Below are 72,089 nucleotides of genomic sequence, written 5' to 3' on the forward strand. Positions count from 1 at the left end.
GTCGTATTTGGGTCATCTTGGTCGGAAATTTGGAATGGAAATTCTAGTGAGGCGAGGGTTGTGAGGAGTGAAGCTAAGATTGGGCTAACACCATGCATGGCCGCCGTTTGCATGCGACGAGACCATGGCACAGTTGAAGCACCGGTGGACTGGCCTCCATATGATAATACAGTGATAGCAAGACATGTGATTGAGCTTCCGCCATCTCATGGGTCATCTCGATCGGAAGTGTGGACAGCCATGTGCACCACTGGAATGTCTCACCTTTGATTGGTTGGTAGTGCATGTGTGCATGGAGTACGTACGTAGCCCCTCGAGCATCCATGCATGCACGCGTCCAGCGAAGCGGACCCCACTCAGTGTAAGAGTTGTAGAAGCACAACGGAGTCAATTCTTCCAACTGAACTGCCGATGAGACACAACCAGCGTGAAGCCCGGCCGGCGTCGCCGCGCTTGTGGTGGTCGCGGTGGCATGGCGGCCTCCGCCTCAGGTCGCTCAGGCGGCGTAGGGCGGTGGCCATGAGGCACGTCATCGTCACGCAGCTCAGCTCGACGGAGCACGGATGAAGTTGACGAAGGAGGAGCCTCGTACGGTTCACCGTCGGACGCATCGATCCACTCTTTAGCTGTGCCTACTTACTCATGGTGGAAGGCAACGAATGAAGACGGCGACCTCAGAGCTGAGAACATGCAGCTAGCATGCGGCCGTGCCTGTTGCAACTACACCACCGTTAATTACGTCGATCAACAATCTCAAGCACCTACACGATCGAGCTAGGTAGCCCCATCTCCATGGAACAAAATCAGTTTGGATTAAAAATGAGTGAGTCATGTATACCAAGAGACAAGAGTTTAAAATTTTGTCAGGGGAGAAACTCAGCATATAATAATTTATTTATTTAGATTTAGTTAGATTAGATTAGTTAGTTAGATTATTAGATTATATTATTAGTTATTATTAGATTAGATTAGTTAGATTAGATTAGTTAGTTAGTTATTAGGTTAGGTTAGATTAGATTAGATTAGATTAGATTAGTTAGATACTAATAAAACAAGGTGACATTCTTGGTTTCGTCCCGCCTCGAAGATTTTTTTAACTGAGGTGGTACTTCCTCCGTAAACAAATATAAAAGCGTTTAGAATACTAAAGTAGTGATCTAAACGCTCTTATATTAGTTTACAGAGGGAGTACTATTTTTTGACGCCGCGCAAGCTTGCTCACGTTTTGTTTCTGGGTTGAACGATCGCTTGGCTGGGCCAGTGTATGCAATCAAAGCCCATCCAGGCAAAAAACAAATACGGGCGTCCATCAATTTATGGGCTGCGAGTGGGCTTCTGAAAATCAAGTAAAAAATGAGTGGGCTTCGTAATATCAAATAAAAATAGTTTATACAGTGAGAATCGAACACAACACCTCTCATATCAAGAGAACCCGCGGTAACTAACTCAGCTGACTTCTATTTCTGATTAATCGCACCTCGAGGGTTTATATTGAATCGCCCCGATATACGTTTCCTAATTGCTTGCAATCAACATGCCTCTTTGGGACTCAAAGAACACAGACGACAGAGACTACAAGGAATTGACCCTGAGATTGTGTGGCTGCCATGCAAAAAAAAGAGAAATATTCTGAAGCATTAATTGCCGGCGAGGAGTCCTCCTTGATTAAAGGGAGGGATCATGATGGGGCTGGATTTGTGTGTCCTTTAAAGGATGCGGGATTTGTGGGCTGCTAAGGCTGGTTGTAACGGGGAGTATCATATACTAGTATCATGCATATCATGTAGTACTTTATTTATTGCCATGCATGATACAAAGTAGCATAGCATTTATTATGATACGGTATCATGATATGATACTCCACCCTCTCTTTCTTCATTTAATACTATGACACCTCATCAAAATTGCCTAGTTGGCATGCATGATACTAGTTATGATACTACCATTACGACCAGCCTAATGCACCCATAATTAACGGTTAATAGTTGCACAATTAAGGAAGGATTGCCGCAAGCCGACCCCTGTTATTAGGAAGAAAAGGAAGGAATTTAAAAGAAGAAATATGAAGTACGAATTATTTCGGGCAGTGTGAATGTCAAGTTAACAATTATTGATTTGTAGCCAATGGGAACCAAAGTTTTGCATGTTTTTTAAGACTTCATAAAAATTCAAGAGAATATTTGTAAAATGGTGTGTCAAATTGTGATCAAACCGTTGTCCTTGAGCCCATGGACTCTAAAGGACCAATAACCAACTAGGCCATAAACATATTGTGATTTTTTAATGGATTACATGCAATATTATGTGTACTCATTTGATCTAAGGTTAATTTTGAATAACTTAAATATTCTTTTTTTTGTCAAGAATGAGTCGCTCGTTCGTTTTTTAAACTATGATTAGATGGCCATGGCGGAAGAGGACGCCATAGTTCGCTGCCGGAAACATACCCAAGTTCATGCTAGAGATGAAGAAGGATGATGGTGTCGACAGTGAAGTGTATGCAGTTTGTGTTGACTCAAGTAATTGATGTCCTCCTGACTTAACTTAATTTGCTGCATTACTAATTATTATTGTGTGCGCTGAGAAGGAAATGCATCAGCTGATTTGTTAAGACATTTGTGTTGAAGCACGTGAAGATGTATGTGACACACAAGGAACTACAAGCCAGTGTAGGGAGAGGCTTGTGAAATCGGCATGGTAGAGTGTGATGACCAAGCTCGCTGCCTTGGGATTAATGACATTTGTTGTAATAGGTGGGCAAGTGACCACCATCATAATGACATGGGAGAAATGGCAACGAAGATGACTCATTAGGTCTGTGTGTGAATTTGTTTCTTCCGTTGGAATGCACGGGCACATTTGTGCTAGTAATTTAGAAAAAGAAGGTGGATGTCAATGACGGTGTTTCCCTTCACTTCGCTAGATTACCTTGGCTTGCCGTGTACCCGGATGACAGTAAAAGGGAAAAACAATGTGTGTTTGGTCAAACAAAAGGCCCGTGTTACAAAATATTTACACTTCCACTTAAGCAGCAACGGTTTGACGGACAGTCAAAGCCTACACTGTCACTGATCGCATCATTTTTAAATGTTGTTTCCCGACGGTACGTAGCCTCTCGACGGAACTTCATGCAGTTGGCAATGTCGGTGTTCAAGAGGGACTCATCCTGTGTGTGTGTGTGTTTGTGTGTGTGTGCGCGCGCGTGCTTGCACGTACGCAGCCGGCTCCTCAAGTGTCCATGTACGCGTCAATCGAACACGCAGCCCATGGCACGTCAGAGCTGTAGAAGCGCAGCGTTTAAATTAAAACTAGTGGTTGGGGCGTGCCATTGGCACGCCTCCTGAGCGTTTATGTGCGCACTTATCAGGCTACGCACGTCCGTTGGTCCAGATTAATCCTTGATGACATTTATATACAACCAAAGTGATTTGACTACAGATGAATATGCAAAGATTGACTACAGATGAATATGCAAATCTTTGCTGACTTTAACCTCCTGATTTGTTCCATAATTTATTACAAACTTGCATCAGGCATAGCAAGGTAATAGGTCTATATTAACAGATAGTGGCAGTCTTACAAGGTGGATGATAGCACACCCTGCGAACCGACAATTACGCTTCATGGAAACACAATTCAATCATGTTCATAGGTGTGTCCATGGAAAAAAAGATGGTCTTGTTGAATACTAAATGATATGAGTTCATTGTACGAAATGAATACTAAATAAAATGAATTCTTAAGTGTGTCCAGAAAAGCATTTTCACATCTTTGACAATTCAAAATGAGTTCATTGGAGCCACTGGGGCGGGCCTGTTGGGCCTCTTCAAACTTCCCATATCCCAGGATTCAGGACCAGTGAGCTTTTTGGTTGTTGATATAATTATATACCTAAATAATTTACAGTGAACTAATGAATAAGTGGTGTACATATGTAACCTTGACATCACAACCTAATGAAAAAATAAATCAGTGTGATGATATATGAACCTGAAAAAAAAAGAACAAAAGGTCAGGACATATATATGTGTTAATACGTATACATCAAACTTTCATTGGTTAGATATATTATGAAGCAATTCATATCAACAAATGGACCTCCAAACCAAAAGAGGAACTTCTTCATGATGCGAGTGAATATACTTGACTATATCTACCAAAATCCAAATGGACGAGTTGGGTAAGCGCTCTGATATAAAGTAGAAATCTATTATTTTAACTCCATTTTCCATATGCTATCTTTTGGACGAGTTTGGTTATATACACATGAATCAGGAAAACTCGTGTCTATATATATATGTCAACTTTACATTAAACCAAACATGCCCCCTAGCAATTTCAGAACTCCTTTCTAACTACAAAGTTCATCTAGACATAACACAAACGTTGAATACTTCATCATTGCCATTTGATGTAGATGATTGCAAACTAAGTGGGGAGTTGCAAACCAAACTATTGTGTTCATTTAATTTTTAAACCTGTTCCTAAATGTACACATCTTAAAAAAAACAAATGCACTAATAAGAGTGGTACTCTGCTGGTGAAAAATAAACAGAAGACTACTCATGTGCATCATATCCCACAATTAATTTATGATGCTAGCGGAGCTGTAAGAAAACAGCTGGATATGCACAGGGTACAAGCACAACATGGCTTGGACATGTCGTGGCCTAATCTACCTTAGCTAGTAGCAATGGTGCTGCTTCTGAATGGCCTTGCTTATTCAGTGTTTTTAATTATTGTGCAGACTTTAATCCTAATTTAACGGACCTCATCTGGCTCTCGAATGAAATGTACTACAGCTCAAAGAGCAGCAGCTTTCTTTGCTTAAGCCTTCCGCCCTAACAAATCAAGTGCCCATTCAATCTGCAGGCTGCAGTTTCAAGTAATCACAAGGCAAAACAAGCACAAGAGAGTAGCCTGAACCCTGCAAGCCAAATTGTATTCCTCACACCTGAACCCACAGTGTCTTGAACAATGTTCAACATCACCAGTGCAGACGTATCGTATCAAACAGATCGTCCAAATTCTAAACATTAACAAATTCAATTTTCGTTGCTCCCACCGAATATACGACCTTAATACCGACAGAGTTGCATAAAGTAAGAAACGCAGAGACATGAAAGCAATACCTCTCGCCTTTGAGGTTGTCGTCGACGCCTCCGTCATCCCCAAGATCCTTCTTCGATGTTCCGCTCACTTAAGCTCTGAAAACAACATGCACCATAGTACACAGAGGAAACACAACATTAAGCAGTCAGCAGTCCATAACTACCATATACACATCGAATCTGATCCGACGAAGCAAGAAAGATTCAAAATCTACTCATCGTGTCGTGATTGTCCTGGTTGATCAGGAGTCCAGGAAGGCTTCCCCGAGCTGGCTTTGGCACATGAGCGAATCTTGAAGCAGAGAAACACCAGAAGAAACAGATCATCGCCATGCCAATCAAAAATGAGAGGTCTAGTGAAGATCAAAGAAACACCACAACAACCTATTCGACTATGAGCATAATTGGTTTGTTGCCAAAAATTGGCATGCCAATGTTTGGCATTGTGCCAAATATTGGCAACTACTTGGTTGGCTACGAGTTGTTTTGCCTCTCTCACATAAAGTTGCCAATAGTTGGCAAGTCTCGGTATTGCCAATAGTTGGCAGTGCCAACATTTGGCAAGCCAAATATTGGTAGCAAACCAATTATGCTCTATATCTCTTCTTTAATAATTTCTTTTCTTCTTTGTAATTCTAATTAGTCAACATGGCAGAAGGATTTATCCCTATTTAATCTTACATTAATATCTAAATTTACGGTTGGCATATATGTTAATACCCCCAGCCTAAAATCTGAGAAGAGCAAAAAAAACTGAGAAAGTTCCCTTGGTTATTCTAAGTTTCCATTGAACTGGCGAAATCATCTGTAGGTAGTTCAAGTTTTACGCCGCATACAAGAACTGAACGTCCTCGGACACCTGACAAATGTAGGACATGTCAGGCAAGCAACAATATATTGAGGATGAAAAAAAATGCTTATCGATACATGAGTTGAGAAACCAATCATATACCTTCATATTTAACAACACAATTATCCAAGAAAGATGTTAAGCCTGGAGAGCTCTTCAACTGAATGAAAAACAGCAAGTCTGCATATCAATTAACAACAGAAGAGACAGATTGTTAGGAAATCCAGCAGCAAGCAAAAAAACACGCTGCTAATTCTTAATATCATAAACCTGTAAGATTGTACCCACGAAGTCATGTCAGTAATTATTACTCCAAATCAGTATACCACCGCCATAGTACTACACCGTCTAATTACCTATACAATTAACAGACTAAAGAAAATCATTTCAACATGAATTAGACGAACCATACAGAACTAATTAAGGGATATTTAAGGTGTAAATGCAGGTACATACATCTGGTTATAGAAGTCTCTATTACAGTACTCTCTTTCACAGCTTGATTACAGATCTAAGCTTCTATATATTAACAAATATATTTCTTCAAGTCAGAGGCAGAAAAAAGAGAACACTCATTTAGTTACCATTTTCTAACCTTTACATCCTCACTCCTCTTCCACGAAAAGCATGCTAACTGAATAATATTAGTACTCCCTGTCATAAGAATGATGTTAGTTAGATACCAAGAAATGTCAGGTTGCTGGATTAGTTCAAGGGACACTTTAGACAGCCAAAATAACAATAGCACGCACGCATCAGATTCCTCACTGTTTTTGCGTGGCTGACTGACTGTAGAGAAGGTTATGGAGGATTGTGTGATCTCACCTGAGAGGACCTCCCTTTGTTGCCGTGCGCGACGAAGAGGGGTGCGGAAGGAGGCGGCTGCGTGTGACGAAGATGTTGCGGAGATGGAGACGGCAGCGTTGACTAGAAGTGAGGGGGGAGATGCGATGGTCGGTGATGCTCTCCCATCCGCCGCTGCAGCTCCCTCTCCTCGTTCCTCTCTTTCTCCCTCCTCTCCTTCCTTCTCCCTCTCTCTCTCTCTCTCTCTCTCTCTCTCTCCTGAAGGGACCAGTCCATTAGGCTGGATCAAATCGAGCGCCCCCGCCGTAGCCCTTGGCCTGCAGGTCGCCGCCGCTACTGGAGACGCCCACCACCGTGCCCGCAAACCTCTAATCCGGCGGGATCCCCGAGAGAGGAGGGAGTGGTGCGAGCGACGCCCGCTTGCCACCTCGACGTGACGAGAGAGGTGGCGTGGAGATGAGGACATGGACGTGGGACTCGATCCTTCGTGTGGCAGCGGCTAGCGTCGCGGTCGATGGCGCCCCTGCCGCCCACTTTCATGGATCGAGATTGAGAAGAGAAAGGGGAAGGAGATAGGTCACATAGAGGGGGAGGGGGACTGGGATGGGGAGATGAGGCGGCGGCGTGTTGGGGTCGAGGGCTCGGGACGGGAGATGAAGCACGAGCGCCGGTGAGGCTGGCGGCGGCGGCGGAGAGAAGAGAACGAAGGCTGTGAGCGAGAGGTGCGAGGGGTGTGTTGTTTCTGTCCTCTTTGACACACTAAAACGCGACAGTAAAACCTGCGGACGTGGCACTCGTGAGCGGGCGCCCATGCCGCGACTGTTAAGGCCCTGTTTGGATCACCGTTTCTCTTTTAAATACACTTGTAAAAAATACACACCTCACCCCTGTCGTTTCACTTTCGGCTGGAGTTTGCACAGCGACCGGTAAGTTACACTTGTAAATTATACACCTCCGTATTATAATACATCCATTCCAAGCGCGGCCTAAAGGGTTCAATGGCCGCGGTCCCTCTCGATAGCGTCTCAGTCCAGGCGCTGGCCGCGTTGTACCCTTGTACTTGTTGTAGCTGTGCATTGGTAGCTCTGTTCCTGCTTGCTGTTATAGCTTGGATGGATATGGATGCTTCTTCTTACGAATTTAATCAAAATTCAGCTTGGATGGTTGTCACATGTACTGATCTATAGTTCTGTTCACATGGGTATAATTAAAATTTTGACAGCATTTTCATCCAAAAATTCAACATGACCTCTCTTTATTTTTGTACCATTTTCACATGTCATATATATATATATATATATATATATATATGATCCATATATTCAGCTCAATATGGTGCATATATGCCCATAGACTTCACAAGCCAGAATGAGTATGTATGAATTTCAGTTTTCAAGCATAAGGTGAGTCCTTCACTCACAAGTTGCATCCAAAAGCATGAAGTGGGTCTGCATCTCACCACACACACCACAATATCACAAGAGACACTCAAGGAGGGATTCAACCCAAAAGCATCGACTTCACGGAGTAGTGGGCATCATTTTAATAAAGATCACTACACACTACTGTATCACAAAATGGCATGCTACACACTCCGTCTCCTCTTCGGCGTGACCTTCTTTGACGGCTTTCATAACAACTTTTGGTGGATAATTAAGTGGGAGTCCATGTTTCCATACAAACTTGCCTACATAATACATAAATTTCATGCATTAAAAATAGGATCAATGTCATACACAATTGAAGAAAAACATCATTTTTCACCTCCTTGTGATTGGATCAGGGTTGCATTGTAGGACAGTAAATGAAGATCTCACTCCAAGTGGGCTATCAAGAGGTGATTTACTACACAAAAAGGCATTTTAAATAATATATAAAACATCGAATGTTTGTAGAGATATTACAGAGAAGCAAACAAAGTTACCTCATCATCATAGGATGAGGACTGGCTTGTGGGACAGTCAGTGAGGTTGTCACTCCAAGAAGGCTACCAAGAGATGTGTAGAGTTATTTCACATGTGACTACAAAATATGCAGTGCATAAGGAGAAAGCATTTCACATGTGTAGAGTTATTGAAGAGAAGCAAAATTAATTTACCTCCTCGTCCTAGGCGAGGACTGACTTGCGGGACAGGCAACAGAGACATCTAGGGCTGGCTATAATTCTCAACTACAGGGCCGACTACACTTCAGCGTCGACTACCTATGAGTCTCAACCTCGGAACGACTCATCGACTCGTACCTTGGTGATGGGACCAGGGAGCTCATGAGGGTCCGTTTCAGGTTAGCCTTTTATGTTCACATACAAAAACCTGACGGGATATTCATGATTGCCATGCTAGCTGCTTGATTAATCAGTGGACAATATCTTACCATCGCATAGATTAATATGCAACAAGAGGTCTGATATTGTAGTTTCTTATCATAAATTGGAGGGGGTGAGCATTGCCCCCCACCCCCCAAATGCCCCATATTAGACCTCTAATTAGTGCCCAGTGTCTGTCTTGTTGCCCCTTTTACTACTACACCAGAACGCCATCAAACCTCTAAGGAGAATCACATCATGAAAGCAAGCAAGGAGAGCGGATTACCTGGCGGTGTGACCTTGAGATGTCGAGCTCGGCTGCTCCTTCAAATCCATGTTGTTTGTGATTGTACTGTGTACGTGTCGGATGTTAAAAAACTGGACATAATATTGGTCAATGTAACCTTTTGATCGTTTAATCTCAACCATTATAATGTATATCAATGGCTAATATATTTTAAACCTATGTGGATGAACGTGTAGGCTTGTTTGTCTCTTTTATTTTAGTGATAATAATAATATAGATAGATAGATAGTAATAGGTAGATAGATTGTTTTCTAGTTAAATTTACCTATGAGTCGGTTTACCAACGAATCTGTTTAAAATTGGAGACCAACTATATGGTCCCTTTTTAAATCTGCATTCATTTGCTTTTTTTAGTGCATGGCCTGCACTCTGGTTGTCCTCCGCGACGTTTTCAAGCGTGCATGAAGAAAACGGCTTTCTCCATTTATGCACTTATTTGTTTTTTTTTCTATACATGCATACGCTGCGCTTTTGCGTATTTGATGAGTCCTTCACAGAATTTTTGTAGTGAATATATCTGCTTTTTCTCAAAACCTACACATGTGTTGGCTTGGAGCCCGTTTGTGTCCTTTACGGATTCATATTGACTGCTGGCAGATCAACTTGTACTGTAGTATTTTCCTTGGTACACATGCACATGACCGAGTTGTATCCATCAAACAAGTTATTTTGGCTGGTTTGATTCTAGTACGTGGGCAGGGGCGGAGCCCAATGGGCCAACCCTGTAGCACAGGTACAGGGTCCGATTTGTTTTTACGTACCAAATATCAGGTTTTTGGCCCAGGGCAACAGGGTAGGCCGGAAAGAGTGCTACAGGGCCCATAATACCAGGCGCGCCAGGCCTCCTTTGGTCCGCTTCCAGCAGCCCATCACGCACGAAGCCATCTAGCAACTAGTCAACGATTTTCTCAAAAATAAAAGCAACTAGTCAACGATCTATGTGGCTTCCCGTATAGCGAACAAAACAATCGATCCGAGAAAAAAGGCGTACCGCCGTGCACAGCAATTCGGCGACGTGTGCAGCGGCCGGCGGCGATCGGTCGATCCAGGGATTGAGAACCTGTGCAGCGGCGGCGGCAATCGAACCAAGACTCCAAGAGGCAAGAGCTAGCTAGTACAGTAGGTACTTCTACTGCAGCTACTCTTTCTACAGGGTTCGATTTTAAATTTGGAATTGATCTATTCCTGAGTCCTGACAAAGTGACGATTCGAAGCAGCCCGCAGCAGTAGTACGGATCCGTTCCTGTCTTCCTCGTTGATCCGAACGTCCGCACAGCAGCTGCAGCCGGCACCGGTGGCGTCGTAATTTTCTCTTCTTCTCTCTTAGCAGTATATCAATGTGTTTTTGATTTATTTTTTTGTCTAGATTAAGATCATCTATTGAGTCGAATTTACCCCTTATTTGTGTTGTTTGTCCTACATATTTTTGTATGTTGCCACAATCAAGTCAATGAAATTGTTGCTAGCAGATTGAATGACCCGGGCAAGATAAAATTGATAGAACATTATCATCCAAAATCTGAAAGATCTACTCCCTCCGTTTGTTTCTATAAGACGTTTCAGAAAGTTTGCTTTGTACGGTTTTGAACAGTGTCTGAATATCTAAAACGTCTTATAAAAATGAACAGAGGTAGTACTTGAAACTGCAATTCTAGTTTTGTTATTGTAGGTTATTGAGCCTTGGTGTCTGATAATGAGTTTTGGAATTTGTGAATGCAAGACATCCTTTTCAAGAAATTTTGTCGTTTATTTTAGCATTATATTGAGCAGTGTGACTGTTGGATTTTTTTAACCTTTTATAAGTCGACTTCTATTATGTTTGGTAATCCGTGTTACAAGCTATGAAACACACCTTTATTTAACGCATCGGTTGCTAGATTTATTTTTGCAACGGTTAAGTGGTGCATCAGGGTAAGATTAGCTCCAGCTCCGCCCCTGTACGTGGGTGGTTAAAAAACCATTCTACTACGTGAGTTGTGCCCCCGTATATAGTGTTAGATTTAGGCCATTCAAATATCATAACTCTGGAGCAATGAATCTTGACAGTTCGTTTTCTATCGTCTTTATAATATACTCCCTCCGCCCCAAAATAAGTGATTCAACTAAAGCTAGTACAAAGTTGAGTCACTTATTTTAGGACGGAGGGAGTATAATAGATTACTTTTTGAACTGTTCAGCAGGCTACAGGTCTATACTGACCTTCACTGGCGGAGCTATGTTGAGGCCCAGGGGGCCGATGCCCCCCCCCCCCCTCCCCCCCGCCTTGTGCCAACCTCTAAAGGAAATTTTTGTGGGAGGCTTAGATGAGATAATTTGTAGCAATTTACACCTTTAAATACTCATGTTTTTGCATTGGCCCCTCAGCAATTTGTATCAAGCTCCGCCACTGCTGACCTTCAATATCTCTTTGTAGCTCAGAGTGCTTCACAGACGGTCAGACTAGTGACTGGTGGAAAGAGAACCATGACAAGGTCCACAGGCAGTACAATGTGAGGATGAGCTCGCAGTCGGCAACATTAGGTAACGCCTGTATGTGTGGCGTGTGCCTCTCGATGTCCGCTCTGATTTCCTAGACATCTCTTCGGTCCCTAGTTGTCCAGAGTATCTAGCGCTGGTTGTAAGTAAGAGAGAGCTACTACTAGTTAAGCTAAGCTAGTATGTGTGTGTTGTTTTCCCTTGCAAAAGTCTGCAACCAGGTAGCTGCTGATTTGTATGGAGTTGTGTTATGTAGAAACATGTATGGTGTGGATGTTCTTTTTCCTGCGTGATTTGTTTCCAGTATCAACGGAACAGAAAATACAACATCAACAGCAAACAAGTAAATGAAAATGAAAAAGGTTCAGTTGGCACAAAGAATGTTAACAGCAAACAACAGAATGAACTATGAATAATCTTCAGCTCTTCTGAAATTTCTCCATCAAACCTCGGTTTTCCTCCATCGTTGCTCCATCTGCATCATGTTCTTCATTGTTTTCCTGCCTTCCCGCCTCAATCTGGAGCACATCATTCCAGATGACCATGAATCAATGAATGACACTGGTGAAGCAAATACAAACCTGCTACGAATCAATCAACACATCATTCCAGCATAATACAATTGCAATGCCATGGAGCCCATCTGCTGGTAGGTGCATTCTCCCTTGCAATTTGCAAATACAAACATACATGAATGAGTGAGCCAGGGAGTCTGAATATGCATGACAATATGAATGACATGGTTTTGATTTCAAATGCCCACTGAGATGTAAGAGAAGGTACGGTGGGAACAGAGCAACAAAAACCCGCAACTGCATTGCCTTCTACTCTCCACAAAGTTGCGAGAAGTGTACATGTACCTGCATGAATGCTCTAACAATCGGCACCTTCTCTGCTCATGCGGTTGTGTGATTATTTTTTGTAACTAACAAATGCAAGAATCCATGACGGTCTTTCTTGCTTATCCGCACACATCTTTACTATTAAACGGGATTGGAGTCTGTGGTTGTGCAACTCGACACGCAAAACTGTGCGCCAATCTACCCTTCCCCTGCCTCCAAACCCCACTGAGCAGAAACTCCTCTGTTCCCCTTTCCCATGACAACCTCTCTTCCCCTTTCCCATGGCTCCTCTCTTTTCCTCTCATGGCCCCTTTCGACACTCCTGCACAAAAACTAATCATGGATTGTCTCTTTCAGGTCATTTGGAGTTGTAGATATCATTTTGAGGCCGAGGTAATTCATCAAGATATCATTTTTTGCCATGCTTGTGTAGTTGTGTAGTTATCCCTAACTCACAGTGTCCTTCTCAGTTTGGTATTTCTCTTCTCTGAGCTCACTAGAAGTACTATTGGGAATTCGGGGAGATATTGCGCTACTCCTTCTCCCCACTTAAGTAATAAGCATAGTACTACATGCTGCTATTGACATGTGTGTGTTCTTCTGATGGCACCATGTCCACAACGGAAGTAGTTTACTTCTAAATAGAGTAGGATTTTCTCATATGTGTATTCGTATGATGCCACCTATGTCCAGATTGTCCACGAACAAAGTAGTTTACCTCTAAGCAGAGTAGGATTTTGTCATATATGCTCAGCGTTGAAAGTAGAGTATTTGCTTCCAATCAGTGAAGCTTGTTCACGATGTACCAAAGCAACATAGTTTTAATTAATTTCAAACCTAGTCACCTTCCCTTTTAGCTTGAAATATTCCAGGCCATTAAGATGAGCTTCATCTTGTCACGGCTATCTACATATAAAATGTATGTTGGCAGATCAAACTCCAAAACAAAATTCAGATACAAATAACTAGTGAGATGCATACTTTAATGTTCCTGCTACTCCTGGTGCGAAGAGGCTTAAAAAAGCAATGCAACTAATACAGTCAAAGGACCTTGTTCTTTTTAGAATCTAATGACTACACTTTGTTTTAATTCCATTCTGTCCTCCTAGATTGACATAACTTTCTGGTTGGTTTTTTTTTGCGAGAGCTTCCTCGTTAGTTGAACTGCAAGACAACTTTCCGAGAAAAGATATCATTTTCCAACGCAATCTTTTTCCAAGTAAGAACTAGGAAACAAAAATCACCATTGTTCCTTTATTATTGACATTAGCATGGTTTGGTTATTAGTTTTAACAGTTCAACTCATAAATGGGTCGTGCTTAATAATTAATTTCTATTTCACTTAGCCAAAGTTAGAGCTTGATGCAATGATGTGACTTGCCAAGTTTTTGTCAAATGTATGTTGAAAAAAATCAAGGGAAAAATGATTACATGTCTAATTTAAGGGCAGCCCCACCCAAACTTATGGCTCTCTTTTACAGTCCGATCCCATTTCATGATAAATCTTCTCATTTGTAATGTGTATGATGTTGTCTATAATTTAATTGCAGTCCCGCCCAAACTTTGGCTATTTTTTAAATTCTTGTTGGACAATGGATTTACATTTCATGATAAATCTTCTCATTTCTTCTGCTACATTCGGATCATTACAGAGAGTTTCTCATGGAATGGATTGTGAGCTTAGAGAGAAAATCACAAATACCTTGGCATGTATTAACAAAAGGACAATTACTTTTAAAGAACTAAAGGGTTGATCCACCAATGTTTTGTGCCAAACATACTGAATTAGAAATAAGATAGTTGATGTAGCCGGTATGGTAGTCTTTTATCACTGATGTTTAACATTTTTTTTCGTTGTCATGTCTATGCATGCTTACCTCGCTTTTTTTTGGCAGAAGTACATACCAAGTGGTGAATCGGAAGAAACTCTAAAGAATTATGATACGTGCGATAATTGAAATAACAATCAAATGGAATAATTGTTGAAGTGGATGTGGATCATGTGGGTAACTTCAACAAATACCTAACATAGCAGGTGCATCAGAGTCGTTCATACGAATCCAGCGAGCCCAAGCATCAAAACTGAGTTCATATGAAGAAACGGCGGGTTCCAGAGTGCTCGTACCTAGCCTCGTATTTCGGACGCAACTTCCTCGATTTTTCTCCAATTTCATCCTGGTTTTTTCCGATGCGGTCCTTGTTGAACAAGAAACGTTTTGGAAGAGGATTTGGCTCCCCTAGAGCCCTTGGATGAAGGAGGAGACACTTCTACGGAGGAGAACCGAAGAAGCCTCTTATATATACACCTCCAACCCTAGCCGTCGTCATCAGCCCATCCAAGATTAATCTCATCTCCATTGCTTCTCCTAAACCACGTTCATAGAAGAAGAAGGGCCAAGAAAAGAGGGAAGAAGAGGAAGCTTTGCCATCGCGCTGCACCGGCTTTGGGTCGATGCCATCTCCACCCCGCAGCTCATGGGTGTTGCCTCCGCCATCGCCATGTCAACCAGGGCGGCCTTCATCGCCACCATCTCCACCGGCGTCTCCATGCCTTCTCCCTTCCCCGGATCGATGTCGTCTTGTAACATGACCCTATCTTTTTATGTTTACCGTTTCTATGTTTCAGTAGTTGTACTTGTTCCCGGGATATGGGTGAACGACATCGGTTACATTTCTTCCCATCTTGCGAGCAGCAGGGAAGATCGGCACCCTTTGGATCCGCCATCACCGATGTCGGCGAAGGCCCCAGTCGTGAGGGGGAAGGAGAAGAAATGGGGTGGGGATTGTGAGACCTGCAACCGTGGGTTTAACTGGCTGGGGCCGGATCGAGTCTTTTTTTTATTTTTGTCTCCACCCGCTCTGCACCTGGGAAGGGAAAAATCAGTGGGGCGTGTGACGGGGTAGTCCTTCGATCAATGTGGGCATTAGGTACAACCTATTCGCCTAGAGATTCTTAGTTATATGAGTTATTTTGTAATTTATTGGATCCATAATCAGAAGCACTCTACGTGTAATTTTGCAGAGTTTAAAGAAACTTACAAATTACTCTCAATAAAATAAAATAAAATAAAATACTACAGCAACTATGATCTTTGAAGATGGTCCATGGAGACTATGTTCGGCGTATTTTGTTTTACCCGAAGCTAAAAACATGGCTCATATGATAAAAAAAACATTGCAAAAAGGTCCTTAAGTAGTCTTCACAGAAGAAACTCCATCCACAATATAACCCCTCCAAACCCTAACTGAGACGCTGACCCCCCCCCCCCCCCCACACACACACACACACACCACCACCCCTCTCTCTTTATTCACGGTCGACTAGTCGGCAATGGCCATAGCGAGTTCTCACATCCAGCGAAGGTGAGGGCATATATGATGATGTATGTTGTGCCGCTGCGACCAGAGGAGCATGGGTCCTCCTTGCAGTCACCATCATCGCCGTCCAAGATGAGGCATCTTTCGCATGAACATTTTTCTTTACCATTTTTTGTTATTCCAAATTATCACAGAAAAACGAATTAGATGTTTTAATTATAAATTGCATTTCTGTTATTTTAAATAAAACATCTAGAGAAATAAACAAATACGGTGAAAAAATAAAAAGGCACTAAATGGACCAACATGTAGCCCGGTCGGTGTGTTCCCTTGTATGTGTGTCATCCTAGACTCCTAGTCCTCATGTCGAGATCTCCTATATGGCGACCAGCGCGCACCCCCATGCTCCCCTGCGTGCCCTCATGGGTTGGCTCATGTGCGGGGCGGGAAGCCCCTTCGTTTTTCCTTTATAGTTTTTATTTTATTTTCAGCCTTTTTCCTTTTTTAAAATAATTAAGAATTCTAAAAAGTTCCACATTGCGAAAAAAATGATCGAGAATTCAAAACATGTTCGGGAAATGACAAAGCTCATGGATTCAAAAAATGTTCGTGAATCAAAAAAATGTTCGTGTATTCAAAAAAAATCACAATTTTAAAAGATGTTCATAATTTTTTAGAAAATGTTCAAAAAATGTACGCAATTTCAAAAAATATTCGTGAAATTAAAAAATAAATTACGATTTATAAAAATGTGCACAAATTTGTAAAAAAATGTACAGGAATGTAAAAAAATATGCATGATTTAAAATAAATGTTCATGAATTTGGAAAATGTTCATGATTTTGAAATCTGTTCACGGTTTCAAAAAATGTTCATGAATTTAAGAAATGTTCATGAATCAAAAATTGTTCACCATTTAGGAAAATGTTCACAAATTTTAAATATGTTCATAATTTCAGAATAATATGAACATTTTCTGAACTCATTGAACAAAGTTTGAATTCAAAACATGTTCACCCGATTTGAAATAAATGTTCGCTGATTTGGAAAAAATTCTTGGATTTCAGAAATTGTTTGTGAAATTTGGAAAGAAAAGAAGGAAATGGAAATGAAAATTTAAAGCTAAAGGAAAAAAGAAAAGTAAATAAAGAAGAAAAGTAAAGTAAAATCGGGTTTGTAAAATAGTTTACATATATTGTTCATGTATTATTCTGTGAAAATGCTTACTGTTCATGTATTGTTCTGACCCAATTTGTCTTTTTGCCGAGAACTACTCATATGTCTAAATGATTGAAATTTGAAGCGCACCTCACGCACCAAATTATTCTCCATGCAAAAAATGGAATTTTTTGAAAAAAAAATAGTATCTTTTGTGAATTTTCTCTTCACCGGATGCAGATGAGCCTGGGCTCAGAAATGGATATTCATAAACTTGGATTTCGAATGAGGCTACGTAATATGAATCTACTAATGCACTACTACAAATTGAGGTTTTATGTCTTATTATATTCCTGAGACATGTTCTAAAGATGTTTTATTGCTCCAATTATGTGTTAGTTTTTTCATATTTACATATAGTCGAAATAAGTTATCATTGCTCAGATTATGTTGGAACGGTGATGTTTTATTGCCCGCATTATTAGTAGAGTGTCGAAATGTTGTTTGATTATTGTATTGCCGCCAAAAACTACATTCAAGCAGCATACCTCACATACAGGCTACCAAACAAAGTCTCAGCCCAACATGTATGTTAAGGTGCAGGCTACCAAATAAAGTCTCAGCTCAGCATGTTTCATCACATGCATCGCTACCAAACAACAATAAATGCATGTCTCAGCATGTCTACAGTCAACATGTCTCATGAGGAAACAACCATACTAGGGAGGGAATGCAACCAAACACACGCTTAGAGATCAACCAGGAAATACTATCAGATCTCAGAGGCACATTATGTTGTCCTCTGTTCCAAACATTGTTTTGATATACCAGAATTTTTAGTAGAGATCGATTAAGGTTGAACATACACCTAGAGTAAAGGGTTACACTTTTCACAACTAAATAATGGATTATGCCTTGAATTGTCGGTTTGGTGTAAAGAAGTTTCACCGGTTGTCTTACTGGTACTAGGTTGTCGAAGGCTAACCCTGCGGGTGGAGCATATTAGTCACACTCCTTACATGTTCATGAGCTTCCTAGCGATTACTCTATCGCATAGACTATGAACAACATTTAGACTCATATAGGTATGTTCTTCCAAGGATCGCTCTGTAAGATAGCATCTTGCTAATACAAGCCTTAGAACACATTAAGACAAAGTCAACCTACCATACAGATTGTGAGAGTAGTGCGTCTCCAGCAGATTGGGTTAATAGGGTTACTGTCCTAAGTTAAACAGTAGCTTGTTTTCCTAGCTCATGTTTCACGGGATCTCTGATCACATAGGTTGCTTTACCACCATGGAAAATCATGTGGATCTCATACCCCTCTTTCTTGATGCATTTTCTATCACGTTACATGGTAGAACTTTAGTGAAGGGATGTGCCAGATTCTTAGCCGATTGGATGTAATGCAACTCTATTACTTTGGAGTTTCTTGAATGCCTGATATATTTCAATCTTCTTCTTATATGTTTTGTGGATTGCATGTTGTCCTTTGAACTCTTTGCCTTGACAGTTACTGCTTGATTGTCAAAGTTCATAAGGATAGCCGGAATTCGGTTTTCAACCACCGAGAAGTCCACCAAAAGCTCTAGAAGCCATTTTGCTTTTGTACATGATTTATCTAGTGTTGTAGTTCTGCTTACATTGTCGACTTTGTTAAGATCGTCTGTTTGCAAGACTTCCAGGAAACAACGCCACCACCAAGGATAAACATATATGAGAAAACCCAAGATGCTAACCAGATCTCTATGGAGATTCATGCTATTACGTTAAACTATGTTATGGCTACATCACCAAAGGCTACTATAAAAAGAGAGGGTTGGATCCAACCTCCAAGGGGGTTGGTAAAACTTAATGTGGATGCCTCTTTTGATCATGACTTGCTTAGGGGCACGACGGGTGCTGTGTTGAGGGACGATAAAGGGAAATTCATCGCAAGGAGGATTTGGAGAATTGATTGGTCCACGGATGTCCTGACGGCCAAAGCTTTGGCGCTTACATATAGGCTATCAATGGCTCAAAGAGTGGGTTGCAACCGTCTAGTAATTAACTCAGATAACTTGGAGGTCATTGAAAACATGAATAATGGAGGACGGTCGGCAGGTACAGCGGCGACAGTTTTTGACGATTGTTATCTTTTGGCTTGTGATTTCCCCATTACTAGATTCGAGCACTGTAATAAGGAAGCCAACAGGGGTTGCACATGAACTTGCTAAAGCAGCTAGATTTTCTATAGCTTTGAACTGGTTTGAGAAGCCTTTGAGCGAAATTGTACCTCTCCTCATAAACGATGTACTTGTTATTGCAAATGAATAAAGATCTGTGTTTTCCAAAAGAAACATATATCCACTTGTGGCTTTCATCTCCTCAACATCAGAGATCCAATTCACATCACTATACTCTTGATCTTGAAGTGCCGTCGGGTATCCGGTATAGTGAAGTCTGTGGCTCATAGTGCCTTGCAAATAGTGCACAACTCTTTCAACATCACGACAATGTTCATATCCTACTCCCTCCGTTCCAAAATAGATGACTCAACTTTGTACTAACTTTAGTACAAAGTTAATATAAAGTTGGGTCATCTATTTTGGAACGGAGGGAGTAGATTGGAAACAAACCAACTCAGTTGGCTCACAACAAACGTGATGTCAGGCCTCGTAGCGCAAGCTAGGTACATAAGTGAATCAATCACTTGAGTGTATCTCGTTTAATCTATAGCAGTGCCTTCGGACTTTCGAATCCGCATGCTAGGATGATATGGTGTTGGAGGAGTTTTGCAATCCGAATACCCAAAGCGACCCGGAATCTTGCTCCACCAAGTGATCTGCCTTTGGAAGAGCTTCGCCAAGTGATCTGCCACTCGATCCAATGCACCTTCGAGGCCACCGCAGAGATCAGGACCGCGCTCGCTTGCCCAGTCACCACCACATTCTTGATTACTTACTTGGGCTTGCCGCTATCTATGCGGAAGGTGCCAACCTCGGCGTTGTTGACGTTGGTGGACAAGATGCTCAAGAAACTTGCCACTTGGAAGGCGCCCCTCCTGTCGTGCGGTGAGCGCCTCGCGGTGGGACGAGACTTGCCTGCTCCCCCGGCGTGTGGCCATCCGTGCTCCCGCGTACGTGGCTTGATTTGATTGGAGAAAATAAGGCCCAGCCCCACCCCCTTAAAATCAGGGGGGATGATTAAATTAGAAAGAAAAGAGAAAAAAAAGACAACCGTAGGATGAAATGAGAGCACGGATGGGAACATGAGGAGGGAGCACGCAAGACGAATCCCTCGCGGTGATGTGGCACGTGCTCTCAGCCATCCACGTCCACATCCTGCTGGCCATGATGAGTCACTCACGTCATTCGCGATTTCCTCTGACATGGTCGCAAGGATGCTAAGGCGGGCTCGTGCCTAGTTAGTTGGCCCCGAGTTTGCCGACCGCTTGAGCTGGGCGTGCACGACCTCCAATGCGCCGGCATTGCTCTTTGCGTCTGTTGGTTGTGGCTCCAGTCCACAGACAATTCTCGGCCCTAGAGGCATCTCCAGCTGCTCGCGGATCCCGATGTTGGCAGCTTCTTCTGCGCGTCCACTTCATGGGCACCAGGCGACGGGCGCACTTGCAAATTCTGGTGCGGCCATTGGCTCGATGGCCGCTCCATCTCTGAGATAGCACCGACTCACCTCCCTCGTCCCCAAGAGGATCTATCGCACCCGCATGGTCTACGAGGCCATACCAAACAGGGCATGGATCTAAGACATCCATCCCTTCCTCCCTCTCTTCTTGCGGGGTATCTCTATAACTGTTTCGTTAGTTCTCTCTCCCCTGTGAGCAAGCATGTTCCTACCATGTAAAGACATTGATCAATCGTCAGCTTCAAGGTTAAGTACGTACTCCATTACAGCGGCTGGAGACGGTTTCAGACAGAGATATGCTTTGCATGAGCTTCAGCCAGGCTTTACATGAGTGAATTCCAAATCCAGCTTCTGCCACAAAATTTTAATATGTTTGTGCGTGCTAGATGCAAAGATTATGCATGTTTCTAAATCCCTGCAGGTTATATATTCAGATGTTCTAAGATATGGAAATTTCTTTTGTCGCTTTGGTTGATTAGTGTTAGAAATGTAAGGGACAATCTATTGGCGCAGCATTTGGTTGGTTACTGTGCTTATCAAGTGCGCGGTTGCTCACTCTGCAACGAGATGAACGGTAACAGGAATGAAGCAGAAAGTACCACTTCTATAACCGACGGTAATCTTGTATACACTGGGAGCATCTAGTCTGTAAGCAACTAACAAGTATGTACAAAGCTCAAGTCCAGTCCAGCGGGAGCAAGCAAATTTGCGTCCCAACAATCAAATGTAAACCTATTTCATCCTCTTCGATACTTCTTTCAGCATTTGGGCGACCCAAGGCCAAACTGTAGATCAGTCATCACTACTCGGCAGCATGGACCCGGTTCTTCCTGACATCTCTTATTCACTATACTCTGAAGAATAGGATGTTGCATCATCGTCGTCGGCGTTCCCCGCTCCACCCTGACTACCACCACCGTCATCATCGTCGCCGTCATCACCAAGTTCGTCATCCCCGCTCATCTCAGCATCATCGTTGTCTTCGTCCATAGGTTGCTCAGCATCATAGTCAGCCCCGTCCTCCTCATCGTATTCATCATTATCTTCTGACTCCGAATCCATCATCTGACGGGGGCTGGATGCAGAATTGTCCCTTGAATAATCTGGAAGCTGCTCATCGTAATCCTCGTTCATGGGCTCGCCATTTTCTTCGTCCCCTTCTGATTCATCTGATTGAGATACTGAGTTGTCCTCGTCATCCTCGGCATATGCTCGTCTATCCAAGCCCCACTCTTCCGCACCAGAGCTCTGTGGAGAATGCAGAGTCATAGGCTTTGCATTACTTAGCATGCCAAAGGTTCCCAACAAGTTTGCCTTTGGAATTGATCTGGCTCCAAGCTCAACTGGCTGCCTAGGCCTAACAGTTCGAAGTCCTCGTCCTCGTCCTCTTCCACGACCTCCGACACTGCCACTGCCACTGCCACTTTCAGTGATACTGCCACGTCCACGTCCACGTCCTCGCCCGCGCCCACGGCCGCGACCACGCCCACGGCCTCGGCCAGCTTGCTTATCTGTGGTTTCCTTATAAGACACATTGTTGTCATCCCTGAACTCAATCCTGGGAGAGCTGCCAACACCTCTTGGGACCCTGCCACCACGACTGAGGGATCTACCTCCCCTGCCACGCCCTCGACCTCCTCGTCCACGGCCTCTAAGACCATTGCTAGGAGTCAGCTGCGCTCCAACATGATGATCAAAGCCAGGAGCTCCCACCGGCCCCATTTCTTGTTTGTTCTTAACAGCAGTATATCTCGAAGGACCCTTCTGCATAGAAGAAACAAGGTATGATGAAAAAAGAGCGTTAAGATATCCAAACAAATCATCGTGATGTATCAACACATCACATAATTTAAGGCATCAAAGATGACACCTCATTACCAGCAAATCATGCAAATACCATGAAAAGATATGCAATAATAATAAGGCAAGACACTCACAATGAAATCCCCAGCTTCTCGCTCTTTATTTAATCCTGCCTTTTGATCAAGCGTGTACGAGAGGGAAGAATCAAGGTCTAACAGCCGTAATGTAACAGCAGCAGCAGTGCTGGGTACCCATGGAAGTACAGCAGCAGATCCAGAACATGCAATAGAATTCCGACCAGCAAAATCTAGTGTATTTGAATTAAGCAACTCAGCAGTCGTTTCAAAGTTAGATGACAAGTAATCCCTTTTTAGTGCACCTTCCAGCACAGTTAACAGCTGCAAAAACATGACGACAGCAATATTTCAGGTGGGCAAATACAAACATGTATAAAGGTTCCTGCTAAGTTACTCTCGCTATTAAAACATGGTAAAGTAGCAACTGCTAGAACATTTAGGCTGGCAAACTGAAGCAAGTTGGTGGTGATGGAATCCTTATGGTTTAAAGCAGTATCGATCTAACTATTAGAGGGACTTAGATGACTGTCATCTCTTGTCTAAACTATAATCTACATCACGAGAACTAAAGCAGCGCATGTACAGTTCATTGGGTGAAATAATTTCCAGAATGTTCTTTGTGGACAAGTGGATCCGATGTGAGGCCCCTCTCAACCAAACTAAATAAACTACTTGGTGCATTGAGTACTAATGATAAAACTCAAGGCAACCGTGTCTACCAAACAAAAAGAAACTACTTGGTGCATCGACTATAATAGAAAGGGAAAGGATGAGGAACCTGGAAAATTTCTTCGTTGGATGATGTAGAAAACAACTTAACACCCCATGATTTTCGATATCCATCTGTCCAAAATGGTTGGAGAGCTTCTGCTGGAACCGAGGCCTGAGATACAAAATGCTAACAACTTAAACAACAGAGCTACTAGAAACAATCACAATAGGAACAGCAGGTCAATGACTAAAAACATGTAATTACCAACCTCAATGGTAGCTAACAGCAGCTTCAGCAATCTCGGTCTTATGGGAACAGAATCATCTGATATTTGTATCTTCCAATTAGGATCGGTTCTCCGTTTCTCCTCACATTGTGACGTATGTTCCGAGAGACTGTGAATGGATTTGAATGTCTTGTGGCAAGACGAACAGTGTGTTTCTTCAGCTAAATAAATCTGATAGCAATAATCACAACCATGTATCAAATCAGAACACCGTTTCTTTCCATATTTCATGGCACATGTGGACTGATGATTGCCCTCCCACATCCACTTCAGAAACATACATGCCCTCTTGGAAATAGCAACCTTCTCAAGATCATTACGCCCGAGCTCTATCTTGAAAGAATCCGAGTATGCCACTCCAGTATCAGAAACGACACCTGAAAGGGTGCTGCATGGACTTCCAAATTCATTACTATGATTTGGGCTAATGATTTCACTACTTCCATTTCTCAAATTCCTTCCAGCTGAGTGTTCTATAGTGGCACACTTTATCCTCCCTATAGCATCCTTAAAGGTTGACTCGATGCTTTGCAACATTGAATGCAGATGTGACTCCCGGATGCCACGAGTGTCAAGGGAAGCTACTAAAGCATCAAATGCCTGCATTTTACGGCAAGACATCATGTTAAAACGGTGATTCTAATTCTGCAGATACATTGTAAATGAGATAATGCAGTTGGTTGTGTAAAAAAACACAAAAATCTCTTTAAGAGTGACGTAGTACATAATCAGTTAATAAGAATTTATGTCCACTTGCTAAATGATGGAGGAAGATGAATGATAATCACTCTAATAAGTATCTACTTTTTCAATAGATCAGCTGCTGTTAGCAGTTCAGAGTTGATTGGCAGCATATGCTCCAACACCAGTCCAAACACCAAGGGTAGTAAACTTAAAGAAGAGGTCAGCAAGTAATAATCAACAATAAAAACTAGTTAGAAATTCTCATTTCAAGCTGGTCACAGAAAACTCAATTTCTAGCCGGCACCAGCAGAAATCAGTGCATCCGAGTAATACAGCACAACACTGGCTGAACATTCACAACAATCTTGAGAAAGGGAGTATTAGAATGGGAGAGGAGAAAGCAAATAATATCTAAAAGCCATTCGATCGAGTATAGGTAGATGGTTTATGTCATCCAACAAAAATAGTTTTCAGAAAGACACCATGAGCAATTTCACTTTACTCTTATCAATTGTGCCCTCCCACAGCCCCACCCTCCAATGATATAGATGCAATCCATTCAACTTGAGGTAACAATTCTCTCTCGTATTTGAATGTCATGTGTTCATACTTTAACATGATCGCATAAAGTAAATTGCACAAGCAATGAAGTGACTGATTAACAGATAGAAGGACAAAATGAACCAGCTGAACTGCATCATGTGTCAGCTTCTATTGAGAATATTGGACGACAGATCTGCATTTTTAAGAGTTAAGAATTAAAAAATACCCACCTCAGCCGAGTCAATGAGCCTCCAGTATCCATCTCTAGATTCAAAGAATATTCTTCCAGACCCAGGGTCATTGGATGATACAGAAGTAGAAAACTGCCAATACCGATTCCGTCTTCGATCTTGTCCAAGAGGCAATGATCTGTAGACATACAGCTGTTCTGCCTTATGACCTATGAATGATTTCAACTGAGATCGTGTTTTCTCAGATGAAGCATATTGCTGAGCAGACAAGCTCTCTGGGTTAGCATTGGATATCCTGCTTACACCATTCCCCTCGTGAACCATATTACCAGCATTAAGTTGACTTTGTTGGTCGACGAGAAAATCATTGTTTACTGAGCTGGCCTTTCCACCATTCTCTTTGATGAGATTATGTACTGGAGTAAGAGTGCATTCACCAACATTATTTCCTTGATCCGCATCAGCCTTCAAATCCGTGCAAGGATCATGTTGCATTCTGCCTGCAAACTCTTCCCTTGAACGCCTTCTATCAAGTTGTGACTCTGCCCACATTTGCTTTTTTAAAGCATTTGCTGCCTCAAGACGTTCCTGCAAAAGTGCAGTCACTTGCTCAGATGCCGTTCAATGGGAAAATATCAAGATATAGAGATTAGGCAAGATAAATACCTCCAGAATTGCACGCATAGAATTTCCTTCAGTGGCAACACCAATCAGTGCAACCAATGCATTGAGGCGTTCCTCCACACTAAGATCACAGTAGTCACCTTCAGCTAGCCCCTGAACCCAGGATTCCCCTTGGTTACTTTCATCAATCTCTGCGTCTTGTGAAGCTCCAATGGGTGGATCACTTGAAGTACTAACTGCAGTGGACTTATCTACCATACGCTGCAAGCCACTTGGAGATTTACTGTGAGGGCTTGATGGCATAGATGGGTTAATCACACCTTTTACTTCATCATTTGTGTCACCAGCTGCAATTGGCAAGCCAGCATCTTTTGCTCTAGCTACTGAAGCATTGACATCTTTTTCGTCTATATTCACTTCATCACCATCAGGATCATCATCGGCCTCGTCACATTCAGAATCATCATCCCCCCTTTCAGCATCCTCCACATCCTTTTCCACTTCTTCACACCCCGAAAGTGCATTCTGAAACACCCTTATTTTTTCCCTTGCTTCTGAGAACACAGCCTCAGAATCAGCTGGGTCTTTTCTATAAGGAGTTTTAACACAATATGTCGAGGGCGCAGTTCTTTCAAAAAGCTTGGTATCCCTTGACAATGCAGCAGATATAGATGCCTCAGGTGTCTTGCTTGTTGTAAGGTCCCTAAGTCCAGATCTCTGAAGGGATTAATAATGAAATCAAGAAGGTCAGATAAGTAAACAATATCAGGTCAGGGTTAGTTTGGAAGAAAAACTGAGATGCAGATGTACCTGAATTTTTTCTGCAACTTCCAGTATCGAGAGACCTTCGTCTCCTTCAAGTGATAAAACATGGAAAGCAGCAAATTTTACCGTTCCAGGTGTCAGACGGTGCCTAGACCTGCGACGGTTGGTGTAGCCCCTTTCTTTCATCAAAGCAGCAGATTTCACAGCTGCTGAACCATTTCGCAGAGTGGAAATAACATCCGCACTATTCCGGCCCTGTCAACAAATTTTGCATTAATTTGATCAAAGTTCTCGAGTATATACACTCTTTTCTAGCCATGAAGAACAAAAGAGCACAAATTGTAGGTTCATAAAAGCTATAGAGCTGCAAATATGTACTCTTAAGTTTCAATTATCATGAACAGCATAAATACTGTCAGTTATCATCCAAGATAATCAGGTGTCCTTATAAAACTAAGAATTGCACATGGTTTGATGAGTATAATAGTATTGTTTACTCCCACCCACTTAGCAACAACCACTTGAGGTTAAGTAGACAGTTCTCATAAGTACCAGGGTTCTAGTCAGATGGTTTTATAGTTCACATGGACACAGCCCGTATTTCATAGTAAACATGGACACAGCCCCATATTCCATGGGGTCATAGACTTTTTTGTCACTGGGGTCATATACCTTTTTGTAACTGGGGCCATATATACTTTGTCCTACAATATACTCCCTCCGTCCCATATATTGTGGGACAGAGGGAGTAGCTGTCAAGCTAATATCATATGTATATTGGAAACTTTCAAAAGTCAATACCTCATTATCGTCATGGTATACATCTTCAGTCCTTTTCTTCAACTGAGGCCCAAAACCAGCAGATAAACCAAATTGGCGCAATATTTCAGGCCACGTAAGATAAGTCAAGTGGCGCTGCCAGGTAAGTATGTTGAACCCCCAAGCATATGCCTAATAGCAAGAAATCAGATGTGTTAAATTATAGATAAAATTGGTTCTGTGCGGAACAAAATCTATGTTATAGAAAAGGAGGAGATATGCACACACACCCCTTCAACAATCTGTGGATGTCCACCTCCGGGGTTAGCAGAACTGCTCTGATTCACTCCGGAAACAACTGAAGAAGTCCGGGCAACATCCTCAATATCTTTTATGATGGATTTCAGCACAGCAACATGCAATTCCCCCAACAACCTTGAGTCCTGCCAAATGAATACCAGCAACCAACAGACAAAGTCAAATTTCATAAAAGGCGCAGAAATAAAATCTCTGAAAACTTAATCATGATCCAAGTCCGACAGTCAAATGCCAGTTCAGTCTTACTCTTTAGCATCCAACAGTCAACGTATGAATGAATAGGGTATGAAAACCAAGGAAAGAGGAGTAAACGAATGGAGAAGTCTAGGGTCTTATTCAAATATAACCAGCATCGTATAGCAGGTGCGCATCTCAGCATTGATTAGAGTCAACAGTACAAAGTTTCTGTTTTAGCATCATAGATCGGGCAAATAACTTACATAATCATGAAGAGATTGCACAAACTCGTCGAGTGTGAATGATGGAAGCTCAAGTACATCCGCAAAGGTAAAAAAGAACTTCCACACCTGAATTTCATAGAAAGCAGCTTCAGTTAAAAAAAGAATACACTCTAGCATATACTTTGAAAAGAAGGTCCTGTCATCGTTTTACAAAAAATGTGCAGATTAACAAAGCAAGCAAACACATGTACAAGATTCTTTTTCATACACAATTGCCAAAGAAGCATATGTAGTAGTAGAAGAATAAGACTTTCTAGAGGAACAATACGATGACAGAAATTGTATTCTTTACACTTCAGCTTTACAATTGTGCCCTTCGTTTACACAGGGCAGCAAGATTTTTAAAGTGCAATTTTCAAGCTTCAGTTTACCCATCTTTGGGTGTGTGGTTGTGGGTGGATTGCTGGTGAGAGGATTTAGGGGACAAAAGAAAAAAAAGTTGAAGAATCAGATCAGGAAGTACCATCAGAAGGTTTCCAATGTTACTCTCAGAACTTGTCCATGGCTTTATTGAAAATGGCACCTTCAATCTCACAGCTTCAGTAGGAAACTGTGTCAGCATTCCTGCACAAGGATAAACCACAATTCAGATGTTGCATTAAGCTGCTACACTTCAAGCTTAAACAGAGCCAAAGTAGCAAGCAAAAAAAGTTCCTCTTTTTTGTGATATTTATAACTCAACCAAAGAAAGTGTTCATATGATATAGCACCAGCTAAGCAGTAAATAATCATGAGATCACTTGATCTACTCCCTTGGGTTCCCTAAAAAGCTGTGCTTTGAACAAAGCCAAGGTAACTTTTAAACATTGACTAGCAGTATCATTGGGCATATTTAGACTGGGTGCCTCTAAATCATATGTGCAAATTTCTCTTGAAAATTACTTTCATACCATATAAATTAGTAGGTTGCACACCATGCCACTGTCCAAAGTGACAGCTATTATATGATACTAGAGGGAGTATCTGTTTTCACACTTATAATGATTTTAATATGGGAAGGGTAGACTCCCTTGTGCCTTAAAATATTGAACATTAATGAAATTTATTTCTTTAGTAGCTTCCTTATTAGGAAAAAAAAAGTTAACAGCAGGCAAGGCTCAAATGTTTGAACAATTAAATATATTAAATTAAACTAGTCCAAATTATTTTAAAAAGTACTCCATTCTTATAATATATTGATAACCCAAGTAGCAGCAGAACTTCCGGCTGAAAATGTACTAGGAACAGGTAGATCATAAATTTCAAGTTGATAATCCTTTTGACATAGAACTTGTCTTTGGACATACAAAAGATAAGTCTAGGTACCCAATTGAGAAAGAGAATGTTCAGTATTAAATCGACATATGCTTTTTCTTTTCTTTTTCTGAAACAAAAACAAAGGAACCAAAGGCAGTGCAGAGTACATAAGCATAGATCCAGGAATGTAGTGCAGACCTCTAAATGAATCGAGTTGCTGCAATGTGTCACTATCAAGAGAAAGCATCGAGGGCAACCCTTTGCTTCGTGAAACCAGTTCCATTAGTTCTAACCGTTCATCTTCCATTAGTTCCATGTACTCCCGTGCAATTCTACGTGCTGTAGCCCTTTCATTAGCAGCCTTTTGTCTTGCAGCTTCTTTCTCCTTTCGAAGCTCCTCTTTCTGCTTTAGTTTTTCGGCCTGTGCAGAGAACAGGTTATAAACTGAAAAGTACAAGTGGTCTAATCTCTATGCCTGATGCATTTATAGTTTAGGAGCCAGTGAACTAACTCTCAAGGATTGTTTCACCAAAAACTTCTCCATGCGCTTCTGTTCACGCCATTGTTCCTTCTGGAGTCTCTCTTCTTCCCTCTGTTTTTCGCGCATAAACCTCTCCTCTTCTTTTTTTCTTTCACGGTCATACCTCTCAACTTCCTTCCGCATTTGTTCTTCTCTCTGCAAATATATTAGAATGTTAAATGCCTTACCATGAAAGACACAATTGACCTTCTATAACATGAACAAGGAATACCTTTTTCTTCAACACATCTTGCTTCTCGAGTTCCTTTCTTATCCGTTTTTCTTCAGCATCAACTTCCTTCGCAATCTTTGATTCTTCATTATGCTGGAGTAAATATGAGAACAAAGATCATACATCAACTCACATGATGTGTGCAGAAAAAAAATGGCATCCATGAAGCAAAAATCATACTTTTCGCTTTCTATCCAGTCGATATGCATCTTCATCGTGATAATCCACTCCTTCAGCGGATGCAAGGGGATTCTGAAGTCCAGCAACCTGAGGAATGCCAAACTGGCCTTCAATTGGAGCAGGACTAACATCAATATTCGAAGCCATCTCATAATCTGCGGATCCCGACAGGGAGATCAATGGTTTTCCATGTTGAATTAAATGGCTAGAGCCAGATACTTGACCATCAAATGCATAGCTAGATGCTTTCTCAGCACCATGTAGTAAGCGTGATCCTGTAGACAGAGAAGATATCCTCGAATTTGAAGCTTCCGCTGAAGCATCATAAAAACACGACTGGCTTGTTCTCTCATATATATCGCTAGTGTGTTCTGGAAGAAACTGGTACTCATGTACTGCCCGTGAAGGAAGATGAGAAGAATTTCCAGACATGTACTTCCTCTTCCCAGTAACTGTACTTGAAACAGAAGGGTCTATGCTTGGCAAGAATGCTGATGCCTGCAAGGAAAAAACAGAACAAAAATACTGTCAAACTAAAAACAACAAGGCAAGCAGAAAACAGAACAGGAGGATACAGCTACTGTAAAATTGAGTATGAAGTATGGAAGTACAAGTGCGATGTGATCAGTCATGAGAGAGGAACACATGTTTGTAGTAATCAAGCTAACAAGGACCACTCATCCACGTATTGGTCCATAAACAGAGCAGAAGATACGTCTCTCGTTGCACTATTCCCTTTAATGCAACAATATATATACAAGGAATAAACTCAAAATTTTCCATTTAATGGAGCCAAGGGTAGCAATGTACAGTTACTGCAAAAGGCCATGCCTTGTACTTGAGTCAAATGAGCATTCTACATCACTAAAAGGACAAACCAAGAGATAGAAGCTCCCACACCAGGTGGGGTCTGGGGAAGGATTATAGACATCAAATCCGAAATTGACTTCATAGGTCCATCGATAAAGTTCCAGTACAGCAACTTGCTAGTTTACATACATTATAAAATCATTGTGGCCATTTTACAAAGACGCCATAAGGTAGGCTCTGCGCAAATAATTAGCAGTTGTCTCTAAACCATATAATTTCCTTGGTTAGGCTGCTCACATGATTGGTTAATTTTGCCTTTGAGCAGCTAATCAGGTCAACAAGGCCAGAAAACCATAAAGAATATACATCATAACATATATCATTAGGCCTAGCCTGTTAATCCCAAACTTGGCCCCAAAGCCAGTTGGGACAAATTCGCACAGATACTACACGCAGCCAGCTTTCAAGATTAGCCATGATGATTTCGCCATGTTATATGCAGCGCTGCTTAGGCTCCAATATCTTCATAAGTAACTATGGTGCATCAAATGCAAATGTGCAAGTAGTGCCTCAACAAACATTTGAAGTATTCAGAGGTGGCTCTGCATGAAAGACAGTTCGCTCCTTGCAGGCAAACAGGGATATAAATGAATAAACCCTCTCATCAAACAGTTTATTATGAATGCAAACTGGGATAGACTAGTTAACCTTCTACTCAGACCATCTACTCGGTAACAGGGGTGCAGCTCAGTGACGGCCAAAATTAAACATGTGTCTGCAAATGCACTGAAGCATACCTTCATGGGCTTGGGATCGTGTGCAGAAAATACACTGGTCTCATGTGATCGATAAGGCTGCTTCCGCTGCTCTGGAACTACTCCATAACATGACAAGAGCAGAGTTCAAGTCAGAATATCGATAGTATATACTATACAACAACAACAACAACAACAACAACAACAACAAAGCATTTAGAATATTGGAAGTATCACACAAACAATTGGCATCAACAGCAACACTACTAAACGATATAGTATCTAACACTTGCGTGAACACAAAAATAATTCAAGTTCATATCCACCTCTATTTACTCATTTGTGCCATTAAGCATGCAAACATACTAGGCACAAACGAAGAAAAGAAAAAGGGAAGCACAATGGGCATAACACTCATACCAACAGGCATAGGCGCTCCAAATGCACCAGGAGGGAGCGGATCAAAGTGATCACCAAGCACGGGCCCATCCTCCCTCAGCGGCTCTCCTATGAGCTGCTGCACGGTCTCGATCGCCCGGTGCGCGGCCCGCGTGAGCTGCACCGGTGCCTGCGGAGGCAGCATGACCTGATGCGCCGCCTCGTAGTACCTCCTGTCAACCTCTGGAGCAGAAATCCTCGGCACGGCAGACGAGCGGCCAGGCCCTCTGCGGGAGCTGCCGCAGGGCAGCAGCAGCTGCTCGCCGTACGTTGGCTCGGCGTGCGGGTGTGGCAGCGAGTGGTGCAGCACGGGCGGGGGCGCCAGGACCGGCACGGCGACCTCCTCGTCCCGCCGCTTGGTGGCGGGCGGCGGCCTGCGGTCCTTGAGCCTCCGGTGGCAGAACCACATCTGCAGCTGCCTGTCCGTGAGCCCCAGCTTCGCCGACAGCTCCACCCGCTTGGCCTCGTTAGGGTACGGGTCATCTGCACCATCACCAGAAACAGCGCTGATTAAATCCTAGGGAAAAAACTGACGAGCGCGCGTGCATACTTGGATCGAAAATCCTGTGAGAAAAACACTAGCGAAATTCAGAGAGGGAAGGAAGCGTGGGCGAACCTGTGTAGGTCTGCTCGAGGACCTCCAACTGGTAGGGCGTCTTCATGACGCGCCTCGCCGTGGGCTTCCCGCTGGATCCAGACGCGCCGCCGGGCCCGGCCCCGGCAGCCCCCGCGGAGGGCGCCGACGCGGGGCTCCCCGGCGCGGCCCCGGCCCCCTCGTCCCCTCCGTCGCCGGAGGAGTCCATCCCGCCTCGGTCCGAATCGAATCGAACCCTACCTAGATCCGCCGAAACCTAACAACAGCAACCGCCCTCACGCCCCCTCGAACCCCGCGGCCGCGGCCGAAGGCTCGAATCCGGACCCGCGCCGGGAACCACAGGAGCGCGAGGGAACCGGAGGAGGAAGGGGAGGCGGCGACTGGGATTGGGATTGGGGGAGAGGGGCGGAGGAGGAAAGACGGGAGGCCACGGGATGGATTTGGATTTGGATTCGGGTCGCGGGACGATGATGCTGCTGTTCCATGCTACGACTACTAAAAACCCCTCCCCTTTCCGCTCTCCGTTTATTATTTGCTCCTTCTCCTTTGCTTGCTGTTGTTAATGGGAATAATGACGCGCGGATTCGCTCGCGATCGATGCTGGCCTATGGCGCGTCTGCGTCTGCTGGAAGGAAGGAAATTTCGTATCTCCGGAGTCCGGAGGGGTGGATTTGGACGGGGCGGGCGCGTGCGTGTTCATAGGTTGTTCCTCGCGCCGTAGAACTGCCTCTGGATCTTCTTCTTTTTTTTTTTTGAGGATCCGCCGCTGGATCTTCTGTGGGTGGGGTGGGGAGCCATGGGTCCGCGCCCGGGGGTCAGTCAGGTGAGTAGTACGTCAGCTTGCCTCTGGGTCAAGCCGGCCGGCCGGTCGGTCGATCAAGTCAACTCAGCCACTTTTATTACTAGTATTTTTTATTTTTTATAATTATTATTATTTGGAAAAAGTGAGTATTCATTTATTCCTTTTTTTGTGTCGATATTCATTTATTCCTCAGTAAATAGCTCTACACTGTATGAAACCTGGTGCACACAACGCGCAGTGCTACCTCCGGATCTCCCTACACTAGCTAGCTAGACTATGAGCAGCTATGTTTTGATTACCATCTAGTTTCTGGTGTCTCTCGTCCTGCCATTCAGGCAGGTCTCGAATGCTTGTAACAGTTTGCTGTGACTCGCTTTGCTTCGTTTTTATAAAATGGAGCGGGGGGAAACCCCTTTCGATCAAAAAAAAAGAACAAACACACAAAGCTGTAGGAGCTTCTTAATCTATGGCATCAAATGTCCATAGGCAGAGCGGTAAGTGAATCATCCGTCAAGGAAGCGATAGCAAGTTAGCAACCGAGCTATCTTGCTAGACCACAATTGGTAGGGCAGGGCGTTGCACACTCATAGATAAACATTCAAGATTTGTGCTAACCTCTGCTTCCCGCGTCCTTACAGATGGAATTGTGAGCTGGGAAAATTACTAAACCATCGGAATTTTTTTCACATATGAGCCGTCCACCGATGACGTTGTGTAGCCTGTGGGCGGCTTGGGCCACGACTTCCTAGTCACCCAAGCAGGTTCACGCCTGATAGGTATTTCAACAACGGAGGTCTTGCCCATGATAATCTACTCCATGCTGTGTTTTTGTGCCTGGTTGTACAAAGTGAGATGCATGCGGAGATGGTGCTTCCTTTACAGGCACCAGGTCGTTGTGTAGGCTCCAGATCCTCCACAGAAGCATGATGATCATGGACCTGATGTGAGCTGACTGATCCGCCAAACAACCAATCTTGTACTAGCTTGGTATTTTCTACCAATGGCTAGTCACATCTCATCTTCTCCAACAGATTCCTTGCATGCGGAAACAAGTCTTCCAATTCTGCACCACAAAATGATCATTGTACCGAAACATTTACATGGTGTCTTGCTTTGCAGCTATTCGTTGGGAGGGCATCAACTACAACCTTTCAGGCGAACATACGCATCTTATGTCGCACAGTGGCTTTCCAAATCAAATTTCGGCACATACGCTCTTTGTCCGGACTCGCACTGCATTATGCTCCTGCACATGTTCTTGCATCGCAAGGTGATATGCGATTTTTACTGAAAAAATTCCATGTTTCCCGGGGAACCAAGCGATAAAATCTTCCTCCTAGCTCGGTGAAGCTCTGATAGACCAGTGTTTATTGACGAGTTCGGTGTTCCATCGACCATTGATGTCGAGCAGATCAAAGACTTTCTTGAGTCGGCATCTCCCTTTAGGAGAGATGGGTCTGAGAAAGGGGGATCCCTCCACAAGCAGATTTTGTTGTTGTTGCTAACACCCCTAATCATGCCTCATATTACATTCTTAAGAAGTTGATCCTTACTATTACAATTCTCTCAACATGCACACTATCCACATCACCATCATGCCACCTCGTCATTTGGTTTGCAGCCTCACCACATCAGCATCATGCTATCTCAGCATTTTTCCCACGAATTATGTGATTAAACTCTGATAATTAATTGAAGCGGGCATGTTCCATCTTCCATTATCAATGATCCGGTGCGTTTCACATTTAGTCTACCAAGTACCAACTGTTTGATTTCTTTCTGCCTCTTTGCCTCTTCAAATCCACGACAACCACCTCTTAATCGGTTACAGAACTTCCCCTTCCCTCTCGAGCTCATCTTTCCCTTTCCCAATCCCTCTCCTCTGCCTGGACCGAGCCGCGGTTCCATTGCTGCCCACCAGATCATCGAGAAGCACAACTGAATTAGCCTATGCACACGCCATTGCTCTGCTCTGGGTCCTAGCATCGGCGGCCTCAGACGCTTTGGACGTGGCGATTCCCGCCATGGCCCCCAATCTGGAGGAGTTCGGGTTCCAGTTGTAGGAGCTTGGGAAGGAGGAGCACGCCGGGAAGGTGGTCTTCCACGAGTGCCCCGTGTTCCTCTGCTACAAGGGCCATGAGGAGTTGCCATCGCACATCGAGCCCGTGGAGTCTGATCGCCTCCCCCACCTCCTCGCTGCCGCCATCAACGCCCGCAAGCCCAACCTGAAAGAAGAGCGTGAGCATCTCTTCCTCTTCTCCCTCTCCCTAAACTTGCTTTTGGATTGGTTGTATCTCCTTTTGTGATGTTGTATGCTTCTGCTATTGTAGTGTTATTTGGCTATGCTATTCTTTCTTGGAAAGTTTCAAGTTGCAGAATTGTGTAAAATTGTGTCTGAGATATATTAAAACTTGACATGATATGGCTGTTGTACAGGCCCGTACCGTGGACATGTGTAGCGTGTGTGGCTGTACAGGGCCCCCAAATCAGTGGGGCCCCAAATTTGTATATACTTAGTACTAGTATTCTTAGTAATTAGCACAAAACAGGTTGTAGCATGCCTGCGGGGCCCCACAATGAATTAACTGAGCTAACTCCCAACTTGTGTTCCTAAGAGTAGTAAATTACAACGCCGCCGCTGTTGGTCGTTCCTCTTGGGCCCTTTTCTCACGCACGCCTCTCTCTCTATTACCATTCTCTCTTCGTCTTCTTCACAACGCCGCCGCCGTTCCTCTTTCCCTGCTAGATTAAATCAATCTCCAGTCCTTCACTAGCCAACGTTCCGCTCCAAATCCCTCAGCTATTAATTTTTCACGATTTCCCCAAATTATCCGTTGCAATGAGCTGTGGAATAGGTAACGTATCACTTCCAATCCCCATCTATTTATTTGGTTGGTGTTCTATTCATCTCGAATCATCAGACCTGCAAATCAGTCTTTCACTCGACCTCCTTCGTTTCCAGTTGCCACCTTGCCGGCCCTGCGACCTGTGTGTGTTAGAATCAAGTGGAGCCTGGATCCCTAGAGGCCCTGCTCGTCACAGAGATCCAAGCGCTCAGCGGGCTGGATGAGGCTGCGAGTTCTTGATCGCCAAAGCAACACGCATCTCCTCCCCCTGATCTTCTTCTCACATCGATCGAAGACAGGTTCTTTTGTTTCATTCTTTTTTGACCGCAGGTTCATTTTTTAGTTCCTGTGTCGCTTATTTTACTTTCTGCAATGTCCTCTAGAATTAGGAAGTGCCAGTCAGGATATGAAAAACGTCAGAAAAAAAGATACTCACTGAATCTCTAAAAGGTGGTCTTGATAGGTTTGTTGTTAAAGAACCAAACCTTTCTTCTGAAAATCTCTAGATGTTATTCAGAAGATTGTACTCTGTACCAACGTGATATATAATCCTAATAATAATAACAACAATTAGATCTTGTTTTCCTCATCGTCACTTGCTATGCCGAGGGCTCATTTTCTGACTTCCATTTTTCCCGGTACGGCCCTGCTGTTGTACATCTTATGTGTATGGAGGAACATTGCTTTGCATCGGAGCTTTGCATGTAATATGAAGATAAACAAAAATTCAGTAATATTCATACATGGTAGATCAGTGTGGTAAATATAGTGGGGGGCTCCATACACATATAGTCGATTCTAATTTGCTCTACAGTTTATGTAAATCATTCAACTGGATCCCTTTGAGAAAGCGATGTTAATATCCAGGTAAACTCATCTTCCACCATTTTTGTTAGCGGGATTGCATTAATTTTGCACAGACTACAATATCGTTCATTGCTAAAGAAGACTTCTGAAGAAATTACCTTGGCAAAATGCTCAAATCTCCTTTGGTGGTATGTCATACATAATCTTCTTTCTCGCTCCACACATATTCTATTTATAATTACTGGTGTGTTCTAAATGTATCTCTAAATAATCGAAACATCTTAATGTTTGTAGGTTACTTTTTGTGCAGATTCTGCAATTGCGTTTCAGTCATTATCATGTATTTATGCCAACAGTTACTTCAGCATATCGGTCAACAGCTCAAGGATGGTGAACATATTTTTTCCAGTCCATTCTCATTAGTCTTGCATGGATCTGAGAATAGTAATGTGAAACAAGATACATTTTGTTTGAAAGTTGTCGAAATTACGACAGATAAGCACGAGGAGTGATCCCTCCTAAAGACGACACATCTTGGTTCAATTATTGATTAAAAGTACCGTACATGTGAGAATAAACTGCGAGCGCCTTAGAACCTGCTGAAACCTCTGATTAGATAGAGGATATGGTTTGTGATATTTTTTTTACTGCGAGGATGTACTGGTATGTTCAGTGATATAAGGTTACCATGATACTTCTATCTTCGATTGTGTCGAGGACCCTGCACGTGAAAAGGTAACTAACCCATTATCTTAATCCCTAATTATATTTATCTCTCTCAAATTAACCTATCTGTGTAATTTATTTGCTCCCTTCATGTATGTTTCTCTCATACAAGTTATAGTGCTCTGGATAAATTTGGATTTCCCTGGGCCCGCTGTTGCCTCCATCTGATTTCATGGCATCCGGTTCATATCAGGTCGTTCTTGATATCTCAATGGACTATTCTAATGATCTACTATCATATTCTACTCACCGTATGATTCACTAATTCTTTTTTTGCCATGCCTTCTGCAATTTTGTTCATGGATGGATAAATGTTTGCATTATTTGCCATCCCAACAATGCATGTTTATTGATTGTTCTTTCCGACTGTTGTTAAATTGCGCTATTTGATTTTGTACATCATAATAATGGAACATAGATGATTATGGTACATGGAGGGTTGGATTTCCATAATTTATTTTGTCATGCACAACACCAAAACTACAAAAGTGATTACATTATAGATTGTTGACCGATTACTGAGCCCTGCATATTGTTTCCCTCGCTACATGCTATATCTTACATAGTTCATGTTTAAAATTTTCATTCCAGTTGTGCAGTTAAATGTTATCTCACCGTCATGGCTCACTTTACTAGGAGATCTTTCAACTTCTACCCATCGTCAATCTTAATGGAGTGGTTATGAGTAAGATATTCAGAGTAAATATGACGAATCCATTCTCCAACTTTTCCCAATTATTTTTCCTTAAACTTATTTTCCATTTTAGATTCTTTCAAGAATCAAGAATGACAAGGACAACCCATCTCCTAATTGCTACTTCCCTAGAAATAGAAAAGATAAAAGCATCTGAGTAGGAGATCTTCCGGCCAAGGTACAATATACAGTTATAAGCCTTTCAAAAATAGTTATCGTTCCATTATAAATATTTAATCTCTTTTAGTTTTGTTTTGGTACAGTACAACTTCCTTAGCAATTTTAAGAGCTATATGGTTTTATGTTATTCATGGTGCCTTGGGATGTTTGAACATATATCTCAATTGGCAGCTCATGTCTTGCTTGACGACATGACGTCTTTCAATGCTTTACCATTACTATCTTATGACCATAATTAATTCCTATGTGCATTATGTTTATAGTGGTTAATACTTGGCTACAAGAATTTAAACATTCACGTGATCAGATGTCTCACTTGAGGTCACTATAGGCCAGCCAAGTGTACTAGAATTGATTCAATGCTATTAGAAGCAAACGAAACTATTGAGGAGAGGAATCCATGATCGTGAGAGAATTTTTTTTGTATATTTGTGCAAAAAATGCATTTGTTCCAACATTTCAAATGTAAATATCAACATTCCATTGGTAACCTAACATCCCATTTCAAATGCAAATGTATTTATTAAACATTTTAAGCCATATTTCCTTTTCATTTATTCAATATACATTTTCCAAATAAACTACTCAGGAAAGTCAGAAAGTCCCGCAGCAACGCGCGGGGTATCATCTAGTTCAACAAGTTCGAGACCATCCTAAATCCCACGCAACACTGCCGAGGAATTTCCGGTAAAACTCATGTCCACTAAATCCCCTGATGGGAAGTACTTTGCTTTCAAGAGCCTAGCCACTACCCAGTCGGTCAGGTCAACTCAAACGGAGTACTATACTTCTTTTTTCGATGGGAAAATATTTCGAAATAAAATATACACAACATATTTTTATTTAAAAAAAGAGACACCCCAAGGACATTAATACGAGACTAGTAACCATGCAAGTGCCACCCACATCTAATTCAGCAGTATACCGTGACTCCTCTTCCACTTCGATTAGTCCTCCCTTTGGTTACAAAGATGTTGCTTACAGCGTGTTTGGTTCGGTGGAATTGGAGAGAGGGAACGGGAGTTTGAGGCATAGAGAGTTTTATTCCTTTGTTTGTTCACGTGAAATGGGAACTCATTAGAGAAGTGGAAGGGGAATTCGCATGTACAAGTCCCATATATCTATTACCTGGGGAAGGGCTGGTAATTGAGATGGGGAAAGGGAATTAGAGTTACACTCTCATTCCCCTTTCGTTAGTTTGCAAAACAGGTTCTTAAGGTTTGGTCTTTCGAGAATGCAGGCTAAGTCATGTGCATGTACGGCTGTGGTCACTTTGCATGGCCCCTCATTCATCCACACAAAGGACGTGCCACTTCGTTTGGTTTCAGTAGGCCAAGGTCCTAATTGAGACAAAGGGGTCTTCGGCCTTGGCGAAGTTGCTACCTTCACATGCACCACCGGTTTGGTTGCTTGGCCCAGTGTTGTTGCGCACTGTGAGGAATTTTCGCAACCATGGAGTCCATAACATGTTTTTGCATCCTCGTTGATGCACAAACATACTGTCTCCCAATCTTCTTATTTGTAGAATTGGTCATGACATTATAATATTAAGGGGAAAAACAATCATTATGGAGATTATTTGTGTACTTAAGTTAATATTGTTTTCAAGATTAATTGTAATTAATGCAATTAATGTTGTTTAAAAAATCTCTCACAATTAATGATATTTCAGAAATCGATAACAATTGATGTAATTAGTGGTGTTTTTGTTATGTCGGTGATGTGATGGATACATCATTGGAACGTCATGGGACGTTGGATACGGGTGGTTGTATAGCTGAGACCATCTGGATTCACCTAACTCGCACTTTTATAACTACTAGTAGATGTTAGTTCGGAACTTGTTCCTTTCTCTAATTCTCTTTGCAGGTCCGTCGGCACCAAAAAGGCAAATATTATTTTCTTTAAAACATGACCCTTTGATTGATTTGGGTTCATTACTAAACTTTGTATGGCTTCCTCTTATGACCACCTCCGATAAATCTCCTTTGGATTCAGTCCTGTATTATTGTTTGTTTCCAATATTTGTAACTCGGGATTTCTGATAGCTGTAGTGGGTGTCGGTAGCTGCAATGTAGAGTAGATCGATTCAAGCTCCATTTGAATGTGTTAGTTCATCTATGCTTTTGATTTATACTTTTTTACAGACTAATGGGGTTATACTTATTCCCGAGGGCCTTGTGGAGAGTATTTTGAATTGTATTCATTGCTTCTAGTAACTGTTTATATATCTTATATGATTATACACCTATAGCTTGATATGCTACAAGGGGAGGAGATTAATATCGGTTTCTCAAGTGTTTTCACTAAACCACGCATAGGTCATACAAAGACATTGACAAACACGGCAACCTAATTAGTGCGCACAGTCCCGCCTCAAGAGACGCGCCCAGGGCGTGTCCCAGCCACTAGCGAGCGATGGAGGCACTAGTATGGTGTGGTCAAGGAATCCACTATGCATATGAAGACAAGGCGGCACATTTAGTTAATCCTCACATGCACTCTCTCTTCTTCTTCTTCTTCTTCTTCTTCTTTTCTACTTTTCCCGTTGGTCGCTACACCTCTCTTGCTTTTCTCTCTCAACTTTTCATCGAAGCAACTGACTCCTCTGCAAGATCTCGCTTTGGCGCAACCATCTTTTTTTCTCTCCTCCACATTATACATTCATCTGATGTGGATACATGGGGCAGTTGTCCAAGCTGGAGCGTAGTACATGCTCTAAGAGCACCTATGACCGGACCCCTCAAAACCCCCTATACAACCGGGTGCATGGCCCAACCACGAAATTCCGACCCATCTGAACCCTCTATACCCTGTCCGAATGTTTGGCCGGTTGTCCGGCACTCCTGAAACCTAGCCAATATGTGGGTGGTCTGGACAATCCTATCACGTTAGACTGATGATGGGACCCGCGCCAAAACCCATCGATCCGCATGGTGTATCCTTCGGTTTTGGCGAGGATGCATTCATGGTGTCGTTCCGGTGCCCCCCCCCCCAAGGCCTAACTATTTAAGTCGTACGTCGAGGGTAACCCATGTCGACCCCATTCCGCCCTCTCCATCCCATCTGCGTTGCTACCGCGACCCCCTATGAGCACTAGTCCACTCCAACCTGATCGTTCGCCAAGGTCCACACCAAGGTCACCTACTACAAAATGCTGACTCTGGAGCGCTGGGAGGAGATGCGTGATACGTCCATTTTGCATCATGCTTTTATGCTGATATTTATTGCATTATGCACTGTTATTACACATTATGGTACAATATTTATGCCTTTTCTTTCTTATTTTACAAGGTTTACACAAAGAGGGAGAATGCCGACAGCTGGAATTCTGGACTGAAAAGGAGCAAATCTGAGAGACCTATTCTGCACAACTCCAAAAGTCCTCAAAATTTACAGAGAATTATTTTGAAATATATAAAAAATATTGGGCGAAGAAATAAAAGAGGGGGACCCACCAGGTGGCCACAAGCCTGGGGCGTGCCCTACCCCCCTAGGTGCGCCCCTAGGGTTTGTGGGGCCCCTGGCAGGTCTCTGGTGTCCATCTTCTACTATATGAAGGGTGTTTACCTGGAAAAAAACATCATAGGAGAGCTTTTGGGACGAAGCGCCGCCGTCTCAAGGCGGACCTGGGCAGAAGCAATCTAGGGCTCCGGCGGAGCTGTTCTGCCAGGGAAACTTCCCTCCGGGAGGGGGAAATCGAAGCCATCGTCATCACCAACTATCCTCTCATCGAGGGAGGGTCAATCTTCATCAACATCTTCACCAGGACCATCTCTTCTCAAACCCTAGTTCATCTCTTGTATTTAATCTTTGTCTCAAAACCTTAGATTGGTACCTGTAGGTTGCTAGTAGTGTTGATTACTCCTTGTAGTTGATGCTAGTTGGTTTATTTGGCGGAAGATCATATGTTCAGATCCTTAATGATATTCAATACTCCTCTGATTTTGAACATGAATATGATTTGTGAGTAGTTACATTTGTTCATGAGGACATGGGAGAAGTCTTGTTATAAGTAATCATGTGAATTTGGTATTCGTTCAATATTTTGATGAGATGTATGTTGTCTTTCCTCTAGTGGTGTCTTAGTAACCCACAAGTATAGGGGATCACAACAGTTTTCGAGGGTAGAGTATTCAACCCAAATTTATAGATTCGACACAAGGGGAGCCAAAGAATATTTGCAAGTATTATGGTAGTTTTGATAGTAGTGGTAACAATAGCAGTAACGGTAACAGTGATAGCAATGATTTTGTGGCAAATGTAACAGTAGCAACAACAATAGTAACTTAGCAAGAACAATATGTGGAAAATTCGTAGGCATTGGATCGGTGAATTCGTTGGATGATATTAATCATATAACGGTCATAACCTAGGGCGATACAAAACTAGCTCCAGTTCATAAATATAATGTAGGCATGTATTTTGTAAATAGTCATACGTGCTTATGGAAAAAACTTGCATGACATCTTTTGTCCTACCCTCCCATGGCAGGGAGTCCATAAGGAAACTAAGGGATATTAATGCCTCCTTTTAATAGGGAACTGGAACAAAGCATTAGCACATAGTGAATACATGAACTCCTCAAATTACGATCATCATCGGAAAGTATCCCGACTACTGTCACTCCAGGGTTTACGGATCATAACACGTAATAGGTGACTATAACTTGCAAGATCGGATCTAGAACATAGATATAATGGTGATAACATAAACGGTTGAGATCTGAAATCATGGCACCCGGGCCCAAAGTGACAAGCATTAAGCATGGCAAAGTCAGTGCCGGTTTTGGATTGTTCCATGCTATTATATTATTTGTTTTGGATGTTTTATATGCATTAATATACTATTTTATATTATTTTTGGGACTAACCTATTAACCTAGAGCCCAGTGCCAGTTTCTGTTTTTTCCTTGTTTTTGAGTTTTATAGAAAAGGAATATCAAACGGAGTCCAAATGAGCTGAAAATTTACGGTGATTTTTATGGACCAGAAGAGACCCACGGAGCATCGGAGTTGGGCTAGAAGAGTCCCGAGGCGACCACAAGCCTAGGGGGCGCGCCCCTACGGCTTGTGGGCCCCTCGGGCACCCCTTGACTTGTTTCCGACGCCAAAAGTTCTTATAAATATAGAAACCTCCGAAAAGAACCCTAGATCGGAAGTTCCGCCGCCGTAAGCCTCTATATCCACGAAAAACCAATCGGGGGCCCATTCTGGCACCCTGCCAGAGGGGGAAATCATCACCGGAGGCCATCTTCATTATCCCGGCGGTCTCCATGATGAGGAGGGAGTAGTTCACCCTCGGGGCTGAGGGTATGTACCAGTAGCTATGTGTTTGATCTCTCTCTCTCTCTCACTACTGGAATCAGCTACTTTGCCATTTGCCAGCTCTTTGCCGTCAGCTAGCAGACGGCAAAGAAGCTCTTTGCCATCAGCTACCAAAAAGCAGACGACAAAGAACTGGCTCATGGCAAAGACCTAATTTGCCATCAGCCAGTTCTTTGCCGTCGGCTAGCAGACGGCAAAGATTCTTTGCCGTCGGCTAGCGGACGGCAAAGAGGGAGGGGCCCCACTGATGAGCTGCTAAAAAAAACCTAACGGCCCCCCTCTTTGCCGTCCGCTAGCGGACAGCAAAGAGCAAAAAGGCGGACGACAAAGAGGGAGGGCCCCACTAACGTTAACGGCCGCCCCACCCCGCCCCTCTCTCTCTCTTTCTCTCCCCTCGCCGCCGCCCCGTCGCCCCACCACCCCGTCGCCGCCCCGGCGCCCCCCCGCCCCGTCGCCCCACCGCCCCGGCGCCCCCCCGCCCCGGCGCCCCCCCGCCCCGTCGCCCCACCGCCCCCCGGCCCCGTCGCCACTGCCGCCGCCCCAGGCCGCCCCGCCCCCCTCCTCCACCCAGGTGAGCTCTCTGCCTCCTTTTTTTTTCCTTTTTTCTGTTTTTTTAGTTTTAGGTTTATGTTTAGTTTAGTTTTAGTTTTAGGGTTAGTTTTAGGTTTATAGGTTTAGATTTAGTTTTTTCCTTTTTCTGTTTTTTTAGTTTTAGGTTTAGGTTTAGTTTAGTTTTAGGAAAGAAGAAGAAGAGAAAAAGAGGAGAGGAGAAGAAGAAGAAGAGGAGGTGGAGAAGAAAAAAGAAGAAGAGGAAGAAGAAGAAGAAAAAAGAGGAGAGGAGGAGAAGAAGAAGAGGAAAAAGGAAAGGAGGAAGAAGAAGAAGAAGAAGAAGAAGAAGAAGAAGGAAAAAAAGGAAGAAAAGGAAGAAGAGGAAGAAGAAGAAAAGGAAAAAAAGGAAAAAAAACCCGACCCGACACGGTACCCAGACCCCGACCCGGCACCCCGACACGACACCCCGACCCCGAGACCCCGACCCCGACACCCCGACCCCGAGACCCCGAGACCCCGACCCCGACACCCCGACCCCGACCCCGACCCCGACCCCGACACCCCGACCCCGAGCCTGACCCGACACCCCGACACCCCGACCCCGACCCCGACACCCCGACCCCCCGAGCCTAACCCGACACCTCGACCCCGAGCCTGACCCGACACCCTGACCCCGACACCACACCCCGACCCCGAAACAACACCCTGACACCGACACGGCACTACCCCGACATCAACACGACACCCCGACCCCCCGACCCCGAAACAGCACCCCGACCCCGACACGGCACCCCGACACCGACAGGACACCCCGACCCCCGACACCTCCCGAAAAGGTGTTCTTTGGCCTTCCAGAGGCCGACGGGGTCATATATTTGTGAATTATTACTTAGGTCATATATTTTTTGATTTTGTTATGAAAAACATCATATATAATTGTGTTGATCATGTAGTTTTAAATGTGCAGTTGTTTCATCGCTGCGAGGTTTGGTGTTCGACGACCTCGCCGTGCGTTTGACGAGCTCTGCCCCTTCGTTCGTGGGTGAGCACAAATGACAAGTCCTCCTCCCCCATTAATTATTTGATCTATTCCGATGAAACTTGATAGCTAGCTATATATGTGTCTTGAATCATCAGTATGCGTAACCAATATGTGTCTCCCGTTCGAAAGCGTCATAGTTATAAATATGCATGCATTTGCATATTTATAACCTTGCTTCTTTCTAATTGTCCAACGCTATCCATGGACAGCCCGAGTATGTGTAGATTGGGTTCGTTTTCCCATATGCTTTGCTCTGGATCCGACGCATAAATTTTGTCAGTGCCTCCCCTGTTGTTCTCCGGGTACACATCCTCTCTGTTTATTGCAGAGACGTGTATCAGGAGAACAGCGGGGAGGTGCTGCCGAAATTTTGCGTCGGACCCGGAGCATAGCATGGGAAAATGAACCCAATCTACACATACACGGGTGGGATTAGGACCTATCATTACCTATTAGAGTGTAGGTTGCATGGACGTAATAAAATTGACAAAGTAGATCAACTGATGAATATATACATGGTGAATTACATATATAATTGTTGTGTGTCCGGTAGCTCTGAAAGTCAAGATGAGTGACCGTGCGTGGATGTATACTGGTCACACTGGTCAGAACAAATGGAGCGCTGAATGGTTCACAAAAACCAAGGGGTTTGTGCAAGCCGCATTTGCAAATGGCCAAAAGAAAACCTGGTGCCCCTGTTTCCGGTGCGGCAATTGGGAAAAGAAGACAGAGGCTGAAATGGGCAAACACCTGCAGAAGAGTGGTTTTACGCCCGATTATACGGTGTGGACATTTCATGGTGAGTCTGACCAACGTGACCGAGCTATGGTGGATCGTCGTCGCACCGACGAGCATGGTACCGGGATGGAAAACATGGTGCAAGACTATGATGATGCTCGGGATTCGGACGAGGAGATGGAGGAATCTGCAAAGGCCTTCAATGAAATGTTGGAGTCTTCAAAACGTCCGCTCCACGAGCACACTGAGCTTTGTCAGTTGGATGCCATCTCACAAGTAATGGCTCTGAAGGCTCAGTTCAACTTGGGCAGAGAATGCTATGACGCAATTATGACAATATTTGGACGCTTTCTACCCAAAGGCCATGTAATGCCTGCAAACCTTTACCAGTCGGACAAAATCCTCCGTGCACTGAAGATGCCCTATGAGAAGATACATGCCTGTGAGAAAGGATGCGCCTTATTTAGGCTTGACTATGCGGACTTGAACTATTGTCCCATTTGCAAGTCTTCCAGGTATATTGTGGTAGACAACGGTATGGGTGAGAAGACACAGACCAAAATCCCCGTTAGTGTTCTTCGGTATATGCCAATCGTACCAAGACTTCAACGTCTTTTCATGGTCGAAGAGATGGCCAGACAGATGACATGGCACAAAACAGGCAAAAGAACCGAACTAGATGCAGATGGGAATCTGATGATGGTACACACATCGGATGGTGTTGCGTGGAAAAAGTTTGATGAATTACATGCTGACAAAGCGGCAGATCCGAGGCATCCTCGAGTCGGCATCAGCACGGATGGGTTCAGTGTGTTTGGTATGACGGTAGCCCAATACAGTTGTTGGCCCGTATTTGTCTTTCCACTCAATCTCCCCCCGGACAGATTATGCAAAGAAAGAACATTTTCCTGACGTTGATAATTCCAGGACCCAACTATTTGGGGGAAAATATGAATGTGTACATGCAGCCGCTTAAGGACGAATTGCAAGAAGCCTGGGATAATGGGTTCAAGACATACGACGCTTTTAGCAAACGGAACTTCATAATGCGTGTCTGGTACATGTACTCGACGCATGACTTGCCGGTGTATGCGCTATTCATTGGCTGGTGTGTGCATGGAAGGTTCCCGTGCCCCACATGCAAGGGAACTCTTGAGTTTCGTTGGCTTCAGGCCGGTCGCAAGTTTTCTTGCTTTGACATGCATAGACAATTCCTGGATCCTCGCCATAAGTTCAGGAAAGACAAGAAGAACTTCATCAGGGGTAGAGTTGTCAAAAACTCTGCACCACCTGCATTGACAGGCCAACAGACCCTGGATCAGTTAAACACTCTCGAGCCAGATCCACAACGTCCAGGGTACTTCAAGGGGTATAATAATAAGCACGCGTGGATGAAAGTGCAACTATCCCTAGGTGGTTTTGGTAATTCATAACAACATATAGCTCATTGAGCTAATGCTATTCCAAGATGATTATTTCAGGAAAGCTCAATGATTGGCATGGCATGGATGTGAAAGTGGAACCCTCAAAATGCTAAGGACAAAGGATTGGCTCAAGCTCAAAAGCTCAAGACTCTACATTTTATATTTTAGTGATCCAAGATCACATTGAGTCTTTAGGAAAAGCCAATACTATCAAGGAGGGATGAGGTGTTGCTTAATGAGCCTCTTGCTTCATGTGCTTAGTGATATGCTCCAAAACCCTCAACTACTTTCCCGTATCCACATATGACCTAAACCCTAAGCCAAACTCGGTCATACCGATTCTTTCTATCTGGCGCCACCGAGTTTCACTTGTCATAAGCCACTGCCAAACCCTAGCAATTCGGTTCTACTGATAGGGATCTCGGTCTCACCGAGATGGGATTGCAAACTCTCTGTTTCCCTTTCGTAACTTTTCGGTCTCATCGAAAGAGCGAATCGGTCCCACCGAGATTGCAATGTAAATTCAGTGTTTCCTTTTTGTAACTTTTCGGTCTCACCGAAAGAGCAAATCGGTCCCACCGAGTTTGCCTGACCAACTCTCTGGTTAGCTTATTACCAAAATCGGTCCCACCGAGTTTGTGTTGTTGGGGAACGTAGCATAAATTCAAAATTTTCCTATGTGTCACCAAGATCTATCTATGGAGTCATCTAGCAACGAGGGAGGAGTGGATCTACATACCCTTGTAGATCGTGCGCGGAAGCGTTCAAGAGAACGGGGTTGATGGAGTCGTACTCGTCGTGATCCAAATCACCGATGATCCTAGCGCCGAACGGACGGCACCTCCGCGTTCAACACACGTACGGAGCAGCGACGTCTCCTCCTTCTTGATCCAGCAAGGGGGGAGGAGAGGTTGATGGAGATCCAACAGCACGACGGCGTGGTGGTGGAAGTAGCGGGATTCCAACAGGGCTTCGCCAAGCGCTGCGGGAGGAGGGAGATGTGTCATGGGAGGGAGAGGGAGGCGCCAGGCCTTAGATTGGATTGCCCTCCCTTTCCCCCACTATATATAGGGCCAAGGGAGAGGGGGAGGGCGCAGCCTTGCCCCTTCCTCCAAGGAAGGGTGCGGCCAAGGGGGGGGAGGAGTCCATCCTCCCCAAGGCACCTCGGAGGTGCCTTCCCCTTTTAGGACTCTTCCTTTCCCCTCTTCTCTTGGCGCATGGGCCTCTTGGGGCTGGTGCCCTTGGCCCATATGGGCCAAGGCGCACCCCCTACAGCCCATGTGGCCCCCCGGGGCAGGTGGCCCCACCCGGTGGACCCCCGAGACCCTTCCGGTGGTCCCGGTACAATATCGGTGACCCCGAAACTTGTCCCGATGGCCGAAATAGCACTTCCTATATATAATTATTTACCTCCGGACCATTCCGGAACTCCTCGTGACGTCCGGGATCTCATCCGGGACTCCGAACAACTTTCGGGTTACCGCATACTAATATCTCTATAACCCTAGCGTCACCGAACCTTAAGTGTGTAGACCCTACGGGTTCGGGAGACATGCAGACATGACCGAGATGACTCTCCAGTCAATAACCAACAGCGGGATCTGGATACCCATGTTGGCTCCCACATGTTCCACGATGATCTCATCGGATGAACCACGATGTCAAGGACTTAATCAATCCCGTATACAATTCCCTTTGTCTAGCGGTACGATACTTGCCCGAGATTCGATCGTCGGTATCCCGATACCTTGTTCAACCTCGTTACCGGCAAGTCTCTTTACTCGTTCCGTAACACATCATCCCGTGATCAACTCCTTGATCACATTGTGCACATTATGATGATGTCCTACCGAGTGGGCCCAGAGATACCTCTCCGTTTACACGGAGTGACAAATCCCAGTCTCGATTCGTGCCAACCCAATAGACACTTTCAGAGATACCTGTAGTGTACCTTTATAGCCACCCAGTTACGTTGTGACGTTTGGCACACGCAAAGCATTCCTACGGTATCCGGGAGTTGCACAATCTCATGGTCTAAGGAAATGATACTTGACATTAGAAAAGCTTTAGCATACGAACTACACGATCTAGTGCTATGCTTAGGATTGGGTCTTGTCCATCACATCATTCTCCTAATGATGTGATCCCGTTATCAACGACATCCAATGTCCATGGTCAGGAAACCGTAACCATCTATTGATCAACGAGCTAGTGAACTAGAGGCTTACTAGGGACATGGTGTTGTCTATGTATCCACACATGTATCTGAGTTTCCTATCAATACAATTATAGCATGGATAATAAACGATTATCATGAACAAGGAAATATAATAATAACTAATTTATTATTGCCTCTAGGGCATATTTCCAACAGTCTCCCACTTGCACTAGAGTCAATAATCTAGTTCACATCGCCATGTGATTAACACTCACAGGTCACATCGCCATGTAACCAACATCCAAAGAGTTTACTAGAGTCAATAATCTAGTTCACATCACTATGTGATTAACACTCAATGAGTTCTGGGTTTGATCATGTTGCTTGTGAGAGAGGTTTTAGTCAACGGGTCTGAACCTTTCAGATCCGTGTGTGCTTTACAAATCTTTATGTCATCTCCTAGATGCAGCTACCACGCTCTATTTGGAGCCATTTCAAATAACTGTTCTACTTGGAGTTATTCTAAATTGTTGCTCCATTATATGTATCCGGTATCTCTACTCAGAGCTATCCGGATAGGTGTTAAGCTTGCATCGTCGTAACTCTTTACGTCGAACTCTTCATCACCTCCATAACCAAGAAAATTCCTTAGTCCACTAGTTACTAAGGATAACTTTGACCGCTGTACTGTGATCCATTCTTGGATCACTCTTGTACCCCTTGACTGACTCATGGCAAGGCACACTTCAGGTGCGGTACACAGCATAGCATACTGTAGAGCCTATGTCTTAAGCATAGGGGACGACCTTCATCCTTTCTCTCTATTCTGCCGTGGTCGAGCTTTAAGTCTTAACTTCATACCTTACAACTCAGGCAAGAACTCCTTCTTTGACTGATCCATCTTGAACACCTTCAAGATCATGTCAAGGTATGTGCTCATTTGAAAGTACCATTAAGCGTTTTGATCTATCCTTATAGATCTTGATGCTCAATGTTCAAGTAGCTTAATCCAGGCTTTCCATTGAAAAACACTTTCCAAATAACCCTATATGCTTTCCAGAAATTCTACGTCATTTCTGATCCATAATATGTCAACAACATATACTCATCAGAAATTCTATAGTGCTCCCACTCACTTCTTTGGAAATACAAGTTTCTCATAAACTTTGTATACACCCAAAATCTTTGATCATCTCATCAAAGCATACATTCCTACTCCGAGATGCCTACTCCAGTCCTTAGAAGGATTGCTGGAGCTTTGCATACTTATTAGCATCTCTCAGGATTGACAAAACCTTCCGGTTGTATCACATACAACCTTTCCTCAAGAAAATCGTCGAGGAAACAATGTTTTGACATCCTATCTGCAAGATTTCATAAATAATGCAGTAATCGCTAATATAATTCCAACAGACTCTTAGCATCGCTACGAGTGAGAAAGTCTCATTGTAGTCAACTCCTTGAACTTGTCGGAAAACATCTTAACGACAAGTCGAGCTTTATTAATGGTAATACTTACCATCATTGTCCGTCTTCCTTTTAAAATCCATCTGCACTCAACAGCCTTACGACCATCGAGCTGTTCTGCCAAAGTCTACACTTTGTTTTCATATATGGATCCTCTCTCGGATTATATGGCCTCGAGCCATTTTGGAATCCAGGCCCACCATCGCTTCTCCATAGCTCGTAGGTTCATTGTTGTCTAGCAACATGACTTCCAAGACAGGATTACGTACCACTCTGAAGTAGTACGCATCCTTGTCATCCTACGAGGTTTGGTAGTGACTTGATATGAAGTTTCATGATCACTATCACAAGCTTCCACTTCAATTGGTGTAGGTGCCACAGGAACAACTTCCTGTGCCCTGCCACACACTAGTTGAAGAGACGGTTTAATAACCTCATCAAGTCTCCACCATCCTCCCACTCAATTCTTTCGAGAGAAACTTTTCCTCGAGAAAGGACCCGATTCTATAAACAATCCCTTATTGCTTTCGAATCTGAGACAGGAGGTATACCCAACTGTTTTGGGTGTCCTCTGAGACAGGAGGTATACCCAACTGTTTTGGGTGTCCTATGAAGATGCATTTATCCACTTTGGGTTTGAGCTCATCAGCCTGAAACCTTTTCACATAAGCGTCGCAGCCCCGAACTTTTAAGAAATGACAGCTTAGGTTTCTCTAAACCATAGTTCATATGGTGTCATCTCATCGGAATTACATGGTGCCCTATTTAAAGTGAATGTGGTTGTCTCTAATGCCTAACCCATAAACTATCGTGGTAATTCGATAAGAGACATCATGGTATGCATCATATCCAATAGGGTGCAGTTATGATGTTCGGACACACCATCACACTATGGTGTTCCAGGCTGTATTAGTTGTGAAACAATTTCCACAATGTCTTAATTCTGTGCCAAACTCGTAATTCAGATATTCATCTCTATGATCATATCATAGATCTTTTATCCTCTTGTCACGACGATCTTTCAACTTCACCCTGAAATTACTTGAACCTTTCAATAATTCAGACTCGTGATTCATCAAGTAAATATACTCAACATCTACTCAAATCATCTGTGAAGTAAGAACATAACGATATCCACTACACGCCTCAGCACTCATTGGACTGCACACATCAAAATGTATTACTTCCAACAAGTTGCTTTCTATTTCCATTTTACTGAAAACGAGGCTTTCAGTCATCTTGCCCATGTGGTATGATTTGCATGTCTCAAGTGATTCAAAATCAAGTGAGTCCAAACGATCCATCTGTATAGAGTTTCTTCATGCATATCTACCAACAAACATGGTTCGCATGTCTCAAACTTTTCAAAAATGAGTGAGTCCAAAGATCCATCAACATGGAGCTTCTTCATGCGTTTTATACCGATATGACTTATGTGGCAGTGCCACAAGTAGGTGTTACTATCATTACTATCTTATATCTTTTGGCATGAACATGCGTATCACTACGATCGAGATTCAATAAACCATTCATTTTAGGTGCAAGACCATTGAAGGTATTATTCAAATAAACAGAGTAACCATTATTCTCCTTAAATGAATAACCATATTGCGATAGACATAATCCAATCATGTCTATGCTCAACGCAAACACCAATCTCGAGGGAGCGTGCGATGTTTGATCATATCAACATTGGAAACACTTCCAACACTTATCGTCAGCTCACCTTTAGCTAGTCTCCGTTTATTCCGTAGCCTTTTGTTTCGAGTTACTAACACTTAGCAACCGAACCGGTATCTAATACCCTGGTGCTACTAGGAGTACTAGTAAAGTACACATCAACACAATGTATATCCAATATACTTCTATCAACCTTGCCAGCCTTCTCATCTACCAAGTATCTAGGGTAATTCTGCTCCAGTGGCTGTTCCCCTTATTACAGAAGCACTCAGTCTCGGGTTTGGGTTCAACCTTGGGTTTCTTCACTAGAGCAGCAGCTGAATTGCCGTTTCATGAAGTATCCTTTTGTTCCCTTGCCCTTCTTGAAACTAGTGGTTTCACCAACCATCAACGACTGATGCTCCTTCTTGATTTCTACTTTTGTGGTGTCAAACATCGCGAATATCTCAAGGATCATCATATATGTCCCTGATATATTATAGTTCATCACGAAGCTCTAGCAGCTTGGTGGTAATGACTTCGGAGAAACATCACTATCTTATCTGGGAGATCAACTCCCACTCGATTCAAATGATTGTTGTACTCAGACAATCTGAGCACAAGCTCAACAATTGAGCTTTTCTCCCTTAGTTTGCAGGCTAAGAAAATCGTCGGAGGTCTTATACCTCTTGACGTGGGCACGAGCCTGAAATCCCAATTTCAGCTCTCGAAACATCTCATATGTTCCGCGACGTTTCAAAAAACATCTTTGGCGCCTCAATTCTAAACCATTTAGCATTACGCACTGAACTATCATGTAGTTATCAAAATGTGTATGTCAGATGTTCGCAACATCCACAGACAACGTTCGAGGTTCAGCACACTGAGCGGTGCATTAAGGACATAAGCCTTCTATGACGCAATGAGGACAACCCTCAGTTTACGGACCTAGTCCGCATAATTGCTACTATCAACTTTCAACTAAATTTTCTCTAGGAATGTATCTAAACAGTAGAACTGAAGCGCGAGCTACGACATAATTTGCGAAGACCTTTTGACTATGTTCAGGATAATTAAGTTCATCTTATGAACTCCCACTCAGATAGACATCCCTCTAGTCATCTAAGTGATTACATGATCCGAGTCAACTAGGCCGTGTCCGATCATCACGTGAGACGGACTAGTCATCATCGGTGAACATCTTCATGTTGATCGTATCTACCATACGACTCATGCTCGACCTTTCGGTCTCTTGTGTTCCGAGGCCATGTCTGTACATGCTAGGCTCGTCAAGTTAACCCTAAGTGTTTTGCATGTGTAAAACTGTCTTACACCCATTGTATGTGAACGTAAGGATCTATCACACCCGATCATCACGTGGTGCTTCAAACGACGAACTTTAGCAACGGTGCACAGTTAGGGGAGAACACATTCTTGAAATTGTATTGAGGGATCATCTTATTTACTACCGTCGTTCTAAGTAAACAAGATGCAAAAACATGATAAACATCACATGCAATCAAATAGTAGTGACATGATATGGCCAATATCATATAGCTCCTTTGATCTCCATCTTGGGGCTCCATGATCATCTTGTCACCGGCATGACACCATGATCTCCATCATCATGATCTCCATCATCGTGTCTTCATGAAGTTGTCTCGTCATCTATTACTTCTACTACTATGGCTAACGCTTTAGCAATAAAGTACAGTAATTACATGACATTTAAGTTGACACGCAGGTCATAAATAAATTAAGACAACTCCTATGGCTCCTGCCGGTTGTCATACTCATCGACATGCAAGTCGTGATTCCTATTACAAGAACATGATCATCTCATATATCACATATATCATTCATCACATCCTTTGGCCATATCACATCACATAGCATACCCCGCAAAAACAAGTTAGACGTCCTCTAATTGTTGTTTGCATGTTTTACGTGGCTGCTATGGGTTTCTAGCAAGAACGTTTCTTACCTACGCAAAAACCACAACGTGATATGCCAATTGCTATTTACCCTTCATAAGGACCCTTTTCATCGAATCCGATCCGACTAAAGTAGGAGAGACAGACACCCGCTAGCCACCTTGTGCATCTAGTGCATGTCAGTCGGTGGAACCAGTCTCACGTAAGAGTACGTGTAAGGTCGGTCCGGGCCGCTTCATCCCACGATGCCGCCGAATCAAGATAAGACTAGTAACGGCAAGCATATTGAACAAAATCAACGCCCACAACTACTTTGTGTTCTACTCGTGCATAGAAATTACGCATAGACCTAGCTCATGATGCCACTGTTGGGGAACGTAGCATAAATTCAAAATTTTCCTATGTGTCACCAAGATCTATCTATGGAGTCATCTAGCAACGAGGGAGGAGTCGATCTACATACCCTTGTAGATCGCGCGCGGAAGCATTCAAGAGAACGGGGTTGATGGAGTCGTACTCGTCGTGATCCAAATCACCGATGATCCTAGCGCCGAACGGACGGCACCTCCGCGTTCAACACACGTACGGAGCAGCGACGTCTCCTCCTTCTTGATCCAGCAAGGGGGGGGAGAGGTTGATGGAGATCCAACAGCACGACGGCGTGGTGGTGGAAGTAGCGGGATTCCAACAGGGCTTCGCCAAGCGCTGCGGGAGGAGGGAGATGTGTCATGGGAGGGAGAGGGAGGCGCCAGGCCTTAGATTGGATTGCCCTCCCTTTCCCCCACTATATATAGGGTCAAGGGAGAGGGGGAGGGCGCAGCCTTGCCCCTTCCTCCAAGGAAGGGTGCGGCCAAGGGGGGGAGGAGTCCATCCTCCCCAAGGCACCTCGGAGGTGCCTTCCCCTTTTAGGACTCTTCCTTTCCCCTCTTCTCTTGGCGCATGGGCCTCTTGGGGCTGGTGCCCTTGGCCCATATGGGCCAAGGCGCACCCCCTACAGCCCATGTGGCCCCCCGGGGCAGGTGGCCCCACCCGGTGGACCCCCGGGACCCTTCCGGTGGTCCCGGTACAATACCGGTGACCCCGAAACTTGTCCCGATGGCCGAAATAGCACTTCCTATATATAATTCTTTACCTCCGGACCATTCCGGAACTCCTCGTGACGTCCGGGATCTCATCCGGGACTCCGAACAACTTTCGGGTTACCGCATACTAATATCTCTATAACCCTAGCGTCACCGAACCTTAAGTGTGTAGACCCTACGGGTTCGGGAGACATGCAGACATGACCGAGATGACTCTCCGGTCAATAACCAACAGCGGGATCTGGATACCCATGTTGGCTCCCACATGTTCCACGATGATCTCATCGGATGAACCACGATGTCAAGGACTTAATCAATCCCGTATACAATTCCCTTTGTCTAGCGGTACGATACTTGCCCGAGATTCGATCGTCGGTATCCCGATACCTTGTTCAACCTCGTTACCGGAAAGTCTCTTTACTCGTTCCGTAACACATCATCCCGTGATCAACTCCTTGATCACATTGTGCACATTATGATCATGTCCTACCGAGTGGGCCCAGAGATACCTCTCCGTTTACACGGAGTGACAAATCCCAGTCTCGATTCGTGCCAACCCAACAGACACTTTCGGAGATACCTGTAGTGTACCTTTATAGACACCCAGTTACGTTGTGACGTTTGGCACACCCAAAGCATTCCTACGGTATCCGGGAGTTGCACAATCTCATGGTCTAAGGAAATGATACTTGACATTAGAAAAGCTTTAGCATACGAACTACACGATCTAGTGCTATGCTTAGGATTGGGTCTTGTCCATCACATCATTCTCCTAATGATGTGATCCTGTTATCAATGACATCCAATGTCCATGGTCAGGAAACCGTAACCATATATTGATCAACGAGCTAGTCAACTAGAGGCTTACTAGGGACATGGTGTTGTCTATGTATCCACACATGTATCTGAGTTTCCTATCAATACAATTATAGCATGGATAATAAACGATTATCATGAACAAGGAAATATAATAATAACTAATTTATTATTGCCTCCAGGGCATATTTCCAACATGTGTAATCGGTCTCACCGAGATTAGTTATGCCCAAACCCTAACCATATCGGTCCTACCGAGTTGCATGTCAGTCCCACCGAAAATCTCTAACGGTCACTAGGTTTACCTTTTCGGTCCGACCGAGTTTGTTGATTCGGTCCCACCGAGATTGGAAAACTGTGTGTAATGGTTGGATTTTGTGTGGAGGCTATATATACCCCTCCACCTCCTCTTCATTCGTGGAGAGAGCCATCAGAACACATACTCAATTCCAACTCATATGTTCTGAGAGAGAACCACCTACTCATGTGTTGAGATCAAGACATTCCATTCCTACCATATGAATCTTGATCTCTAGCCTTCCCAAGTTGCTTTCCACTCAAATCTTCTTTCCACAAAATCCAAATCCTATGAGAGAGAGTTGAGTGTTGGGGAGACTATCATTTGAAGCACAAGAGCAAGGAGTTCATTACCTACACACCATTTGTTACTTGTTGGAGAGTGGTGTCTCCTAGATTGGCTAGGTGTCACTTGGGAGCCTCCGACAAGATTGTGGAGTTGAACCAAGGAGTTTTTAAGGGCAAGGAGATCGCCTACTTCGTGAAGATCTACCGCTAGTGAGGCAAGTCCTTCGTGGGCGATGGACATGGTGGGATAGACAAGGTTGCTTCTTCGTGGACCCTTTGTGGGTGGTTGCTTCTTCGTGGACCCTTCGTGGGTGGAGCCCTTCCTGGACTCGCGCAACCGTTACCCTTTGTGGGTGGAGCCCTTCGTGGACTCGCGCAACCGTTACCCTTTGTGGGTTGAAGTCTCCATCAACGTGGATGTAGGATAGCACCACCTATCCGAACCACGGGAAAAACATCCGTGTCTCCAACTGCGTTTGAATTCTTCAAACCCTTCCCTTTACATTCTTGCAAGTTGCATGCTTTACTTTCCGCTGCCAATATACTCTTTGCATGCTTGCTTGAATTATGTGACGATTGCTTGACTTGTCCTACAATAGCTAAAATCTGCCAAGAACTAAAATTGGGAAAAGGTTAAGTTTTTATTTGGTCAAGTAGTCTAATCACCCCCCCCCTCTAGACATACTTTCGATCCTACAAGTGGTATCAGAGCTTTGGTCTCCATTTGCTTTGATCTCCATAGCTTTTGGTGGTCATAGCCTTGGTTTCACAACCTTGGAGAGTATGGCGTCTAGCGAGGGAAATTATCACCGTAGAGGTCCTTACTTTGATGGTACTAATTTTGCTAGTTGGAAACATAAAATGAAAATGCATATTCTTGGACATAACCCCGCCGTTTGGGCTATTGTGTGTGTTGGTTTGCAAGGTGACTTCTTTGATGGGAAAGAACCAAACCGTGAAGCTACCGCGGATGAGTTGAAGATGTTGCAATACAATGCTCAAGCTTGTGATATTCTCTTCAACGGATTGTGCCCCGAAGAATTCAACAAAATCAGCCGTCTTGAGAATGCAAAGGAAATTTGGGACACTTTGATTGATATGCACGAAGGTACCGACTCCGTCAAGGAATCCAAGTTGGATGTGCTTCAAAGTCAACTTGACAAGTTCAAAATGAAGGATGGTGAAGGTGTCGCTGAAATGTACTCTAGGCTTGCTCTCATCACAAATGAGATTGCCGGCTTAGGAAGTGAAGAGGTGACCGATAGATTCATCATCAAGAAGATTCTAAGAGCCTTGGATGGAAAATATGATACCGTGTGCACATTGATCCAAATGATGCCCAGTTACAAAGATCTCAAGCCAACGGAGGTGATTGGAAGAATTGTTGCTCATGAGATGTCACTTAAGGATAAAGAGGAACTTCACAACAAATCAAGTGGTGCCTACAAAGCCTCATGTGAAGTCCCTACATCATCAAGTGAGAAACAAAACTTCAATGAAGAATTGAGCTTAATGGTGAAGAACTTCAACAAGTTCTACAAGAGTAGAAGCAAAGATAGAAGCTTCAAGTCAAGGTCCTACAATGATAAAAGATCTTCTAGTCGAGAGCGAAACTGCTACAGTTGTGGAAGACCCGGACACTATTCCAATGAGTGTACGGCTCCCTACAAGAGAAGAGAAGATTCTCCAAAAAGAAGAAGCAAAGAATCACCACCAAGAGAGAGAAGGAGTAGAGATGATCGTTATGAACGAAGATACTCACGGAGAAGCAAGGATTCGGAAAGGAAGGAAAAATCATCAAGGAGCTACACAAAACGAAGACATCAAGCTCATGTTGGTGAATGGGTATCCGGCTCCGACTCCGACAGCCACTCCGAGAGAAGTTATCACTCCGACTCCAAAGATACTCAAGATGAAGGTGTTGCCGGTCTAGCACTTGTGTCAACCAACTCCTACGACATATTTGACTCACCAAATGAAGGAATTGGAAGATGCTTCATGGCCAAAGGTCCTAAGGTAACACACCCCGAGTATGTTGATTTCAATAGTGATGAAGATGACTTGTTAGGTGATGATTTGCTTGTTGACAACTCTAGTGATGAATACTATGATCATGCTAATCAAGATAAAACGAATGACAATGATAAGGAGAAGATTGAGGCTCTAACTAAAGAACTAAACACTCTTAAGTTAGCTCATGAAACTATCTTCGAAGATCATCGAGAACTTTTAAGAGCTCATGAAAAATTACGCTTTGAAAAGCTCAATCTTGAGCAAGAGCATGAGTTCTTAAAAGCGATCAATGATGATCTCCGCAAGAAAAGTTCTTCTTACATTGCCAAGCGTTTACTCTTATCCACTTACATGCCTCAAGTCAAGTCTAGTAACAAGAACAAGAAAGATTCTTCCTCTAGTAGTAACAATGATCATGCTAAATCCAATATTGTTGCTTCTAGTAGTTCTCTTGATTCCACTAATGATTCTCTTAGCCAAGTTACACTTGAGCAAGAAAATAGCTTATTGAAGGGAATTATAGAGAAAGGAGTGTACAAAAGCCTTGCCGGGAGTAAGCAATTCGAGGAAATTGTGCGTAAGCAAGGAATGCACCGGAAGAATCAAGGTGTTGGTTTTGAACGAAAGTTCAATGCCAATGGAGTTGAGTGGAAAGAAGATCAATACCCCAAGACAAAGTTTGTTCCTCAACAAGAGAAGTATGATACTTCTTTCAAGGGGATACAAGCTCAAGATGATCTTCCACCACAAGACTACAAGCAAAAAGGCAAGGACAAGCTTCAAGAGGAAATTGATGCATTTGAAGAAGCTCCTAAGACCTTAGTCAAGTGGATTCCCAAGACTACTTCAAGTTCCACTTCATCAAGTACGACTACAACTCCAAGGATTCCCATCAAGATGGTGTGGATCCAAAAGAAGAAGAACTAGAGAGTTCTTGAGGGTGACTCCGCCAACATACTTTACTCTTATCATTTTGGCAAGAACAAGTGCAATCAACTTCCACATCTTGCACTAGTTCAAGGAGTCACAAACCCTCTTGTTGGTAAGACAAGGGACAAGGTAACCTAAAAGTTTTCATGGACATCATCTTGTGTGTGCATCACTCTATGTCTATGGATATCCTTGTTTGTTCCTTGTGGGACTAACCCATGTAGGTATTGAAAGTGCAATTCACTCAAATGGATAGCTCCAAGTGATCTACATCAACATTGAGCATCCATATCTTCAACATCTACATGAAGTCATCATCGACAAAACCCGAGGTTAGTTCATCCCTCTAAGGGGGGATATCACATCTAGGGGGAGCTTTACTCTAAGACTTGAGCTAAAGCAACTCTAAAGATGTGAACACAACAATGCTTTATGTAAAAGTGGTAACCCCACTTGAGCTTAAACGATGAGTATGACCTATGATCAAGTGTTCTCACTTGACTCCTAAGTCAATATACTCATATATAGATGACCTTGTCATCACAAATTGCTTGATAGATGCTAGAATTGGTTGTGCATGCCTTGTCACATATTTCATTTGCCATCTTATTGTGTGAGCATGCTGGTTGCCTATTTTACTCATTCAAGGACATCCACTTGTTGTTTTGATTGTTTGGTTTTATTTCCTTTTGCCAAGTGGATGGACAAGAATGCCTAAGAACCTCCTCTAGCTATCTATGCTTTTCTCGTCTCAAACTCTATTCATGCTACATCACAAAATTTGATCAAGTCAGATTCGAACCACTCTGTGTGAGGAGCGCTCGGAGTCCCCGATTCGTCATAGACTTAAACTTCCAAAACCTCCTTATGATTCTCGGTCTGACCGATACCCCACTTTCGGTCCTACCGAGATCATTATGTTGATCTAGGTTTTCGATCTCGGTGCAACCGATTTGAACCTTTCGGTCACACCGAGTTTCAGTAACTGCTTGCAGTTATGAATCTCGGTGCCACCGAGTTGTTCCACTCGGTCACACCGACAGGGTCGGGCTATATATAGTCACGGGCAAAAATTTGGAAATTTCTCCGAACCCCTTCGCCCGCGCGATAGCCTGCTCTGCCAACGTGGTCTTCGGATCATCTTCTCGCCGCCAGCCGCCTCCAGTCGCTGGTCTCCATCGCCGTCAACGGAATTCTACCCCGCCGTTGCCGCCGTAGCGAGTCTCCGCCAAACTAGGGTATGGACTCGATCTTTGTGCTATTCTCCAATCCGATTCTTAGCACATTGTGATCATCATGATTCTTGCCATGATTGAAACACTCCTATCCAGTCAATGCGCTCATAGATTAGGTTTGATTCAAAAATTTTAGGGTTAGGTTTCCACCGAAACCATCTCGGACCCACCGAGTTGAAAAACTCGGTCCCACCGATTTGGCTTATGCCATTGCACAAGTGAGACTCGGTCTGACCGAGAATTACTTATCGGTGTGACTGATTTTGGAACTTTGTGAAACCCTAGCAGTCTCGGTGCCACCGAACTGTGACTCGGTCTGACCGAGTTCACTAGTTTAGGTGCCAAAACTGCTTCGGTATCACCGAGTTTAAAAATCGGTAGATCCGAGATGATTTCATTGGGAAACTAAAACTAAGTTTTTGGATCATTCTTTTGCAAAAATCTCTGCATTTTGTGATGCTCATCTATTCTACCTCATCTATAAACTATTCACAGGGTCAGCAGTCAGCTTGTTCATCATGTCAGATCAGAGTGACAGCCAGAATGTGTCAGAACAGCAAGTGCACATGAGTGAGGGCACTAGTCCCTCCAGCTCTTCAGATGATGGCAGCAGGAGTACCCCAAGCAATCTGCCTAAAGCTGCCACCAGACAGAGGAAGAAGAGAACTTCAGATTCTGAGGATGAAGACTCTGTGGCAGAAGAGGAAGCAACTTCAAAGAGAGTTGAGCCAGCTCAAGGCACAAAGCCAGGGATGAAAATCAAAAGGCCAGCAGGCAGGCAGCCTATGTCAAAGGCCAGAGCTTCAACTGAGAAGCCCACTCCCAAAGAGCCAGTTGCTGCTGAAGGCAAGAAAAGGAAGGAAAGGGTCAAGAAGACCGTAGCCAGAGTGCTTGGAAAGGCTTCCATCATGGAAGAAGAGGAAGAAGAAGAGGTAGCTGCACCAGCACCTAAGGCACCCAAGCTGATGGGTGATGCCATAAGATCAGGGGAAGCTGCTTCCAAGGCCAAGCCAGCTCCAAAGCCAAAACCAAAGAGGAATACAAGAAGCATCCCAGCTGCTGAGAAGAACAAGGCCCCAGTGGCTGAAGCTGCAGAAGAAGATGATGAAGAGCAAGTACTCAGAAAACTCAAGCCCAAGATCCCAGACCACAACAATGCTCATCTTGTGGCTGAGGATATGAAGCTCAGGAGAGATTCAGGGCTCAGGAAGTGGAGAGAAGCAGATCCGTATGCTTCAAGGAGAAGGACTGTTGTGGATTACAGATTTCACACCAAGGAACAGCAAGATTTCTATGAGACAGTGCTGCTTGATAAGAAGCCCATAGTTTGTGACATGAGATGGGTTGATTGGGAGTACATGAAGGAAAATGAGGAACACTACCCTGGAGTGTATGACAGCTTTAGTGCTTGTGGAGTTGCAGACTTTGTTGGGCAGAAGCTCACAAAGTGGAACGAGGAGCTCATTATGCAATTCTACTCCACAGCACACTTCTATCCAGATGGTAGGATCACATGGATGTCTGAAGGTACGAGGTACCAATCAACTGTTGAGGAATGAGCAAAGTTGATCAATGCCCCAGAGGAGCAAGCAGATGACTTGGACATTTATGCCAAGAAGAAGATGGACCACAACTCTATGTCCAATATGTACAAGGAAATTCCAAACGAGGCACTTGATACTTTCAAGTTTGGGTCTGTGCATTATCTTCTGTCAGGGCTGCCAACCATTAACTGGATCCTTAGGCACACTCTGTTGCCCAAATCTGGAGATCACAAGATGATCAGAGGCCACGCGATCAATTTGCTTCATGTATTTGATGTACCTCAGAAGTTCAAGGTGATGAGCCTCATAGTGGAAACTATCAAAAGGACTGCAGCAGATTAGAAGAGGAGCTGTGGATATGCCCCACAGATTCAGGAGCTCATCAACTCCAAGATGGGCACGGGCATATACTTATTGGACAAGGAACACCTGCCCATCCGTCCAGATTTTGAAGATAATCAAGTTGTGACGACTGAAAATGAACCATCGTCTGCACAAGCACAAGCAAAGAAGGAGAAGGCAAGGAAGGAGAAAGCTGCCAAGATGCCAACTCAAGAGGAGGCATCTGAGTATTTCTTGAAAACCAAACAAGAGCAGCTTGGTTACCTGATTGCATCCACCCTACGGATTGAGAAAGGATTATCCACCCTAACTCAGAACCAGGCAAGCCTAGAGAGAATCATGGAACAAAAGTTCTATGACTTGGATGTCAAGGTGACAGAGATTCAGACTGCAGTGGAGCAACTCCAGGATGACATGCAGGAGAGGAGAGGCAGGACTACAACTGATGCCTTTGCCAGAGTGCCACGAGGTCCGAGGTCGTCTGCAGTGCCAGTTGCTGACACCAGAGCCACCACTACTGCACCAGCTACAGCCTCAGTTCCACCAGCTCCAGCATCTACTTTAGCTCCAACTCCAGCGTTTACTTCAGCGTCTACGGAAGCCTTCGTCCTTGGAGTGATCCGGACTCCACCACCACCTGAAGATCAAGCCTGAGCGTCGATCTAGCACTATGCATTTTCTAGGAACTTTTTGGTAACTTGTTGCCAAAGGGGGAGAAAAATGTATAGATCATAGGCTTCGAGAGAGAGAGTGTTGCTTTTTTTCTCTCTTGCTTTATTTGGTGGTTTTTCGAACTTTGTTTGCTTTTGAGTGCTTGAGATACTACGTCATTATCTGTGAGACATTGATGATCATGTGTTTGATCATAAGCTACACTTAATATTTGCTTAATGCTATTATCTTATCTATCTTATGTGATCATTCACTTTTCTTGGTGATGAGTGCATGTATTTCATTCTTATCATTTTAAGCGCTCCACCAAGATGTATGTGACATGGAAGAGTAACCCATGACTCTAACTCCTTGTGCATTTGCAGTCCAAAGCAAATTTTAAATATGCACAAATTTAGGGGGAGCTCTTACTTGTCACATACTTCTCAAAGCGACGATATATTTCATGCTTATTATCATTTGTCGAAGCTTTGATCTATATGTTTTCATCAATTACCAAAAAGGGGGAGATTGAAAGTGCAACTATCCCTAGGTGGTTTTGGTAATTCAATACAACATATAGCTCATTGAGCTAATGCTATTCCAAGATGATTATTTTAGGAAAGCTCAATGATTGGCATGGCATGGATGTGAAAGTGGAACCCTCAAAATGCTAAGGACAAAGGATTGGCTCAAGCTCAAAAGCTCAAGACTCTACATTTTATATTTTAGTGATCCAAGATCACATTGAGTCTTTAGGAAAAGCCAATACTATCAAGGAGGGATGAGGTGTTGCTTAATGAGCCTCTTGCTTCATGTGCTTAGTGATATGCTCCAAAACCCTCAACTACTTTCCCATATCCACATATGACCTAAACCCTAAGCCAAACTCGGTCATACCGATTCTTTCTATCTGGCGCCACCGAGTTTCACTTGTCATAAGCCACTGCCAAACCCTAGCAATTCGGTTCTACCGATAGGGATCTCGGTCTCACCGAGATGGGATTGCAAACTCTCTGTTTCCCTTTCGTAACTTTTCGGTCTCACCGAAAGAGCGAATCGGTCCCACCGAGATTGCAATGTAAATTCAGTGTTTCCTTTTTGTAACTTTTCGGTCTCATCGAAAGAGCAAATCGGTCCCACCGAGTTTGCCTGACCAACTCTCTGGTTAGCTTATTACCAAAATCGGTCCCACCGAGTTTGTGTAATCGGTCTCACCGAGATTACGTTATGCCCAAACCCTAACCATATCGGTCCTACCGAGTTGCATGTCAGTCCCACCGAAAATCTCTAACGGTCACTAGGTTTACCTTTTCGGTCCGACCGAGTTTGTTTATTCGGTCCCACCGAGATTGGAAAACTGTGTGTAACGGTTGGATTTTGTGTGGAGGCTATATATACCCCTCCACCTCCTCTTCATTCGTGGAGAGAGCCATCAGAACACATACTCAATTCCAACTCATATGTTCTAAGAGAGAACCACCTACTCATGTGTTGATATCAAGACATTCCATTCCTACCATATGAATCTTGATCTCTAGCCTTCCCAAGTTGCTTTCCACTCAAATCTTCTTTCCACAAAATCCAAATCCTATGAGAGAGAGTTGAGTGTTGGGGAGACTATCATTTGAAGCACAAGAGCAAGGAGTTCATTACCTACACACCATTTGTTACTTCTTGGAGACTGGTGTCTCCTAGATTGGCTAGGTGTCACTTGGGAGCCTCCGACAAGATTGTGGAGTTGAACCAAGGAGTTTGTAAGGGCAAGGAGATCGCCTACTTCGTGAAGATCTACCGCTAGCGAGGCAAGTCCTTCGTGGGCGATGGCCATGGTGGGATAGACAAGGTTGCTTCTTCGTGGACCCTTTGTGGGTGGTTGCTTCTTCGTGGACCCCTCGTGGGTGGAGCCCTTCGTGGACTCGTGCAACCGTTACCCTTTGTGGGTGGAGCCCTTCGTGGACTCGCGCAACCGTTACCCTTTGTGGGTTGAAGTCTCCATCAACGTGGATGTAGGATAGCACCACCTATCCGAACCACGGGAAAAACATCCGTGTCTCCAATTGCGTTTGAATTCTCCAAACCCTTCCCTTTACATTCTTGCAAGTTGCATGCTTTACTTTCCGCTGCCAATATACTCTTTGCATGCTTGCTTGTATTATGTGATGATTGCTTGACTTGTCCTACAATAGCTAAAATCTGCCAAGAACTAAAATTGGGAAAAGGTTAAGTTTTTATTTGGTCAAGTAGTCTAATCACCCCCCCTCTAGACATACTTTCGATCCTACAGTGGACTCACAAAACATGCTTATGGGATCTGCCTTACTTCAAAGACCTCCTTTGCCCACACAACATCGACGTGATGCACACTGAGAAGAATATCACCGAGGCACTTTTTGGTACATTGTTCGGCATAGATGGGAAGTCAAAGGATAATACTAAGGCTAGAGTCGATCTAGAGGCGCTATGTGATAGGCCGTTACAAAACATGAAAGAACCGAAAGGAAAGCAGTACTGGATGAAGCCAAAGGCATGGTTCAATCTTGGAAGGCCAGCTATAAGGGAAATTCTCTTGTGGGTGCAACAACAGTCGATGTTCCCCGATGGGTATGCAGCGAATCTAAAGAGGGGAGCGAATCTTGATAAACTGAAGATATTTGGTCTCAAGAGTCATGATTGGCACATATGGATTGAGCGGGTAATGCCGGTGATGTTGCGTGGCTTCATCCCTGAGGATGAATGGCTAGTACTGGCAGAACTCAGCTATTTCTTCCGTGTTCTTTGTGCGAAAGAACTATCGCCTGGCGTGCTAGAAGAAATGGAAGAGTTGGCGCCGGAGTTGATCTGCAAGTTAGAGAAGATCTTTCCACTGGGCTTCTTTAATCCAATGCAGCATTTGATTTTGCATCTCCCGACCGAGGCAAGAGGAGGGGGGCAACGTCTACCAGCGTGGTGCTACACGGCTCCCGTCTGTGTTGGCGACCCGCGAGCAGAGGTGGTTGATTTTCCCTGATGGGGAGAGGTAAGTGCATTTAATCTTTTTGTACCTTCTGCATTCACGTTTCTTCAAATAACTGATGTGTTGGCCTTGTCATGCTGTAGGGGTTGGGACCACCATGAAAGTGTCCGCCGGCCCAACTCCGTCCTTGGAGTTCTGATTCGGCAAAACTTCCCGGGGTTTGTCACGTTGCCTGGTGAGGGTCGGCTTCCAGAGGTTGGATTGACTTGGGAGCACTACTTGGATGCCCCGGCCCCGCCGGGTGAGATTATCAACGGTGTCTTGTGCAAGACGAGGGCAGATGTCGTGATCAGAAAGTTCTGGGTAATTGCTCCTTTACACAATTAAAAATCTTCAACTAGCTAGTTATTAATTGTACTAATCAATATTGTCTCATTTGATTGCAGACATTCTACAGGTGTGAGGAGGGATACGAGGAGGAGGCAGATCATGTTATCCACAAGGAGTGCAAGCGCCTACTTCAGAACTTACGGCATGAGGTTCGGGTACAGGTTGTTCGAGACTACTACGCCAGGCGTGGTATCAAGAAGCCCAAGCAGGAGTGCCGCGATAAGTTCTTGAGTAAGGAGAAGTACATGAAGGTAATTCTTAAGGCCTTGTACTTACTTCCTTCATTTAGTAATTCATAGCCATAGCGCTCAAGTTTCTATTTGCTAACTTAGGCCCCTCCGAGATGGTGTGCGGATCGGATGGATTGTTGGGAGGTGTTGGTCAATGCGTGGTGCTCAAAAGAATGGCTGGCCACCCACAAAGAGGTCAAGGACAAACGTGCCCAAATGGAAGGTGTGCCACACCACCAAGGCAGCTCCAACTTATTTCAGTACGGGCGGAACTGGGTATGTGGTTTGCTTCATGATTCATGCAATTCATTCATCATGCTAGCTTTAGCCCTTTAATTACTAATTTGCTTTGTTTCTCTCTTTCAGGCACGCTACAATAAGGCGGATAAGGTGCCAGAGGTGTACGACCTGTATGCCATGGCCCACACTGGCCCTTACAAGAAAGTCAAGGCATTCTCTGCGTCTGACCTCGATGATCCAAAGAACTTCACCAACATCTCCGCCCACGACAAGCTCGTGCAATATAGAGATCAGGGGAAGGCGAGGAAAGGGGAGGACTTTAACCCGAGCCAGGGTCCCATTGATACAGAGCTGCTGATGATATCTGGTGGCGGGAGGTCCCATGGCTCCATAGCCATGGGAGATGGACTTATCCGTTGTCCTAGCACTCTCCCGGAGATCAAGGCGCGCCGGTCGAGCTCCGCTCCTGAGATAAGGCCTCGTGAACGGCCAGTCCAACTCGCCTTCAAGGTTAGTTATACGTACTCAGCTATCTTTCTCCATTACATTGTGTGCGCTTCCATCAATGATTACAAATGGTCATGTGAGTGGTGTTGCAGGCTGCTATACAGAGTGAGAGAGATAGAACGGAGAAACTTCTGGCGGAGGCGGCGGAGAGGCAGCGGGAGTTGGTGGAGAGGACGACAAAGATGTTGGAGGAGGAGAGGGCACGGAATGACATGCAGGCAAGGGCCATGTACGAGCTCCTTGTGGTAAGTTTCTTCTGCAGATTACTTGCTAGTCTTAACATTTGAGTCTCATTACTAACTAGTATGACTCTGTTGTGAAAACCAAATGTGCAGTCTGTGTGCGAGAAGTCCGGTCAGACCGCTCCGCCAATGCCAGTGATTGCTCCTGGGAGCACGGTGAGTTTAATTTGAATGGACATTACTTGCTAGTCTTAACATTTGAGTGTCATAATGCTAACGAGACATTGGAAATGATCTTTGGTGCAGCTTAACTCCAGAAACGCATCCCACAATCCTTCTCCAGCTACCGGCGCGAGCCAGCCCGCTCCTACATCTCCGTGATCACGGTAAGTTTCTCTAGTGTTTTGCTTAACAAATGCATAAAGACCTAGACTTAGCTTTATTTCCTCCAATATGCTTACCATAATGACCTAGAGTTAGCTTCTTTTCCTCCAAAATGACTTAATAAGCTTACTGACCTCATAAACCATCCATTCTACCTAAGTTAGCTCTAAAATGACTCATTTTACCTTAGTTAGCTTACAAGTGATCCAATTTATCCAAGTTAGCTCTAAAATGACCCATTTTACGTAGATTAGCTCCTAAATGATCCATTTTACCTACGTTAGCTTTAAAATGACCCATTTCACCTAGGTTAGCTCCAAAATGACCCATTTCACCTAGGTTAGCTCCAAAATGACCCATTTCACCTAAGTTAGCTAAAAAACGATCCATTTTACCTTAGTTAGCTCAAAAACATGGCATTTCACCTTAGTTAGCTCATAAAAGACCCATTTCAACTAAGTTAGCTCCAAAATGATCAATTTCACCTAGGTTAGCTCATAAACGACCCATTTCACCTAGGTTACCTCATAAACGACCCATTTGACCTAGGTTAGCTCATAAATGACCCATTTCACCTAGGTTAGCTCATAAACAACCTATTTCACCTAGGTTAGCTCATAAACTACCCATTTCACCTAGGTTAGCTCATAAACGATACATTTCACCTAAGTTAGCTAATATATGGCATATACTTCTTCTTCTAGTCTTCTTCTTCTATTCTTTTTCTTCTAGTCTAATTCTTCTTCTAGTCTTCTTTTTCTAACTTTCTTATTTGTCATTTTGCAAGTTTCATTCACTTCACGGAAGCCAGCTTCCTATGATGGATTGCTTGCTTTTTTCTGTTTTTTCCTTTGATGCACTTCTTGTATTCTGCTCGCTTGCTATGATGAAACTTTGCATATTGTAATATGTATGGATCGATGGAACTATGTGCAACCTACTATGTATGTATGGATGGATATATATGTGCTGGATATTTATTATGTTGGATATATATGTGCTGGATATTTATGTGATGGATATATATGTGCTGTGAAATATTTGTTGTGATAATTGTTGGATATAAGAAAAACAGAACAAAAAAGAGGCAGTGCAGGCTCTTTGCCGTCCGCGGCAGACGGCAAAGACCCCTTTGCCGTCGGTGGCAGACGACAAAGGGGGCACATGGCGCCCACCTGTGCTTCCTGGGGATGGACCATTTGGCCAATTTGCCTACCGTGGCGGACGGCAAAGCCAAGCTGATGGCAAAGACTTTGCCTTTGCTGTCCGCTGGGCGGACGGCAAAAAAGAGCGGGCGCTGACATCGTCTGGCGGACGGCAAAGAGGCGCTCAAATTTGCCGTCCGCTGGCGGACGGCAAAGGCCGCCGTTAGCCACCTAACGGAGTGACGCTGGCAGACATGCAACATTTTGCCGTCCCCCCTCTTTGCCGTCAGCCGCTGTAGGCAAAGGGCTCTTTGCCGTCCGCCATAAAAAGCCGACGGCAAAGGACCTGTTTGCCGACCCTATCTTTGTCGTCACTGTTTGCCGTCCGCCGCGGACGGCAAAGTGCTTTTCCGTCAGCCGTCCCTGCCTTTGCCGTCCGCCATGGCAGACGGCAAAGTACTAGATTCCTGTAGTGTCTCTCTCTCTCTCTCGTGTTCTTGATTTGGCATGATCTTGATGTACCGGGAGCTTTGTTACTATAATTGAATCATATGGTGTTTCTCCCCCCTATACCTTCTTGTGATGAATTGAGTCTTGCTCTTTGAGGTTTCGTTATGTTGGATTGAGTATTGGATTTGAGAACACTTGATGTATGTCTTGCGATGGGATATCTGTGGTGACAATTGGATGTTCTATTGATTCACTTGATGTATGTTTTGGCACTCAACTCGTAGATTCCCGAGGTGACATTGGAGTAATCTATGCATAGGGGTTGATGCACGTTTTCGTCATACGTTCTCCGGTAGAAACTTTGGAGTGATTCTTTGTTGCATGTTGAGGGATTGTTATATAATTCAATTATGTTATCATTGTTGAGGGAATTTGTACTAGTGAAAGTATGAACCCTAGGCCTCATTTTCAAGCATTGCAATACCATTTGTGCCCACTTTTATCATTAGTTACCTTGTTGTTTTTTCTATTTTCAGATTACAAAAACATATATCTACCATCCATATTACACTTGTATCACCATCTCTTCGCCAAACTAGTGCACCTATACAATTTACCGTTGTATTGGGTGTGTTGGGAACACAAGATACTCTTTGTTATTTGGTTGCAGGGTTGTTTGGGAGAGATCATCTTCATTCTACGCCTCTCACGGATTGATAAACCTTAGGTCATCCACTTGAGGTGAAATTGCTACAGTCCTACAAAACTCTATGTTTGGAGGCCCAACACGAGTCTAGAAAAAGAAGGTTGTGTAGTAGACATCAGAGTTTCATAATTGATATTGTAATTCTCAACATCAATAATAAATGAGATAAGATGATCTTTCTCCTCATAAGTTAATTCAGAGCCATTAGTGTAGTAGGTTTTGTCTACCATCTTCCGTATATTTTTTGAAGAATGAAAATAAGTTGTCAATGTTGTCAACTATTTTGAAATAAACAATATAAATTACTTAATAAATATGTTTGAGACACTCACATAGAGATAGAAGTGGAAGCGTATCAACAAGGACCCAAATGTCGATATTCTCTTCGTCGATGTCATCTTCAGGATCACCAAGATCGAATGTGACATGCATACCCTCCTGAAAACCATACGCCTTGCATAGTGCTTCCCAATTCAAGCAACCAAAATGGGATACGCTCTCCGCATTTTATAGCTTTATGACAAAAGCATAACCATGATGGGTCCTGAGGTGAACTATCTTTG

The 72,089-nt window shown here is 43.7% G+C and overlaps 1 protein-coding gene and 1 long non-coding RNA gene across 2 annotated transcripts; both read right to left on the reverse strand.

Annotated features, from left to right (window-relative positions):
• Positions 1-5,717: 5,717 nt before the first annotated feature.
• Positions 5,718-7,003, reverse strand: LOC147992650 (uncharacterized). Its single transcript, XR_015615383.1, has 4 exons — positions 6,787-7,003; positions 6,557-6,615; positions 6,064-6,141; positions 5,718-5,970 (listed from the first exon to the last, which is right to left on the reverse strand). It is a non-coding gene; the product is annotated as an uncharacterized LOC147992650 (long non-coding RNA).
• A 14,377-nt stretch (positions 7,004-21,380) lies between these two features.
• LOC125528901 (homeobox-DDT domain protein RLT2) lies at positions 21,381-33,541 on the reverse strand. Its single transcript, XM_048693324.2, has 18 exons — positions 32,807-33,541; positions 32,173-32,673; positions 31,795-31,871; positions 30,188-30,685; positions 30,008-30,100; positions 29,767-29,931; positions 29,454-29,676; positions 28,483-28,583; positions 27,999-28,085; positions 27,531-27,683; positions 27,283-27,432; positions 26,527-26,736; positions 25,759-26,433; positions 25,132-25,680; positions 23,657-24,274; positions 23,455-23,559; positions 22,734-22,997; positions 21,381-22,560 (listed from the first exon to the last, which is right to left on the reverse strand). Exons 1-18 carry the CDS (start codon positions 32,991-32,993, stop codon positions 21,637-21,639), a joined length of 5,580 nt encoding a protein of 1,859 aa, XP_048549281.2. The 5' UTR covers positions 32,994-33,541; the 3' UTR covers positions 21,381-21,636.
• Between the last annotated feature and the right edge of the window lie 38,548 nt (positions 33,542-72,089).

Source organism: Triticum urartu, chromosome 1A (assembly GCF_056163025.1).
Source record: "Triticum urartu cultivar PI428250 chromosome 1A, HENAU_Tu73, whole genome shotgun sequence".
Taxonomy (NCBI): domain Eukaryota; kingdom Viridiplantae; phylum Streptophyta; class Magnoliopsida; order Poales; family Poaceae; genus Triticum; species Triticum urartu.

Excerpts from the sequence above, each read along its gene's own strand:
- LOC125528901 (XM_048693324.2), bottom strand. The coding sequence starts at position 32,993 with ATGGACTCCTCCGGCGACGGAGGGGACGAGGGGGCCGGGGCCGCGCCG. Across the intron at positions 27,684-27,998 it reads TGCAATCTCTTCATGATTAT|GACTCAAGGTTGTTGGGGGA; the intron begins GTAAGTTATTTG and ends TTCATTTGGCAG. Across the intron at positions 22,998-23,454 it reads CCAACGAAGAAATTTTCCAG|CTGTTAACTGTGCTGGAAGG; the intron begins GTTCCTCATCCT and ends ATGTTTTTGCAG.